This window comes from Helianthus annuus, chromosome 9, assembly GCF_002127325.2.
Source record: "Helianthus annuus cultivar XRQ/B chromosome 9, HanXRQr2.0-SUNRISE, whole genome shotgun sequence".
NCBI lineage: Eukaryota > Viridiplantae > Streptophyta > Magnoliopsida > Asterales > Asteraceae > Helianthus > Helianthus annuus.
In genome coordinates, this window is record NC_035441.2 from 128,578,933 (window position 1) to 128,651,021 (window position 72,089).

Here is a 72,089-nt window from a genome sequence, read left to right on the forward strand (position 1 = left end):
AAAACACACATTTCGATGTATCCAGTTGAACTCAGTGTAACCTGTATAAGCATGTGATTGGATCAAACATAAAGTAAATGGAATTCATATCGAACAATCATAACGTATTATATGTGACCCAACTTATACAAAGAAAACGTATCGGGTATGAAGGAAAATATGCACATGTAATCGAAAGGGATTAATTAGAGCTTTCGGAAAAAGGGGAGAAAAAGAAACCATAATTTGACTCCACTAGGTTCGAAACAAACTTTACGAAACGTACATAAAATAAACACGAAAACATATTATATTTGATCTGAATGATTTTCCAAAAAAAGTTTACGTCGAAACGTAGAACAACTCGAATTTATACACGTACATAGAAATATGCACGTAAAAATGGTTTCTTTAAACGAAAACATATTATATTTGACCTGACTTGTCTATAAAAAAAGTTTACGTCGGAATGTAGAAGAAATCATATTTACACATACCCGTACATAAAATATGCACGTAAAAAATTGTTTTTAAGTAAAGGAAGTATAGGGGTAAACCGAAACAAAAAAAATAGTAAAAAATTTAATAGGTTAAAAACGTTCGTAAAACTGTGCCAAGTAGCACCAATGCCACAATCACATTGACTCTCAACATCGTAAAAATAAAATAGATAAAATGGTAAAATTACACTGAACGAAAAGCTGACTAAAATCGTTGAACCACACACACCCGTTACAGTGTCTTAATACGAAGAAATTAACCAGAAACATAAAACGTAGAAAATAATAACTTAGTCGATCTACGACCCGCCCGTTGCGGTGAACTTTTCAAAAGGGAAAAAATGGACGTGTTGCGACGGGTCTGTCAAATATGAAAAAATAGAGCAAAAACGTTGAACCTCACATGTACGCTACGACATGTTAACTCGCAAAATTTAGAAGGAAACGTAAAACGAAAAACTTGCGAAAGATAAAAAATATGGGGTACGAAAGTTGTAAATAATAAAGTGTTGTGTTATATTATAAAAGATGGAAAACTTTGGGTTAAAAGTAAAAAAAAAAATGAAAAGGGGTTAAAATGTAAAATATGAAATGTTTGGGTTAAAAGTGAGAAATCAAGTTTTTTTTTTGAAATACTCCCTAAGCACAAGGTACAAGTTATGATGCACATATAAGTTGCTTATTAATATATGAAATAATATTAAAAGAAATTTATTAAATAAATATAAATAAAATTTATGAGGTTGAAGGAGGGAATGTCATATGACATTACTTGGAGTCTTTTATTATAAGTTAGATATTAGTTGGGCGGATAGTGTAAATACCCTTTGTACATGTTGTAATTTCGTTTTTTTGTTTGTGTCTTTTGCCCGTTTAGATCGGGGGAGTGTTGTTTATTTGGTCTTTTGCCTTTTTAGGTTACTTAAAAAAAAAGAAAAAAAGCTAATAGCTTCACTTGGGAAGTTGGGATATACCCGTTTAAAACAATATTCTTAAAACCGTACTCATCAATAAAGGAAGAGTAAATTACAAAAATCGTCCTTTATGTATGTCACTTATTGCAAACTGTGTCCTTTGTCTTCAATAATTACAGAAAACGTACTCGATGTTTGCAAACCCTTGCAAGTTATGTCCTTTAGCCCTAACTCAGTTAATTTTTTGTGGTTAAATCGGACCAAATGGACCCCAAATGAGGATATTTTGGTCATTTTACTCTCATGTGAGGTCCATTTGTTCAGATTTAACCACAAAAATATCCTCATGTGCGGTCCATTTGGTCAGATTTAACCACAAAAAATTAACTGAGTTAGGGCTATGGGGTATGGTGGGCGTGGCTGGGCTGGCGTGGCCAAGCCACATCATTTTTTTAATATACATATATATATATATATATATTTATAACCATTAAAATCTACATAAACATACATAATAATTATCAAAATAAAAAACAATCATTCTTCGTCGTCTTCATCGGTTTCGAACCCAGGAATCGTTGAAACATGATCCACCAAATCAGATCGAAGGTTGTGATGTATATCCCTTGACTTGATCAAAAATTCATTTGACGCTTTATCTTCGTCTGTAACTGTTACGTTACCTGGTTGGGGGTCTTCGTCATCATAGTAGGTAACGACCGCTCTACCTGCATCCTCCAAAATCATGTTGTGAAGAATGATACATGCGTACATCACGCTTCCAATCTGATCCTTGTCCCATAGTCGACAAGGCATTGCGAATATTCGCCACCTTTTCTTCAAAACACCGAATGCTCGCTCGACGTCTTTACGTGCAACCATTTGGACCCTGTTAAACTTTAATCTCTTTGGATCTATGGTACCGTGTCTTGTGAACAATTTTACAAAAACCCCCCACTCTGGGTAAATCCCATCAACTAGGTAGTATCCATACACGTACTCAACCCCGTTTACAAAGAAAGTTCCTTTGGGTCCTATACCATTTACCCGATCATTGAAAAGGGGCGAGTGGTTTATGATGGTAATATCATTTTGTGAACCTGGCATACCGAAGAACGCATGCCATATCCAAAGATCTTGGGACGCAACCGCTTCAAGCATGATGGCTGGCATCCCGTGAAATCCACTCGTGTGATCGCCTTGCCATGCGGTAGGACAAAGTTCCCAAGGCCATTTCATACAATCTAAACTACCTAGCATCCCCGGTAGCCCATGATAATCTGCGTGATGTTCCAATATTTGTTGCATGTCACTGAACGAGGGCTTTCTCAAATATCTTTTCCTATAAAGTTCTAAAATACACGAACAAAAGTTGTGAAGAATTTCTCTAGCTACACGTGCAGACATTTTTAAATAGTCATCCATAATGTCCGAACTATTGCCGTACGCTAACTGCCTAAGTGCGGCCGTGACCTTTTGCCACGTACTAAATCCTAATTGCCTGGTTACATCCGTTTTTTGTTGGAAATAAACATACTTCTCCTCAAGATCTCTAGATATCCTTAAAACAAGTTTCTATTCATACGAAAACGACGCCTAAACATTTTTTCATCATACTTAGGTTCCGCTGAGAAGTAATCGCTTACCAACAAATTGTTAGCGGTGTGCCGTTCACGAGCGATGTACCTCCTCCGTTTAGGTTGCAGAGTCTCTTCCTCATCGTCTTCGTCTTCCACGATAGCTTTCACCACCGCCGCGATCGTTTGTAGAAATATTTCCGCACCATTGACAGATGATGATGACAATTCACTTGAACTTGAAGAACTCATGGCAAAATTGTGTTTTATGTGTTTGATATTGTGTGAGAAAAATGTTAAATATGGTAAGATATTTATAAAGGATTTTTTTTTTTTTTAAAATGCCCCAACAGCTAGCCCAACGGCTAGTTTGGTTTGGCCATTGAGAGCCCACCATGTCATAGTCATAGACCCGCCCCACGCCCGGCTTTAAACTCCCGCCCCTTAGGCTACGCTCCAACCCAAGCTCACCCGGGGTGGTGGCTTGGGCGTTTTTCCCCAACCCACGTCCCAACCCAAACCCCATACCCCAAAGTCTTAAGTCTTAATGAAGTTTACTTGAAAAAAAAAGCTAATAACTTCACTTGGGTAGTTGGGATATACCCGTTTAAAACAATATTCTTAAAAACCGTACCCATCAATAAAAGAAATGTGATACACATATAAACTTTTGGAGGTTGAATGCCCACCAAGTCTTAGAGCATTCACATTCTAATTATCAAATTATGTGAGGAGGGGTTTTTATATTATAAAGGGTATAAAAAGTGGTTGTGAGTAGAGGAGAGAGAAAATGTTACTGTTCATCTGTATATTTGGAGGGACACTGTTCACCTGTTATAATTTTTTAATATATTTTGAAAGTGGTTGTGAGTGGAAGTGAGTGGAAGTGAGAGAAAAAGGTAATGATAATATTATTTAATTGAAATGAGAGAGAAAAAGTATTTGTTTTTAATGGAAATATATTGATATAGGAGTTGTTTTTTAGTGGAATGTATGTATAATTTGATGGATTGAATGTGAATGCTCTTAAATGAGGGGGTCTATATAAATTCATCCCCAAACCCCTAAAATTAGGGTTTACAAGAACCGTACATCGTACCTTCTTCAACTACACCAGATTACGCAATCAAATGGACATCTAGATTCAAATTCAAGAAACACAATGTTTTGTAAGTGAAAATGCTGGTTCGTATCAATTTCCTTTTCTTTCAGTTACATTTTCTTGCTTTATCAATTCGAATTTGCTTACATTTGAACCTAAAACCCACATGAGAGTATTATCAAACATTTAAATTAACGAACACCCTTTTATTATTTCGCAGAATCATTTCTGGGTATCGTGAGTTTTGCTATGCTGATTCATAGGATCAGTTATAATAGGCGATTTTGGATTTCTGAGATGATTTCTGAACTACATTATGTATTATGCCCACCAACTGTTTGTAAAAATGCCTGTAGTAGAAATGGACCGTTTTATATATCAGTTAAAAGGAGAAACTTCTGCACATCAGAATCTACAAGTTTAGTGAAAACTGGAGTTGTTTATTCCCATCAATCACAAGCTAGTGCTAACAGTAATCGTGTATCGCGTCTTGTGAGAACAGAGGCACAAACCGCACTTTTTGATTATTTGCATTTTACAAGAGGCTTCCATTTCACCGATGCGGAGTACATGAGCAAGAACTCGCCTCATTTTATCCAGAACTTGTTGTCGGTGGTTGATAATGAGCAGGATGTTTCGCGGGCTTTGTCGAAGTACTTTCGTTACAATCCCATTAACGAGTATGAACCGTTTTTGGAGAGTTTAGGTTTGAATCCTACCGAATTCCCGTCATTGCTTCCTAAATCGTTGATATTTTTAGGGGATGACGGGCTTTTACTCGATAACTTTCACGCTCTGTGTGGTTATGGGATTCCTAGAACAAAGATTGGCAAGATTTATAGGGAAGCGAAGGAGATATTTGGGTACGACCATGGAGTGTTATCTATGAAACTTAAGGCTTATGAGAAATTAGGATTCAGTAAATCGACTGTGATTAAACTAGTATCATGCTGCCCTTCACTCTTGATCGGGCGTATCGATAACAAGTTTCTCATGCTTCTCGATAAGCTGAAAGGGTTCGGGTTCGGAAATGAATGGATCGGTGGTTATATATCTGAAAGAACCACTTTGAATTGGGATAAAATGCTGGACACCATGAGTTTTCTCGTGCAAGTGGGCTACGACGATAAACAGATGAAAACTCTGTTTACGGAGAACCCCACGTTACTGTTTGAAGTCTCGGGGAAACGGATCTATGTGCTGGTTGGTCAATTGCTAAAGCTCGGGTTTAAAATGAACCAAATTTACGACCTATTTTTGAAAAACTCGCAAATTTTATCGTCAAAGGGTGCGAAGAATCTTTCGACAGCAGTGTGTTTCTTGGTCGAAATCGGGATGGAGACGGAAGAAATTGCAAACATTGTTGCTACCCATATGGAAGTTCTCGGTTCTAATTCGTTAAAAGCGCCAACTACCGTTATGAACAGTTTGAAAATTCAAAAAGATGATTTACGTCGAGGTATAAAGAAAGATCCTTTAATGTTAATCAATTTGGCTACAAAGTCCGACGCTAAAGCGACCAATAATCAGGATTCCAATACAATTGTCGAAAGAAAAAGCTTCTTACTAAGACTGGGTTATATCGAAAACTCCGAAGAGTTATCGAAAGCGCTAAAAAAGTTCCGGGGCAGAGGAGACCAACTACAGGAAAGATTTGATTGTTTAGTGGAAGCAGGGCTTGATTATAATGTAGTTTCGAGTATGATTAAGCGGGCCCCGTCGGTGTTAAACCAGACAAAAGATCTTCTTGAGAAAAAGCTGGATTGTTTGCAGAATCGTTTAGGCTATCCGTTGGAAGCTGTGGTAGTGTTTCCGTCGTACTTGTGTTATGATATTCAGAGGATCAATCTCAGGTTTTCTATGTATTTATGGTTACTGGAGAGAGGTGCAGCGAAGCCGAAGTTATCGTTGAGCACAATTCTTGCGTGTTCTGATGCGAGGTTTGTGAAATATTTTGTTCATATTCATCCTGAAGGTGTGTCCACATGGCAGAATTTGAAAAATTCATTTAATTCTAGATATTAATATTCTATACCCTTATTTTAATTTCTTATGTTGGTCATTTATTTTAGTTATACAATTCAGTGATTCACCCTTTAGTTCATTTGCCTTGGTGTTTGATGACAAAGGTTGGGAATGGGAATGGGAATGAGAATTTTGTTACTAGATTTGGTAAGTTCGATAAATGTTGAAGCAACGATTGTCGAGGTCTTGGAGGCCGATGGATCAGATATAGTCCTTACGGGGTGTGAGATGGAGCTGCAACACGGAGGAACAGTGGGTTGGGTTAGTCACAATAGACTGAACCGAATCCGGACTCAGGTCCAAACACTGAGCCTGATATGGACATATTGTACTCTTGGCTGCAACCTATCATTTTTTCATCGGAAAAACTGAATAGTTCTTGTGTTCAACTAAAGGATTTTGACATCCATGGCTTCTTGTGAGGTCAAATTTACGATTTTGACCATCAATTTTGTATGTTTAAACCATGACAGAACCTTGTTTGGTTGCTTTTGAAAATGAAACTAAAAGTTGATTGAATGGGGAAATTGATTGGTAATATATTCTTGTTTGTAAAGCATCATCTATTATCTCCCAAAGGCTTAGCTTAAATAAAGTATCAATGTTTGCAATGTTGATGTATTTCTCGGTGGTTAACGAATTATCCAATTATATTATATAATATAAATATATTGTTAACGAATGAATATGAATAGTAATTTATTTTTGTAATAATATATAGTTTTTTATGTTTTATTATTTAATATTTTTATTGTTTTTAATTATTTTATTTTACTGTTTTTAAAATCATAATCCATTTCTCATTTATTTTTTACTTTTATTAATTCTTTTTTCTTTTTTTTTTCTATCATATTTACTTTATCAGTTAATTTGATATTTCTTTAATAACTTACGTTCGTTAATTTATTTCCAAAAACTTAAGTACTTAGTTGTGTTTAATTTTATTTCATCGACATTCTGGTATAAATTTTGTTAAAATGAAGTTATGTTAAAAATAGAGTATTTATTTGTATATATTAATTTAGACTAACGATAAATAGCAACTAAATATTTATTTATTATTGTAACTTTTTTTTCTTTTAAGTTTTATTCTATGATACAATATTTTATATTTTTTTTTATTTTCTATTATAACTTTTATTTTATTTTATTGGTAAATTTTTAACATACATTAATTTAAACATGTCTATTTTTATCCACATGGACACAAAAAATGTTCAAAATGAGTTGTGAGTGTTAACGTACAAATTGTAATCGAAGTACAAACGTAAGTGTTATCAAAACCACCTTAATTTTAGTTTCCTTTTTTTATTTGTAAATCAACGTTATTTTACCTTTTCGTTATTCTAATAATGTAGTGTTATGTTTTCTAAAATTATAATATACCTAGAGGTCAAATTTACGATTTTGACCATCAATTTTGGGTCAATTTCAATTTTTAAACAATCAAACCCTTTTTCCTAACTTCCTATCACATTAACAAACAAAGTTTCAAGTAAAACAGTAAAGAACATAAAAAAAACCATCATAAGTAAGTTAAGTAACAACAAAAAACTATCAAAGTTCAAACTCTACCTACTTCTATTTCTCCTAATCATTAAATAAAAAAAAACTTATCTAAGACATAGCTTAGTCTTTAATTAGAAGAATCCGACGAAAAAATTGGTCCAACCCTCTTCCTCTTGAGAAATCACGCCATAACTTCTCTACCCATGGTTCTTATCATATAGAAATTGCTCCATAGGTTCATAAAACAACACTAAACACTTAAACTAAATAAACAATCATATTCAACCAATACTATACTCCATAATTTTCAATTTTAATTTTGAAACATTCAAGCCCTAGTTTTAATTATTAGTCAGTAATCATTTAAACAAACAAAGTTTAAAATAAAACAACAAAATCATTAACTACAAGTCTAGAACAACTAGAAAAACATCAAAAAAACATAAAAAAAATCAAACCCTAACACATCAATATTTTCTCCTAATCACCACATAAAACAACAAAAAAACAATCAATAAAAAAAGATAATTTTTTGGGTTGGGTTTGGGCTTAAGTAGTTGGGTTAATAAAATTAGATTGTAGATTGAGTTAACTAAAGTGAATAAACCGATAAAGAATAATTATACAAATTGTGTTATGTACTTATATATTTATAATAATCAGTGTTTAATTTCTTTTTTATAAATTCGTAATATTTTTTTTTCTAAGGAGGGCGGTTGAAAATTTTCAAGAGGTGCGGTTGAAAAAAATACAAAGGGTGCGATTAGGATTTTCGACCAAAATTAAGACTTAAATCTTTTTTTTTCCAAGGGGTGCGGCTGCCCACCCACCATTGTGGGTAGGTCCGCCCCTGACTGCCATGTCATACTATTTGGCCTCTACATCCTTTTCGCCTGCTTCTAAAGCTTGCAATATTACATGAACCTTGAATACTGCTTTGATACGAATCGCCCAAATGTTGTAAATAGTTCCTGTTAACATTGGACATTGTAAAGTTGTGGAGTTCTGTTCTTTAACCACAACTCGTCACCACTACTAACATCATCCCTAGCCATCGGCTTTTTTCTTTCTCCGGCTATATGTAAGTGGTGTACTACCTTGCTCCAGTCCGCTGGACTAAATACAAACCGACCAGACCCGAAAAACTTTTCAGAACCGAACGCGTTTGCTCGCAGAAACACGGTCACGAATACCTCCTGAAAACTCGGATAAAACGAATCCTGAATTAAACCTGTTTGTTCTAAACCCGCTTGTTCAACTCAAATAACGTATAGTGGTAAACCTCAACTTAGTTTTAAACCCAAAAAAAATAAATAAACTGTTATTATATTCTAGTTTTAAACCCAAAAAAAATAAATAAACTGTTATTATATTCTTTTTTTTTTCAAACGCTATTCTCCAAAGAAAACAATATAACGTTGTTCCCCAAAAATAAAAGCAGCTAAATTGACTTTTTCCCTTTTTGAATCCCACGTCTCCAAACAAAATAAATCAACACTGTTATAAATATATTTTATGATTGTTATAAATATATTTTACAATATGACTATCCACATGCATAACTTCTATTGGCATTTAAGTTGTGTTGAATGATAGCCCTATAAATAGTGGCTTCATGTAATTGGTATATACACATGAATAAGAATGAGTTCTCCTATTCTCTTTCTCTCTTATTTTCTATAATACTTGTTCTTTATGTTTATAGTTATACGTTGGTTGCTAGTATGTCGTTGTTTCACAACACGTTATCAGTACGAGACTCTAAACACGGAATTCTGGTAATTCACATCCAGGTCGTCATCAAAAATCAAAGTTCTCAAAGATTATTAGTCGGCGTGACTATCCTACAAGTAAGTTTTATTTTGATTCATGAGATTTATTAATCTTGTATTACTTATCCGTATTAAATCTTTGGATGATTAATTTATGTTTTCAATTTCAAGCATCCAAAAGCCATCATACATATTACCATAAAAATATTGAAAAGGAATTTTTGAATATCATAAAACAAATCTTTTGGATCAATATTGAATATTTCAATCATTGAGATGTTATTTAATTACTTTGAACAAATCAAAACGATGCTAACAAAACAATGGTTTCTATAAAATTTTTGGTTGATATATTTAGTATTCTAATCAGAAAGAATTTGATACAACCTTATAAAAAAATGTAGATGTTGATCCAATTAAAAAAAATATAGGATTCGTATAATGTGGACTAGATTTTTTATGTAAATTTCAGTAATTAATTATTAAGGTGTCGGTAATTAGTAATTTTTGCATGATCTCTAAATTTTAAATAAATATACTTGGGTTGTCTTCTATCCCAATAAATGTGAGTATTATTAACATTGATCTCCTCACATGATCATTATCGATAAACTAAAATGTTTACAATCTAGTGATGCTCAACTGCATATTCCTTGAGCCACCATGATCATATATTTATGCTTCTTTATTAACCCTGTTAAGTTATAAATAAAATTGTCGAATTAGTTTGATTTGAAGATGTTAAATATTAACCCTGTTAAGTTGTAAGTAAAACTGTTGAATTATTTTGATTTGAGGAAGTTAATTTGCAATCTAGAGAATATTATATGTGCTTTTAGAACTCATTAAAAACAATTAAATTCAATATCACAAAGTATGGAACTCAATATTTATGGACTAAACAGTGCAATTGTAAAGTATATCTGCTTGTATTGGTGGTAAGATATAAATGATATATATACTAGATTTCATTTTGTATAGTTTATAATTTAAATGGATTTAGTGATGTTATAGGATTAAATATTTGGTTATATGTTTATTTATGCATTAACCAATTGTATTCTTAAGAAATTAAAGAACGCTTTAAACGATATTAATGTTGGCTAATGCTTAAAATTAAAATCATTAAATATCATTTTTCCCATCATGTTGGTTAATGCTTAGAAATTAAAATCGTTGAATATCATTTAATTTATTCTTTATTATCTTTAATCATATTATTAATTATGTTATGAATACATCATTAAGACATCGTTAACTCCTATGTTATGAATACATCATTAAGAGTGACTATGTTATGAATACATCATTAAGAAGTGACTCTCCATAATAACGTTTGATGGAGATGAATTTGTAGTATACAATAGTTGACAGATTATTATACTATGAAAAAGTCTGTTTAGTATTTAATATGTTCATGTACATTCACTTCTGATGTGTAAAACTTGTATTTGACATATAAATTTTAATTTGATTGTTCCTAATAATTTAACTTGAAATACAATACGATAAGTCTATGTTTATAGTGTTCTTATTTGATATATAAGAATAAGAAATTTGGTGCTTTATATGACATTACATGAGATGTTATCATATAATTTTTAATTCGTTTGATGACAAGTTATAGCTATATTTTAGCAATAAAAAAAATCATATATTGATTTACTCATCTTTCTTTATAAATATTATCTTACTATTAATCAAGATGTATGATTTTATTGTGGCTTTCATCATATATCAACTTTGTCCTTTATGGAACACCACTAATTTGAAAACTAACGCACACGATTTCGATAAATTAGAGCATGACCTATAATAATAGGTTTATCACTATTGCAATTTTATGTGTCTTTTATATGCTTTGATTTATTTAGATGATATATTAAATAAAAAAAATTATATATTTCTTATAAGTGATGAAAAAAAATCTTATTTTATATGGTTGTATCATAACCTATTTATTTGGTGATATGTTATATAGTCATGCATTGTATAATCTAATGTATATATTATGTTCCATATGTTATAAATTTGGAAGGGGACATCAAAGTGACAAGAGTTGTGGTATATGATCACAAGCTATAAAAACGATTGAATTATATATTTCGGGACTAACATGGTTTATATAAAAAAGATACCTAGAGTGTCTAACTTCTCAAAGCTTATTATGAGTTTATCGAAGCTTGTAAGATTTTAAATCGATAAGTATAAATGTCTCGGTTATATAACTACATCTCGATTTATATTATGTGATGAGAAAAACATATATCATAATCCATTGAGCAAAACAATTTCCATCGTCAAATATCATTGATTGTTAAAGAATATATATAAAGTTTGAAACAACAAGCATGGAAGTTCTGTGGTACTAATCCATTCCCTGATGTGAATGCGCTGATATAATGATCAATTCAAAGGTTATAATCATATACATAACTAAGAAAATTGTAATGATGCCACCATGAATGTTGTATGGGAGTATAGCAAGTATGGCCAGAAGACTATATTAGAAGTTACTAGAAATGATACTAATTTTCCACAATATTCCATTAAATCAAATATGGTGAGTAACCAGAAGTTACTAGAATATTTATACGTTCACCATATGGCATGACCAAATAGGTCATCAAGATAGCATCATGATATGCTAAACAATCAAACATGCTAACTGGCACCTTAGCACCTCTAAGTAATCTAAAAACATTGCTCCCAAAATTCCTTATCATATGTCTAGTTAGTTTTTTTTTTTTTGGTGGCAAATAAATTTTATGCCCTTCCAAACAATAAACTCTTACAAACAATCCCTCTTATATGGGACCATTGAAATGTACAGTTGTGTGGATTGTGGCATTCATACATGGTTACATGTGAGTTTTTAGCTACCCGTATGTAGCATATGCCCAACACTATGGAACGTTGTTTTTTTGACATGGTTTAACACTGTTCTTTGACAACCCAATTGTAGGGACCATTGTTGGGCATAATGTGAAATATAGTGAGAGGCATCCGTAGTCGAGACGGAATTCATCGATTGATTATATCAATTCAAAACCAACTGCTTATCACAAATACTCCCCATTACAACTGGTCTCCTGAAGAGAACCAAGTTTCCATTTTTTTTATATATTTTGTTGTGCAGCCTATGTACCAATAGCACCACCATAACATACAAAATGGGATATGTACATCGTATTCCCAGTCTTAGGGGGAGACAAGAAAATGAAAGACTGGTAACATAAAAAATGCATCATATATATATCGACCCCTGAAGTGGTCAATGCAAATCTGAAGTCCAAAAGAATGAGCGTGTATTTGCAAATAATAACAAATGAAATACAAGATGCATTCACTAACACAAATAAGGTGACAAAGTCACATATACCAGCTTAAACTTATCTGCTCGAATGGAAGTACTCACAAAATGATTATCATATTAATAAATTGTGAGAGATAAATCGGTTCCAAAAAGATAAAACCCACAAACACAAAAAGAGAAGAGTATCGCAGTTGGTGTAACCCCAAAAGAGGTGACACATAAAACACCATAAGTGGTTGCATACAAACCCCAGAAGTGGTTGCATACTAAACCTTAAAGAAGGTTATTGTCAAAGCCCCAAAAGAGGCTAATAGAGTTCTAAAAGAAACTCTAGTAACAAACAAATATGAGATCGCGATGAATTATGTACAAAATTAGTACAATATGGAACCGTAATGAAACACGTGTAAAATGATATATTTGATTATGTTATAGCAATAGATGTAATCGATGAAAAAAAGAGAGATTACGTATATAGAAAGTGTGCAAGAATGTACACACACAAATAGACAAAATGGCTACATGACTTAAGGTTGAACTAAATTTGCTCGACAAACTAAACGTTTTCGAACCAGCAGTTCGAACACCCATAGACGTCAAACCAGTAGGTTATAAATGCGTGTCTTTAAATAAAAGGAAACGTAAATAATGAGTTTTTGCGATGTAAGGCACGCATTTTAACATAAAGATTTTCCCAAATCCCAGCAGTTGATTACGAGGAAACGTATACCCCTGTAGTGGATGCGATAATCTTTAGATGTTTTAAGCGGCCTCGCAATCTCAGAATGACTTCAGATAAAACAACTTATGGATGTCATCACCGTATACATGTATGAGACAATTGCAAATGACATTTGTATGAAAACTCCCTGAAGGATTAAAAATGCTCAAAGCATTATGAAACAATAACCCCATAGGTGTTGTATATATGAATCTTAAAACTACTCGTATGTGGTACAGTCGACTATACTCTGAAAAGAGAGGTATAATTTTGATAAAATGAGCTACATCTATTTAACAAGATTTCACTCTTACAGTGATAATGTAAACATCATCGAGAGGGAACTCTCAAACTAAAGAGGAAAATTTTGAATGACCTTTACAAAGTGTAGTTATTCTCGACATGTAGTTCGAGTATATATGTAATTATATTTTACTAATCCTCAAGTACATCAAGAAGATGATGTTTTGGCTATTTTAGTATGGACATAGTTGAACCTTAAAGTATGTTAAAGGTTGTTAAGTCATTTGTTATAAGAAATGTCTATCATCATCTCCTACCATAGTAGAGATTCTCATTCTAGAAGTACCATCGTTAAATGCATAAGTGCATTAATATGTTTTACTAGCTATGTATGGTCACAATATCTTTCATTTGAGCTTATTATCATGATATAACATTTGTCAAGCGAAGAGACATTGGAATGAGTTCAAAGAAATATTTTAGGTATAAACAATATTTGATTATATTTTACTAACCCATCAAAACAAGTTCGGTTAGTCTTGTAGATGCATGAATGTAACGAAACACAGTCGTGGACATATGATAATTTTTGGAAGGAGGCACCTAAAGTCTCATTAAAAGATTATACAACATTGCTCAACATAAAGGATTGCACATTAAGGGATCAAGCGATAAATCATTCGCTACAAAAGCTTTGTTCGACTTTCAAGAAAGATGGACACACATCACTTAAATGATACATGTTAAAATGAGGGGGAGACTTATTCAAGTTGCACTATTTTTCCCTTAACTAAGTTTTGTCTCATTGGGTTTTCTTAGTAAGGTTTTTAATAAGGCAACATACCTGATCCAGAAGTATTAGGGGGAGACAATACGCGCTGCACTCTTTTTCCCTTAGCTGAGGTTTTGTCCCACTGGGTTTTCCTAGCAAGGTTTTTAACGAGGCAACACTACCAAGCGTATAATACATTGTTTTCTTTTATCATGTGGATAGTCAAGGGGTATAAATATATTTTATGATTGTTATAAATATATTTTATGATATAACTATCCACATGCATAACTCCCATTGGCATTTAAGTTGTGTTGAATGATAGCCCTATAAATAGTGGCTTCATGTAATTTGTATATACACATGAATAAGAATGAGTTCTCCTATTCTCTTTCTCTCTTACTTTCTATAATACTTGTTCTTTATGTTTATAGTTATACGTTGGTTGCTAGTATGTCGTTGTTTCACAACAAACACAACTTTTTTACTACTATTAAATTATCAGACGAAAAGTCAATCGAGGGTTTCTTTTTTCTATAAGGCTACAAAGTAGGGGTGTGAATTTTTGACACGACCTGAAAACACGACACGAACCTAACACAGAATTCGTGGGTTTGGGTTTGCTTTAAACGGGTTCGGGCCAGTTTTAGGTTGAACCCGCAAACCCGTTTAGCTAAACAGGCAAGGTTTGGGTCAACCCGGTCGGGTTGACGGGTTGACTTGTTTAACCTATTTCTATTCTATTATATTTTTTTTTACAATGTGTTCTATGTCATAAATTAAATTGGGTGTGTATTTTATGTTATAATTATATTATAGCAGAAAAATTGACATAAGATTTAATGATTTTAATGTAATTTTATTGTATAAATTTGTGTAATTTTAGTAGATGTTAATTTTAACATATTAATTTGCTGAAAAAATAAAAATAAAAAAAACTGCCACAATAACAAAAACAATTAAATGCCTTATTACACTTTTTTTTTCAAATCCCGATAACATGTAGCGAAAAAACAAACAGCCTTGCAAATTCGAGTCGAACTACGAACATGATCAACAAGAACTGCCACCGCCCCCTTTTAAATACAGCCGCTAATTGCAAGCTGGAACTCGACTGGTTCTGTTTAAGCCGCTGCTGATCTCGAACCCTTAACTCGGTCCCGATCACGAACTCTCAAACACCGGCTTCGATTAACAACTTTGAAACCCGATGAGAATTCAACTTTGGTTGCATGTTTTGATTATGATGATTAAACTTGGCTCTCATACCAATTCAAGTTCCAATCCAGGGGCGGCCCGGAGGGGGTGCGGGGTAGGTGACGGCTCAGGGCCCAAACCCTCCGGGGGCCCATTTTTTTTTTTTTTAAAATAAAGTTAACGTTGTAGAACTTAAAATATATAAGTAATGAATTGGAAAATGATACGATGAGGCTTATGGGTCTGATGGTTCCCATGTCACTTTATTAGCAAGTAGGTCTCGGGTTCTAATTTTGATGACTTCATTTCTAGTCGATTTTTTTTCTTTATGTTTGTTACGTATGCATTCACTGCAAATGACATTAATTGACTAATTTTATGTTACATTAAATCAAAATGGGAATCGTAGTTATTTCTTAATTACCCTTACAATGTGTTTTCTTTCTACGTTTCGTTGTCCAGATGCGCGTGTGATATGATTTTTATCTACGTTTCCACGTAAAAAAGAAGCACGTTGCAACATGCAGGTGATTCCACAAATTTTTAATTCATTTTCATATATTTAAAACTTTTTTGTATATTCTTTTTAAAAAGTTTATATTTAGGGGCCCGTATTTTATCTTCGAACATGGCCTACATATTTTCGAAGATTTTCGGAGACGACACTGTCCCAATCGAATAATCAAACACAAGAACATGAACGAATGAAATAACTCTCTAAGAACTTTTATTATAACCAAAAAAAATATAACTCAAAAAACTTATAATAACTCATAAACCATAACTTGGTTTATCTCTTCTCTTGTCTTTTAATAATGTGTAACTCTAACACGGTTTATATATGGTAACCCTAACTTGGTTGTCAAAACATTACCAAATAATTATAACATAACTAGGAAATTTAACCAACTATAACTAACTTGTCAACATTGATCCCTCAAGTTCATCGACTTGTGACTTGAACTCCTTTATCACCTTTTCCCATCATCAACTTGTGATGAGTCATGAATTACCACCAACACAATTAGACAACTAGTTTCATTAATTTCGTTTCCTTATGTAGTTTCACAAACAATAAACTTTTTTCTGAACTACCACAATGTAATTTCACAAACAATTAACTTTTTTTTAACGACCACAAATAATTTTATAATTTGACTATTTATATTATTTGATATTCCCTTTAAATTCCGTCGTCTTAGTTCATAATTTTAGATTGTTTTCTCAACACTCTACCAAATATAAAAACAAACGAAACTAACATATTTTACAATAATATATCTACCAAATTTAACAAAACGAAACTAATATATTTTACAATAATAGTAGTGTATTTATAATATAATTAATATTTAATAAGATGTAGCTAAAATGCACAGTTCAACTGTGAAGACAAGGAAACATGTATCATAGCCTTTGGTCTACCGACTATAAAGCTAGGAATGGTTTTGCCTTTTGCAACCGTCTCTGTTGTGAGATGTTTTCTAGTGATAAAATGTGTAACGTTAATTTGTGTAATCGTATTGGGAATGATTTCTTGAACACTTGTTGATGCGGGCCCAAGTGTGGAAGAGCGGACCATCTTGTATTTTGAGGCCCAAGATCGCGTAACAAAAGGGGCTTCACTAAAATGGCTCTAACTTGGGCTACGGGGGTCCGTTTAGGGCGTGTGACCAGGCGAAACGAACGGGAGAACGAACTCTATCTTGCTGCAAACGGCCTATGGCGGTTTGGGTCATCGTCCAGGCCGAAAAAACGCTTATTTCTATTAGTTTTTTCCATTTTTATGTTTTTTCAAGTATTTTGGGCATTTTGTTTTTGGGCTCGTGTTTGGCCCGTTGTCTTTTTTAGGCCCATTTCGAATTTATGTTCCTATTTATATGTTGCTATAGTGAAATGAAAGATTAGACTTGAATTTTGAGAAAACTAATTTTCACTTCAAATTCTGTGCCCTTTGGGTTGAATTTTGGGGTTGGGGAAGAACTACACGAGTATTCGCAGAATCAACGTGTTTGATCTTTATTATCGTACCACGCACTACATCACTTGTGCAATTTGTGTTGTAGTAGCAGATAAACTTCTCGATGTTACTAATGAAAGTGTAATGAGTGTTTCCAAAGATGAAAATTGTAATAGAGATATTTGTATATTATTTTTTAAAGTTTCCTTATCCCTTTTTCTTTTGTCCGTCCCATTTGTAGCTGACCCGCATTGTGCCCCGTACAAAAAATTTTTGTATTCACCACTGGCCAGAGAGACCAAAACTTGAGGTTGTCATTCTTATTATTGATCATTTCAACCTAACATGTCACGAACCACTTGAAAGCCTAAACTGAAAAAGAAAAGCTTGTACTTGTTATAAAGACGCATTTTCAACCGTATCATCCTAAAACTCTAAAACAATCCAATATGCAAGTTTGTGGATTAATATGTGTATAAATTTAAATTAGTTAAAATGATAAAAAAAAAACCATAGGCTTGTAGTATAGCGTGAAGAAACGATGAAGTTGAGGGTTCACGTTTTATGTCCTTATATAAAAACTATACACTACTTTTGAATTTACATCGAGATAGTTGGTAAACGGACAACAAGCTGCGCCGCTACCCCTTTTTGAATCGCAAAACTAAGCCTTTTAAAATCTACGTCCATAGATCTCGGGGTCACGTTTTATACTGCACAAAAGTGTAGATATAAGAGTAGTATGGTATCAGAGTAGGCATGTGTAAGTTAGCCGGTCATAAAAAAGTTAAAATAACAAAAACACTTTGATCTATTTTATTTCTTTGATTGATTTTAGAGTTAATTATACAAATAGACCTTCTGGTTTGGATGTAGTTACATTTTTGTCTGCTTCTAATACAATTATCCAAAAAAAAAAAAAAATTATCCAAATCAGTTTCCTTACACCTGTTCGATAAAACACACAGAATCTTTTAAAGTTGAGAACAGCATAGAATTTGGTTCTCCACTAGCTCACATTATTAGTGATGTCATGTGTAGTTGTAGATCGCTTTCTTTTTATCCTGATTAAAGTTAGACCACTTGGAAGATTCTTTGTTTATAACAATCAGGTTGTTGAGTTTATTTTGGAACTGAGTTTGCATTTGTTTTAGTGAGTCATATAGCATGGGTGGCAATGAGTTTAAGAAGCCACTTTTGGAGAAAGTGTATTATGAAGGTTGTCCTGGGTGCTGTGTTGATCAGAAGAAAGAAGTGCAAACCGGATTACCGATAAAGGAAGTGTTTTGTATATGGATTGTGACGCTCTCCGTTAGTAAGCAACTCATATTTGTATTATAACTACCCCCCTACTACAATCAGCATCGAATTCGTCAGAAAAATCTATAGAGTAATAGAGCTAATAAGTTAGTCCTGTGTGTTGATCAAACTGTGTTACTAGGATTCCTTAATGAGCACTTTGTAGCCATAGTTTTATTAGCAGGAATTATTAAACTTAATTTATGATATGTATATGTATATGTATTCGTATGTTTATGTGATAACTAGAACTCGGTACAAATGATAAGTCATGGTGGATATTATAAGCGGGTAATTTCAAACTGCCAATGACAGTTTTTCCCGCTTGAATTAACCGCCAAGATTATCAAGTATATAAGGGGGTGTACCGGCAACATTAACCGGTACCAAGACTTTCAATTTCTTTCGATAATTGTCTGTCCATTTGATTCATTATTTCGTTCAAGAATATCAAATATGTCCGCTGCAAACAGAAGTTCATATCATCAGAATGATGATGATGTTCTGATTGAACCATGTTCCACCCCAACATGTGGTATCAGAGCCACGGGGACAACACTTCCATGTCAACACTGCTATGATGAAGAAACCAGACGGAAAAAGAAAATGCATCGAACAAAATTATGTTATTATTGTCATCGCCCAGGCCACTTCATATACGACTGCAAATCAAAGGAGAATGATGAAAACACACAACTGGTTTCTCAAGCGGTAAATGCAGGAATACGAAAGCAAAGAGAATCGGTAGAAGAAAGAAACGAGATGATTGTGACTGGTTCAGAGGGCGGTACATGGGGAGACATATGGTATGTTAGTCTTTCGTTTACACAACACTATGCCGGTAATCTAAATGTTTTCAAGCGTATCAAACATTTAGTGGGGGTTGAAACCAACTCGGGGGAAAACGATTTCTTGTTTATGAGGGGCATAGGGGTTGTAGAAGTCAAGTCCAATAATGAAAAATTGTTGATTCAGGGTGTCTTATACACACCGGAATTAGACAGAAATGTTCTCAGTTTAAATCAATTAACGATGCAAGGCTTTACGGTTAAAAAGGATGGAGATACTTGCAAAATATTTCCTATGTTTTCATCCCCTATCAATAACACTGTAAATGAAATAACGGGGCTGTCGAAGGAAGATGAACTTGGCCTAAAGGAAAAACAAAAGGTCATACGATTAAACGATGTAAATGAAAAATACAAAGAAGAATACCTTAACTCCTATTTCGAAGACTTACACGTTTCTTCCGATGAAACGGATTGGAGTGTTATGATCATAAGGGCCTTAGAATTTAATGATTTCAAGGATTGTGTGAATCTGTTAAATATGTTGGAGGATGGCAAGTTCGTGTTTCATTACAAATACGAATTAGAAAAGAAATTCGATGAAATGGTGTCTTGGTTTGTTATAACTTTCCTGGGGATAACAACTAGGCCAATACCTCCGGTGATGACCGAGAACAGGAAAGTTGATTTACTCAGTCTGTACATGATTGTGGAACGGGATGGGGGTTACAACAGTGTAACCGAAGATAATCTCTGGCCGATTATTGCAAAAGACATGGGATTTGAATACAAGGATGGTGAATACATGCGGACTGTTTATGCCATGTATTTAGACATTCTAGTGTATTATTATAAGTTTAAGGATGTGCAGGCAAGAGCCAATGAATCTGAAAGAATGAAGGATAAGAAAGATGTACCTGAATGCAGTCTCGGAAGGAGCACAAGTGCCGAAGAAATCAAGAAGGTCACTGAAGAGGAATCGTATGCACTGTATGCAGAAAACAGTTGGGAGGGAACATGGAATGCACATAAGAAAAGAAGAAAATTCAACTTCAATCATGCAAGGAAGGCAGTCGAAGAAGCTAATGCAAGTGTTCTCAAGGGTATCAACAAACGTAATTAAGTTTAGGGGGAAGTATTAGCAGGAATTATTAAACTTAATTTATGATATGTATATGTATATGTATTCGTATGTTTATGTGATAACTAGAACTCGGTACAAATGATAAGTCATGGTGGATATTATAAGCGGGTAATTTCAAACTGCCAATGACAGTTTTTCCCGCTTGAATTAACCGCCAAGATTATCAAGTATATAAGGGGGTGTACCGGCAACATTAACCGGTACCAAGACTTTCAATTTCTTTCGATAATTGTCTGTCCATTTGATTCATTATTTCGTTCAAGAATATCAAATATGTCCGCTGCAAACAGAAGTTCATATCATCAGAATGATGATGATGTTCTGATTGAACCATGTTCCACCCCAACATGTGGTATCAGAGCCACGGGGACAACACTTCCATGTCAACACTGCTATGATGAAGAAACCAGACGGAAAAAGAAAATGCATCGAACAAAATTATGTTATTATTGTCATCGCCCAGGCCACTTCATATACGACTGCAAATCAAAGGAGAATGATGAAAACACACAACTGGTTTCTCAAGCGGTAAATGCAGGAATACGAAAGCAAAGAGAATCGGTAGAAGAAAGAAACGAGATGATTGTGACTGGTTCAGAGGGCGGTACATGGGGAGACATATGGTATGTTAGTCTTTCGTTTACACAACACTATGCCGGTAATCTAAATGTTTTCAAGCGTATCAAACATTTAGTGGGGGTTGAAACCAACTCGGGGGAAAACGATTTCTTGTTTATGAGGGGCATAGGGGTTGTAGAAGTCAAGTCCAATAATGAAAAATTGTTGATTCAGGGTGTCTTATACACACCGGAATTAGACAGAAATGTTCTCAGTTTAAATCAATTAACGATGCAAGGCTTTACGGTTAAAAAGGATGGAGATACTTGCAAAATATTTCCTATGTTTTCATCCCCTATCAATAACACTGTAAATGAAATAACGGGGCTGTCGAAGGAAGATGAACTTGGCCTAAAGGAAAAACAAAAGGTCATACGATTAAACGATGTAAATGAAAAATACAAAGAAGAATACCTTAACTCCTATTTCGAAGACTTACACGTTTCTTCCGATGAAACGGATTGGAGTGTTATGATCATAAGGGCCTTAGAATTTAATGATTTCAAGGATTGTGTGAATCTGTTAAATATGTTGGAGGATGGCAAGTTCGTGTTTCATTACAAATACGAATTAGAAAAGAAATTCGATGAAATGGTGTCTTGGTTTGTTATAACTTTCCTGGGGATAACAACTAGGCCAATACCTCCGGTGATGACCGAGAACAGGAAAGTTGATTTACTCAGTCTGTACATGATTGTGGAACGGGATGGGGGTTACAACAGTGTAACCGAAGATAATCTCTGGCCGATTATTGCAAAAGACATGGGATTTGAATACAAGGATGGTGAATACATGCGGACTGTTTATGCCATGTATTTAGACATTCTAGTGTATTATTATAAGTTTAAGGATGTGCAGGCAAGAGCCAATGAATCTGAAAGAATGAAGGATAAGAAAGATGTACCTGAATGCAGTCTCGGAAGGAGCACAAGTGCCGAAGAAATCAAGAAGGTCACTGAAGAGGAATCGTATGCACTGTATGCAGAAAACAGTTGGGAGGGAACATGGAATGCACATAAGAAAAGAAGAAAATTCAACTTCAATCATGCAAGGAAGGCAGTCGAAGAAGCTAATGCAAGTGTTCTCAAGGGTATCAACAAACGTAATTAAGTTTAGGGGGAAGTATTAGCAGGAATTATTAAACTTAATTTATGATATGTATATGTATATGTATTCGTATGTTTATGTGATAACTAGAACTCGGTACAAATGATAAGTCATGGTGGATATTATAAGCGGGTAATTTCAAACTGCCAATGACAGTTTTTCCCGCTTGAATTAACCGCCAAGATTATCAAGTATATAAGGGGGTGTACCGGCAACATTAACCGGTACCAAGACTTTCAATTTCTTTCGATAATTGTCTGTCCATTTGATTCATTATTTCGTTCAAGAATATCAAATATGTCCGCTGCAAACAGAAGTTCATATCATCAGAATGATGATGATGTTCTGATTGAACCATGTTCCACCCCAACAAGTTTCTCTACACCTTTCAATATAAAGCAATATAAAAAATTTTCTATCTAATTTCTTACAGAGCTTGAAATTAATTTATCTTTATGTTACATCCCTGACATGTATTTCCATTATTCCTTCACAGCACTGCCAATATCATCTCTCTTTCCATTTCTTTATTTTATGGTAATTAAGTATGTTCACTTTTGTATCTTCTTTGTAACTCATTTTGTATATTTTGACATTTGGGATTTTTTATCTTGATTTCGCTTGTAGGTAAGGGATTTTAACATTGCAGAGGAAGAGGAGGACATTAGTTACTATGCAGGCTATGTAGGTAAGAAAAGTCTTCCCCTTGTAGTGGTGTTTGGATGGGTGCTTTTAAAGTGATTATGCGATATATTTGTTGGATTTCTGACTTAGGGTTTCGAAGAATGAAGATATGTGTTCATAAAATGAATTGATAAAACTCGGCTGTAACCGCCATATACTAACTTATGCTAAGATAAATAAATAGTAATAATGATAACAATCATACTAATAATATCATCTAGCTTATAATTATGCATCTAACACCCTCCCGTAAGCTAGATTACTTCAGATTCATATGCAGCAATCCCTTCAAACGTGTGAAGTCCTTCGGCTGCAATGCTTTTGTCATAATACCTGCCAGTTGATCTTTTGTTGCACAAAAAACAACTGCTACTTCCCTTTTCTTGATCAAGTCTTTGATGAAATGATACTTGACCCTTATGTGCTTGCTTTTACCATGATACACCGGATCTCTAGCTAGACAGATAGTCGATTTATTATCACAGAATATTGGAATTAAATAGTCTTGCTTTCCTTGCAGATCATCTAGAATTCCTTTGATCCATAATTCTTGACATACAGTTAAAGATAGAGACATATATTCAGCTTCTGTTGAAGACAATGCTACCACCTTTTGTTTCTTTGATTGCCAAGATATGGGACCAGATCCTAGATGAAAAATATATCCCGAGGTACTCTTACTGTCATCTATGTTTCCTGCATAGTCGCTATCACTGAACCCCACCAAATGTTTTTTTCCTCCTTTTGAATATGTAACTCCTTGTTCTTGAGTCCCTTTGATGTATTTTAGTATTCGTTTTGCTGCTTCCGAGTGACTTTTCTTTGGACATTCCATAAACCTACTTATTTTGCTTACTGCAAACATAATGTCTGGTCTACTGTTGGTCAAATACTTCAAACTTCCGACTAAACTACGATATATCACCTCGTCAAAAACTCTTCTGGATCATCTTTAGATAATTTTAACCCATATTCCATTGGAGTAGACACTGTATTGCATAGTGTCATTCGGTATTTCTCCAATAGATTTCTCATGTACTTCTTTTGTGAGAGAGTAATATTACATTCTCATACGAAACTTCCATGTCAAGGAAGTAGTGTAATCGACCCATATCCGTCATTTCAAATTCCTTTTTCATTGAACTTTTGAATTCTGAAATTAATCTCATCGAGCTGCTCGCTATTATTAAGTCATCTACATACAGGCATATTATAATCTTTCCTTCATTGGTATCTTTGATATAAAGAGTGTGTTCATAAATGCATTTTTTAAATTCGTTTTGAACGAAGTATGCATCTATTCGATTGTACCACACCCTAGGAGCTTGTTTTAGACCATATAGAGCTCGTTTGAGATAACATACCTTTTTCTCTTCTCCTTTTTTAATATAGCCTTGAGGTTGCTCTATGTAAACTTATTCTTCCAATTTGCCGTTTAGGAAGGCAGTTTTTACATCCATTTGATGAAGATGCCACTCATATTGAGCCGCGAGAGCCAACACTAATCGGACCGTTTCAAATCTAATTATGGGAGCAAAAACTTCCTGATAATCTATGCCATATTTCTGTTTGTACCCTTTTACAACCAACATGGCCTTGTACTTGTCTACATTACCCTTTTCATCATACTTTGTTTTATAGATCCACTTAACACCAATCGGTTTTTGATGTGTTGGAGGATCTACAAGTTCCCATATCTGATTTTTATGAATCGACTCTATCTCTTTGTCCATTGCTTCTAGCCATCTTGAGTCTTTGCTGGCTTCTTCATATGACGTTGGATCAGTACTAGTATAAAGGACAAAATTTACAACTTGATTTTCGTTGTATTTCTGCAGAACTTCTGCTTCCGAGAGGGCTCTAGTATCTTGATATATGTTGTTGAGACTTCTCATACGAATGACTTCGTTCTCATAATCTGATGAAGATGAATTGTTCTCATGTTGTTGTGTAGACTCGGCTGTAGAGTCATTCTTGTGGTGCTGATTATGATCAGTCCCTTGATACTGTTCCTCATCTCCTTGCATTGCTGAAACATTGTGCTCGGGTAGAGCACTAGGTGTCTGTTCGCCTTGTATATTGGCTGATCCGTTATCTTCTTGAGTTTGAGTCTCATCAGTATCAGATATTACGAATGGAACATCAGAAGTTTCTGAATTGATGACCCACCGTTTATTTTCATCAAATATCACGTCACGGCTTATAATGATTTTATTGGTTTGTGGATTATACAATTTGTAACCTTTACTATGCTCACTGTAGCCAACGAAAATCGTCTTTTCCGTTTTCTCATTTAACTTATCTCGATGCTGTTTCGGAATATGAGCATAAGCTAAGCAGCCAAATACCTTGAGATGCTCTACATTGGGCTTGTTGCCATTCCATGCTTCATAAGGAGTTGTATTGGGTCTTGTCTTTATGATGGTTCGGTTCAAAATATATGTGGCACATGCTATTGCTTCTGCCCAGTAACAATTTGGTAATTGTTTGATATTCATCTTGCTTCTGCTCAATTCCATCAACGTTCTATTTTTCCTTTCTGCCACCCCATTCTGTTGGGGTGAATAGCTGTTTGTGAGTTGATGACGTATCCCATTTATCTTTAGGTAATCTTGGAATGCCTTACTACAGTATTCTCCTCCTCGATTGGTTCTTAGTGTTTTAACCAAGTGATCGGATTGTCTTTCATTTAAGGCTTTAAACGTTTTGAAATAGTTCAATGCCTCTGATTTATATTTGAGAAAGAACACCCAAGTTTTTCTTGAATAATCATCGATAAAGGTAATGAAATATCTGCATCCTCCTATCGATTCAGTTCTCATAGGCCCGCATATATCTGAATGAACCAACTGTAAGGGTTTATTGGCTTGCCATGTGGTTTTCTTTGGAAACGCCTCCTTTGCCTGTTTTCCCGAAATACACCTTTCACATATGTTCTTGTTCTTCATGATTTTTGGTAACCCGAGTACTAGCTCTATGTTTCCCATACTGATTAGTGTGTCCATATTTACATGACCATACCGTTTATGCCATAAAACTGACATTTCTTTTGTTGTCATGGTCATTGCAAAGTTTAGATCACTACCGGGACGAAGGGGAAACATCTTATTACTCGTCATTTTAATATCTCCGATGGCTTCATTACTTGCATCCTTGATAATGCATCGGTCCTTCTTAAACAAGACTGTATACCCTTTCTGTATAAGTTGCCCCAGGTTATGTTTCAAACCCTTCACGTAAAATACATTCGGTATCTTTCGAGTTCGTTCTTTAATTGTGATAGATACTTCACCGCAACCGAGTATATCTCCGGTGCCTTCATTACTTGCATCCTTGATAATGCATCGGTCCATCTTAAACAAGACTGTATACCCTTTCTGTATAAGTTGCCCCAGGTTATGTTTCAAACCCTTCACGTAAAATACATTCGGTATCTTTCGAGTTCGTTCTTTAATTGTGATAGATACTTCACCGCAACCGAGTACTTCCAGCCGTTTATCATCACCGGTCCTCACTTCCTTCTTTAAGGATTCATCCAGTTTGACGAACAAATCCCTGTTTCCTGTCATGTGATTACTGCATCCGCTATCTAAATACCAACAGTCATCCTTGACTGTCTCTTCCATATTGAAAATCATGAACATCGTGTCATCTTGTTCGTTGTTTTCCTCGTCTTTGTGGATTAATACATTGTCAGACTTCTCGCTGTCATCCTTCCGTTGACAAAACTTGGCCATATGGCCTAATCTTTGACAATTATAACATCTATTGAGTTCATGTTTCGACCCCTGTTTTTACCGCGTCCCTTTCCTCCTACTTCGTTCCTTGGTTGGTTAAACCTATCTTGATTTGAGTTCTGCATTTGAAATGCATGTTCTATTGGAGTATCTTTATATCTTTTCAATCTCAGTTCATGAGATTGAAGAATTCCCATTAACTCTTCGGTCGAAACATCTTCTAAGTTCTTCGTTTCTTCCACAGTAATCACTACCGACTCGAAATTCCGAGTCAAACTTCGTAGAATCTTCTCTACGATTCGTTGTTCACTGATTTTTTCTTCATTCATTCGTAATAGGTTGACGATAAGGATTGTTCTATTGAAATAATCTTCAATAGATTCTCCTTCTTTCATTTTTAGTGCATCAAATTCACATCGAAGAGTTTGGAGTTTGATTGTTTTTACCCGGTTTTCTCCTCAATAAGATTTGTGCAGAATGCTCCATGCTTCTTTGATGATTTTGCAAGAGCAATCCTTTCGAATATAGTGTCATTTACTGATTGAAATAAGATGCGTAATGCCCGTTTGTCCTTCTTGACTGCATCTTTGTACGCTGCCGTCGCTTCCTCTGTAGGCTTTGTTCCCAGTTCTTGAATTCCTTCATCAACAACGCTCCATAATTCTTGCGATTCAAATAAAACTTTGATCTGAATGTGCCAGTGATAATAATTATGTCCAGTAAGTTTGGGAATCTGAGTTTGAATTCCTTGTGCCTGATTCATGTTTTGATCGAGATTTGTGATTTCGTGGATTGGATCGATGTGGCTCTGATACCACTTTGTTGGATTTCTGACTTAGGGTTTCGAAGAATGAAGATATGTGCTCATAAAATGAATTGATAAACCGAAAATGTTATGATACAAACATATATATACATGAATTAAAACCCGGCTGTAACCGCCATATACTAGCTTATGCTAAGATAAATAAATAGTAATAATGATAATAATCATACTAATAATATCATCTAGCTTATAATTATGCATCTAACAATATTTTGTAGTTTGACAAACACCCCTATCTTTAATAAATGAACAAATGGCATTGGTTGATTGTTGTTTAATGAAAACATATCTCATATGATGCTTAACTTTACTTATGAAGGGTCTACATATATGATTGGAAGGGCACTGACATCTGTTTTCTGGGGAGTGGTTGCGGATCGATATGGTCGAAAACCAGTTATTCTTTTGGGCACTTCATCAGTGTTCGTAACTATTTCAACAGTTATTATTATGCCATTATGCTTCACAAAATTCTTAACATCAGTTGTTCTTTTAAATCTTGTAATTTAATCTTCATCAGGGTTATTTTCAACACACTTTTCGGTTTTAGTGTCAACTATTGGATGGCTATTGTTACCAGGTTTCTTCTTGGCTTTTTAAATGGGCTACTTGGAACTGTAAAGGTAATTCTTTTCTTACATACCATCCTACAGCTATAAGTTGATGTTGTATATTCATTTAGCTTCTCTTTCTTTTATTATAATCAGGCATATGCGTCTGAACTTTTGCGTGAGGAACATCGAGCTTTAGCATTGTCATCTGTAAGCAACAATGATGCCCTTTTCTAGACTTTAATTTCCTATGACATCAGCTTGAAGTTGTTGCATTTTGATATAATCGTTATTGATTATTTTAATCCATTCATATTTTTCATAAAGTCTTCTGAAGGTTAAATATTTTTTGATAAACAATTTCATTGATCAACCCTATATTTATATCAATTATATCAATATATCTAAGTTTAGAGAAAATATCTACTTCCTATAGATAAATACAAAGGATCCTAAAGATATACAAATTCCTAAATTATATAGATCCTATTACACCCTCGCAGTCGATACAGGAGGAGGCTGAATGCTGAGACTGTAGCATTCAAAAAGAATTATGGGAAGGCCTTTTGTAAAAATGTCTACTACTTGGTAAAGAGAAGGAAGATGTAGAACCCGGACACCCCGCTGAACTTGTTCACGAACAAAATAAATGTCGAGTTCAATATGTTTCGCTGATGTTGTACCAGGTCGCCAGACAAGTAGGTGGCGCTGACATTGTCACAGTATATTGCACGAGAAAGGGGACGATGAAGCTCCAAAAGGAGATTATGTAGCCAACATATCTCCGCTGCGACATTTCCCACATCTCTATATTCATCTTCTGGATTAGAGCGAGAGATTGTCGACTAGCGCTTCGAAGAACAAGAAATCAAATTATCTCCAAGATGCACACAATAACCTGGTCCATCATCAAGTGTCAAGGAAACATGCCAATCAGCATCAGTGTAAGCTAGTAGAGATAAAACGGTAGCAGAGCCAAGATGTAAACCGTATACAATAGTGCCCCAAAGATACCGAATTATGCATTTTAGATCATTCCGGTGCTCTACTCTCGGTGAATGTATATGCATGCAAATTTGCTGAACTCAGTAGGATATGTTAGGACGGATGAAAGTTAGATACCGAAGTGCCCTGACCAAACTACGATATATCGTGGGTCATCAAATAAGGCACCGGTAGAACCACTCAACTTAGACTGAGTATCAACAAGAGTGAATACCGGGTTGCAAGAATCCATACCCATGCAATGTGTAATATCCTTCGTGTAAGCCTGTTGAGAAAAAAAATAGAGTCCCCTTTCCTCATGACAGAAGTACCCAAAACATAAGTCAACGAGCCGAGATCCTTCATAGCAAACTCACTGGCTAAGATGAACATAAGCCTTAGAGAATTGGTTGAAGTGGTGAGAATGATGCCATCCACAAAAATCAACAAATATGCAATACCAGTACCATGGTGATATGTAAATAAAGAATTATCACATCTACTTTGAATGAATCCCAAGCACGTGGTTCTTGTTTGAGGCCATATAAAGATTTCTTAAGGCGACGGAGGTGATCTGGATAATCCCAGTGTTGAAATCCCATGGGTTGGTACATATAAACTGTATTTTTCAAATTCCCATGGAGAAACACATTTGTGACATCAAGTTGATGAACCGGCCATGACCGAGACAAAGCCAATGTGAGAATAGTTCGAATCGTGGCCGATATTACTACCGGACTAAAAGTGTCACCATAATCGATACCAAACCGTTGTTTTCTGCCATCACAAACTAAACAAGCTTTATATCTTTCTAGACTCCCATCAGATATAAATTTTTGTTTGAAAAGCCACATACTACGTATAATGTTCATGTGTGGTAAACGAGGTACCAACTCCCTGATCTCATTTTTAATAAGTGCACTAGACTCATCGTGCATGACATTATACTAATCAGACATGGATAAGGCATGTTGAGGGTTTATATGTATGGGGATGAGGAAAGAAGCATGGATATTAAAAGGTTGTTTTGGTTTAGATATATCGTCCGTTGCATGAGTGCGAATGGTACGTGATGGGGGCGGTGGTTGAGTAGGGGGTGGGGTGGTTGTTAAGCAGGGAGTACCCCTTCTATGTCGCTAATCCATTGTTAACAAACGATCAGATCAACTTCACCATTATAGATCGGGGGTTTGCATGCCATAAATTTGTTATACGGACATGCTTTCGATTTACCCGTGTCTCTTTCTTTCATTTCATTCATCTTATCATCCATTACTGATAAGAGTGTGGTTTGTAGTCTATCGATAAACTGCGGTAGACTAGCTTCTAAAGCCTTTCGACTTCCTCGGAAATTGTAGCTTTCATCTCTTCAGTTAAAGTGAGATGCCGAATCACCTCCGGTTGCACCGGACATTTCTTAACTGAAATGTTCATAATAGTTAATCAATAACTATTCAATTCATTTCCATTTCGTTACATGGAAATTTATATCACACACACTTAGTCATAAGTGACGTGTTATTCTTTTTGGGTTTGGTCAAGTATATAACTTGCCTTACCTTTCTTAGTTAGTGTTTTTCCCCGGTTTGAGTGTATTTATACAATCATCCCATACACTTTTTACATCTTTTACTTCATTTAAATCTTTAAATCTAGACTTGTTTGTAATAAATTCTTACCGGATGTCTTGATCAAGCTTTGAACCGAACACACTTTGTCTTAACGAGGCTGTGATTACCAACTTGTAAGACCCTTAACACCTTTTAATATATCACATTTAAAATGCCATTATTTCAAAAACATCGATAAATCGACATTTTCATAGAGTTCCAAACCTTCAAAACTAAGTTTACAAAGATTTAGAACATCTTGTTTACTAGCACATACTTAACTAGCAAAACAATTGTACCATAATTACAAACATTTGATAAAAACTACACCAAGGTATTTAGTGACAAAAGTTATAGTTTTCATTTGCGAAAGCTTCTTTTGCGCTCATGTTCGGTTGTCTAATAATGCTTGATCGTCATTCGCAAGTTCATACCCATGACCTATAACCAAAATCATAAAATATTAGTTATGATAAGTTATAATATGCATTTACAAGTCCCTAAGCTGAACCAAATACACAACAACAATGTTGTAGCCATTTAGGCTTGTAGCGGGGCGCGACTGAGATGGGTCGAAGCCGTCGCGGGCCGCGAGCACCTTCGCGTGACGCGACGGTATGACCTGTTCTTGTCGCGTGATGTGACACCCTTGTTTTTACAGTGAGTTCTTATTAAAACCTGCATACTTTTCAGCCAAACTTACTTCTACGCAAATCATCATAACTTATTCGTTTTTTATCCGAATTAAGTCACGTTTCTTCCTACGTGATCGTAATTCGACCATCTACACTATGGAATCAAAATCCAATATTTACCAGAAAAATTTTCTTAAATATAAGCCTTCGGCTTATAAAAATTTCCAAGTTATTTTGACCCGCTTGTGTTTTAAGAACAATAACTTGGTTTTTAACCTCCAAAACTTCTATACGACTAACACATATAACATCTCCGAAACGTCATACATGCACTTTATGCGCCCTTATTTATATGGATATGTTTAGTCGACACGTTTAACTCTAACCAGTTAAACGAATTTAACACCAATCTTATATTAAATTTTCATGCATATTTTAGTCATACTCAATACTGAGTTTATGACTTATTTTCGACGTTACCCTTCCTCGACTAACGACCATAATATATATTAATTCAAAATCCGATATCATTTCGACGTCTTTATTCATGTAACCTTTCCGGTTTACATCAAGACATCTTATTGACCCGTTTAGTTTTCTTAGTGAAATCCATTGCTTCATTTCACCAAAGTTTCATTACTTTGGTTGTTTTGACCCGTTTGGTTTCATTAACGACATCCATCGCTTTATATTACCAAACAATCACCATTTGAGTCAAATTGACCCTTTTGACTATTATAGTGAAATCCATCACTTTTATTATCTAATCATAACTTTAAACTATTATTTAATTTGCTCGGTTTGTCTATACGGAATCCACCGTTTTGACATTCTCCGAACTTCATAACGATACATTTATCATTCAATGAAATTAGATGTAAATAAATAACAAATTCTAAGAAGCGTACAACCACATACCTTTTAAAGCTTTTCTTTCAAACGGTGATCCGATCCTCCTTGATTACTTGATGATCCTCCCAAATTGCCTATAGAATTCCATTCGGACATATCGCTTAGAACTCATATTTCAAGATTCAACACTCAATGCTTTTAACTAGTCAAATAAGTGATTCTTTCATATTTCTCACTTATTTCAAGTTCGTTCAAGCATTTTATCAAACATCTTGTGTGCAAAATCATTACAATAACATTACCATGTTCATAAGTAACTAGTTAACCATATCAAAGCATCCTTTTCATATTCATATGACAAGAATACCATGACCAACACTTGAACTTGCATCATAACAATCAAATAACATCAATTATCCTAATGATTCAAGTGTTTATCACAAAACCCATATGACCCAGATATGATAACTCGTCAATTCAATAAGTTATGACACAATTTCACCAAATTCTCATCTAGGGCTTGTTCCTAGACTTGTGATTATCTTAATTTAGTCATAATATCAATCAATCTTTCAAGAATTTTATTCATGAAAATTCATAACAAATCAAAATTTCACCAAAGTTCAAAATTCAGCATATCTTTTGATCTCCTAAGGTTGGTGATCATGATTTTAGCTTAGGATTGATTCCTAATCGAAATCCTTCTTTGATTTTGAAGTATTTGAGTGAATTTAGGGTTTGAAGTGAAGAACTCTCATTCTTGCCCTGTGTTTGATCGACCAGAGGGAAAACACACACAAAAAGTGTGTTTGAACTTATCATGTTTCAGTAAAACAACTTTCAAAATGTCTAAGTTAGTCCCTCTTGTTTGTAAGTTATGTAAAATGGTTAGAATCCTTTGATTCCCCATCTTTTTATAACAAGATTTTAACTAGGTTAGTTATTCCTAGTTTTAGTCTCGCTATTTTATTTTCAATATATATAATTTAATATTTTAGGGGGTGTTACAATTTGGGTCAGGTTAATGATAGGCTGAAAGAGGGGTGAAAGGGCTGTTTGGGTTGAGTGGATGGGCTAGTTTGAAGGAGGCGGGCTTGTAGGGGTGGAAGGTGAGTGGGTTGAGGTTTAAGGGGAAGGTGCTTGGGCTGAGGATTGAAGGGGATGGGCTGAGGGGTTGATAGTAGCAGTGGTCTAAGAGATATGTTCCTAAAGGTAACAATGTAAAGGGGTAGATAAGAATTCATAAGATTTGGGTTTAGTGGGTGATCAATTTGAGTATGGAAAAATAGATTCCTCGAAGTGGGCATGCTTAGAAATGATAAGTTTATTATTTTGAATGTGAGGCATTTGTACTCGTGCGGTTTGGTGGGTAACCGAGAAAGACACACGGTTGGGAACAATAGTCATAGTGGTCGAGGGAGCAAGAGGGTAGCACAGGATGCCAAATACACGAAGCTTATCATATACGGGGGAACGATTCTATAATAGTGAGGAGATGGTGAGTTTTGCTAGGTAAAATGTTAATTAGGTAGGTGGCAACATCAAAAGCGTGGTGCTAAAAGGTGTCTGGGAGAGATACTTGAGCCGAAAGGGTATGGATCATATTATTAATAGAACTTATTTTGCACTCCGCTTTGCCCATTTGGAAGGAGGTGTAGGGGCTCGAGAAATGAAATTGTATGTCGTTTTGGTGACAAAAATTATAGAAGTTATTATTAGCATATTCTTTTCCATTGTCACATTGAAACTATTTGATTTTACGTTCAAATTTAGTGTAAATAAGGTTATAAAATCGACTAAAAATGGAGTATACTTGTGAATTATTACTAATAGGGTATATCCACAGAAAATTAGAAAATTTATCAAGAAACACAATGTGATAACCGTGCCCACTGGTACTTAAAATCGGAGAGGTCCAAAGATCACTATGAATAATGTCAAACGACATAAATGTATGATTAATACAATAACAAGGATTTTCACACTTTTCCCCAAAACACAAGGTTGAAAAATAAACTTATTTAATTGACCATAATTAACAAAAGACAAAGATTTAAGGGACCGCAATAAGTTGTTGCCTAGGTGCCCAAGCCGTTAATGCCAACGGTCTTACGTTATGGTTGCAAAAGCTGAAGGAGAATTGCCTGGAAGTAGTGTGGTGAGGGGATAGAGGTTGACCGTGCTATTGTATGGTATGATAGGTGCCCGTGTCTTGAGGTCCTTCACAAGAAAACTGAAAGGGTCAAATTCAATTGAAATAAGTTATCGATTGTAAGACGACGCTTAGACAAAAGATTTTTTATTAATTTAGGTGCATATATGACATTGTTTAGTTTAAACATGGGAAGGGAGGAGGGAGGGTTTGGTTGCCTTGTCCAACAACCGGAATGGCGGTGCCAATACCGACAATAACGTATGTAGAAGTGCAACTATAAAAAGAAAATGAAGAGAAGTTACCTGTTTGGTTCATCATGTGTCCAGTGGCACCGGTATCCATGTACCCAAGTGGGTCTTGCTGGTTAAGAGACATGGTGTATAATGCTTGCTCAATGTATGTAGGAGTGTACCCGTTGCACTTGATTAGGTTGTGGTCCAAGTATACCAGGGCAGTGTTGGGCCGCAGGGTAGATGGGTACGGGTAAGGTGGACGGCCATCATGAGCTGCCAATTACAGGGAAACCCGTTGTGATACACAACCCAAGGAGGGGAAGGCTAGTTATTCGGGTAGTATGTGTTAGACTAGTGTGAGGTGTAGCCACGACTACCAGAGTCGCGCCCCCTACCCCGATCCCGGTCACTGCCGTGACTACGTGTACGATCAGAGGAAGGGTTGTGCGTGGACTAGTTGTCAGTGGAAGTGGAGGCTGGTGGGGCAGTGATGGAAGCTTGGGCCACAAAAGACACCTGATTTTTCTTACGGGTTTCTTCCATGATGAGGCGAGAGCGTGCCTCTTGAAACTCCGGTAGCAGTTCGCATTGCTGAAGAATAGTAGCAAACCTTCAAACTGCTCGTTTAGAACGGTTATTAATTGTAGGACCAACCTATGGTTGTCAACGTGTGCACTAACACTAGCAAGCTGATCGGCTAGGAGTTTTCCTTCTTGATAGTATGCAGTCATACCAAAAAAAATGTCAAGATGGAGATTGGAAAATTGTTACGCAAGGTACACAACCATAGTTTTTTGTTGTCCTGGAAAAGGTTTTCAAGTGTGGTCCAAGCCTCATAAGTTGTTGAAAAGGCTTGAGGATAGTATGCAGCAAGTCTGTAGAGATGGTGCCATAGATCCCTTGGAGGACTATGGCATCAATACGTTTCCAAGAGTCATCAGTTAAGGAGGTGTCCTTCTTGGAATCATGGGAAGAAGAGGCAGCGGGTGACGCAGGTTTGGGACCAAGGTGGTCAATGACTTGGAAAGCCGTGTACCGAACCTTGAATAATTCCAACCAAGATCCATAGTGCGTGGTCTCAACCTCAAGGGTTATGGGGATAAAGTTCTTAATATTAGATACTGTAACAACAGGTGAAGTTTGGAATCCATTAGCGTGAGAATAATGAGGGTGATTGGAGAAGAATCGTGATCGGAAAACAGGGCAGGGTTGATCGGATAGGAGGCTGAGGTCGAAGGGTGATCGAAAACAGGTTAGGACCGTAGGGGTCTTGATACCATGAAGGTTTAATATTTTCTGATAAACTATTTCATTGATCAATCCTATATTTATATCGATTACATCAATATCTCTAAGTTAGAGATAATATCTTCTTTCTATTGATAAGCCCACATGTAATGGGGCGCGAACAAGAAGATGGCGCCGGTATGGAGCCCCTCCCACCGCCCCCCCCAGCGCTATAATCAAAAAAAAAATACCGGCGTGAAGGACATAGCGGCGCGAGGAAGAAGGAGGAAGAAGGGGATTTGTTCTCCATTTTCCACTTTGGTCCCTGCATTTTACAATTTGGTCCCTGCATTAAAACACTTTGGTCCCCTGCATTTTACACCTTTGGTCCCTGCATTTTACACTTTGGTTATGATGAGGTAGGGCTTTATGACTACGGCCTCAAGCCCCATAAAGCCCCGGGGTGACGTGGCATGCCACATGGCGCATAACGCCCCTTTGGGGGCTTTATGACTACACATGGCCTACAAAGGATCCTAAAGACATACAAATTCCTAAATTATATAGATCTTATTATGTTCTTACCTGGAAATTTATAAATTGATTGATCTATTTCAGATTAGTACAGCATGGGGGATAGGACTGGTCATTGGTCCGGCTGTGGGAGGTTTTCTTGCACAGGTTTATATCTCCATTTGTGTCTTGATATGCAGTATGCGTCTTTTATACATCCAATCTTCAATTCACTACTTCATGAAGAAGGGTTGCAATCTTTTTTTTTTTTTTGGGTCAGAATCATGCATTTAATTTAAATGCTAAAAGGATCTTGCAACAAGCTCAAAGATTTTATATCATATATTAGAAATAAATTTGGGGATAATGCCTAGCGAGTGAGGCATTTAGAGTTTAGAATGACATAAGGCAGTTAAACTTTTATTCATCGTTCGTCACCTTTAAAATGATTGGTAAAACTTAACAATTAATCGTTCTATGAACAAGGGGTTTGCAAGATTTGGAGGCATCAAGCCCAAAATTATAATAAATTATTTGATAAGTGTTGTCTTACTTGAAAATGACTGATTAATGGTTGTTCTTAATAACAAACAAATTAGAACTTTCACCGGTGGGGTTATTTAAATGAAACATGCAATATGTAAGTTGAATAAAGTTATCACAAAATAATCACAACTTAAATTAGAATAAAAGAATGCATTCATAGTAAAACTAATTGGAAAAAAATTATCTTGCTACTTTATTTTGTCGAAATTCTGATGAACTTTCTTTTCTCTTTTACTCTTTCCTTGAATGTTTTGATATTAAGCCTGCAGAGAAATTTCCAAGTCTAGTATCTCCTGATTCTCTATTTGGGAGGTACTGTGAATCCTTTGTTAACTACTTTGCTTTTAGATAGCAATGATATTATTTGCAAATATTATTGTTGTTATAGTTATGCTGATTCAGTTTTGAGTGTGAAAAAATATGACTTGTAATGCAGATTTCCATACCTATTGCCTTGTCTTTGCATCTCCACTTTCGCACTTTTCGTGACCATTGTTGCAATTTGGCTTCCGGTATAGTTTTATGCATTTAACATTTCCTTGGTACTTACTTTGGTTATGCTAGTGCATATCTTCCATTGTTCTGTAGTGTTTTCATAATTTTACGAATGGCAAACAAAATAAAATATTATTGGAGTGCAACCTCTAGAAAAAAAAGTACATTGAGAGTGCATACCCTAATATGAATTTTAGTTCCATATTGCCCCTTAAGAATTTGGTATCACATACCATGTTAGAAGCAAACCAAAGTTTAATTTAAATTGCCTCTCTTTATTTTTGTGTACATCTTGTTTTGATTTCATATTATGCAATTGATGTATTTTAAAATTTCAGGAAACATTGCACATTCATAAAAATAATGAGTTGGAGTCTGCTTCCAATGTACCTGATGTTGAGGAAAAGACAGTTGAGAAAAAAGATTCTACTTTATTGAGCCTTCTCAAGAACTGGCCATTAATGTCTTCTATCATTGTCTACTGTGTTTTCTCTCTTCAAAACATGGCTTACAATGAGGTATTTTTTTTAAATATAAATTTTAATTGCAATTCAACAGTTGCAAACAAATCCTTTGCATAAATGAACAATTTATGCAAAAAAAAAAAAAGCAATGGTTTTAATTCGTGAAATCAAACCGTGATATTTTGTTATTCAATCATAATTGCTGATTACAATAGTTTATATAGATGACTAAATTACATTCTAATACCCTCTATTATAAACTAATTATATATCTAGACCACTAGTCTAATATTCCCCCGCAAGTTGAGGGCGGGGAATGACCTGCAACTTGGACCGTAGTAATAGAAACCTCTGAGAAGATAAAGGCTTGGTAAAGACGTCAGCAATTTGATCATTAGTTGCAATGAACTTGACATTTAATTTCCCTTGAGCAACTTGTTCACGGACAAAATGAAAATCAACTTCAACATGTTTAGTACGTGCGTGGAATACCAGAGTAGCAAAAAGATAGGTTGCACCAAGATTGTCACACCAAAGTGTAGCAAAAAGATAGGTTGCACCAAGATTGTCACACCAAAGTATAGGCGACCGATTCACTATTCCAACCTCTTGAAGAATAGATTTCAACCGTATTAGTTCTACAACAGTATCAGCAATTGCTTTGTATTCTGACTCCGTGGAAGATCGAGATACAGTCTGTTGTTTCCGTGCAGTCCATGAAATAAGATTAGATCCCAAGTATACAGCAAATCCCCCGTGGATCTACGATCGTCAGGGCAACCAGCCCAATCTGAATCTGAGTAAGTCTGTATATCTTGATGCTAATAGGAGTTAGAAAAAGCATGTAGTCTAGTGCTAGAGTCGTGACGGAAAAGTAAGCCAAGTTGAGCCGTGCCACGAAGATATCGCAAGATATGTTTAACCGCAGCCCAGTGATTTTCGATCGGTGCATGCATGAATTGACACACTTTATTAACCGCAAAGGCAATGTCTGGGCGAGATGAAGTAGCATATTGAAGTGCACCAACAACCTGAACCCGACGATACCGTGATGGATCATTAAAAAGAGGATTATCGTCAGGGAGTAAAACATGAGAGGTAGCCATAGGAGTGGCGACTGGTTCGCATTGAGAAAGGCCAGCTCAATGTATGACATCCAAAATATATTTTCGTTGCGAAAGAATCAAGTTGTCATTATGATTTACCACTTCAATACCCAAGAAATAATGCAGCTTGCCAAGATCTTTAACTGCAAATAATGAACTAAGCCGATTGATGATATTGGTAACAGCTTGTGGTTGATTACCATTGATGATGATATCATCAACATACACAAGAATATACACAATAGTGCCACGCCTGTTGAGAATAAATAACGACAGATCAGTTTTAGACCCGGAAAAACTAAGTTGTTGAAGTGCCATAGACAACCGAGTAAACCACGCCAGGGGAGCTTGTTTGAGCCCATATAAAGACTTGTGAAGACGACACACATAATCAGGTTTGGTAGAATCAACAAAGCCATGAGGCTGTTTCATGTAAACAGTTTCTTGAAGATCACCATGCAAATATGCATTCTGAACATTTAGTTGACGAAGTGACCAGTTGTTAGTGATAGCTAGAGACAATACGGTACGAATAGTAGCCGGTTTAACAACTGGACTAAATGTCTCATGATAATCAACTCCTGCCTGTTGATGAAAACCCTTTGCAACAAGTAGCGCTTTATACCTGCTTATTTTTCCAGTTGGGTCTGTTTTCAACCTGTAGACCCACTTACAATCAACCACATTAGCATTTTTAACAGGAGGAACCAATGACCAATTACCATTTTTATGAAGTGCCTCCAACTCTTCAGCCATGGCATGACGCAACTCCTTAGAGGCATTGGCAACGGTAAAGGAAGTAGGTTTAACAGGTAGGTTGGGTGAATTGGTAGCCATATATGCAGTGGGATTATAGCGGTTTGTTGGTTTCAGATTAGGCCTAAGGTGTGTTGGACGAGGTCTTGGGGCAGGATTGGGAGGAGTTTCGGCTGAGGTGGTGGCTGGGTTGGTTTCGGTGTGGGTGGTTTGGGTAGTACCAGTTTGAGTGGTTTCGGTTTGGGTGGTATCGGCTACCGAGGTGGTTGCGTTTGGTGTAGTGACGGTTGGGGCAGAAGTGTTTAGAGTAGATTCTGGTAGGTCAGGTTCAATAAGATAAATGGAGACGTTAGGGTTGTCAGGTTCGGGTGGGTTAGAGTTTATAGGTGAGGCATGATAAGGGAAAACATGTTCATTGAAACGAACATGTCGGGCAATATAAACTCTTTCAGTTGTGACATCAAGGCACCGATAACCATAGTGAACAGGACTGTAGCCAAGAAAGATACACGGAGTAGATCAGAATTCAATTTTGTGATTATTGTAAGGACGAAGGTGGGGAAAACAATGACATCCAAAAACCCAAAGAAAGGAGTAATCTGGTTGACGTTTGAAAATATGTTCAAAGGGTGATTTGTTGGCGGAGACTCGGGATGGAAGACGATTTATGAGATAAACAGTTGTTTCGAATGCAAAATGCCAAAAACGTCGAGGAAGATGAGATTGAGCAAGAAGAGCAAGGCCGGTTCAACAACATGATGATGACGACGCTCAACAGTGCTATTTTGTTCACTGGTGTGAGGACAAGAGCGTCGATGAACTATACCAAGATTGTGACAAAACAAAGCAATGGTGCGAAACTCCCCTCCCCAATCAGACCGAATACTTTTTAATTTAGTGTTAAATTGCCTTTCTACCATTTTAATAAAATATATTAAGTAATGATAAGCATCAGATTTACGAGCTAATGGGTAGAACCACATATATTTCGAATGATGATCAACACATAATAAAAATATCAATAACCATCAAATGATAAAGTGGGAGTTGGACCCCAAACATCACAATAAACTAAGTCCAAAATACTAGCACTATGAAAATTGGAGTTTGACAATGATAATTTTGAAGACTTGCCCATTTGACAAGAAGTACATAACGAAGACAAAAACTTGTCTAAAATAGGTAAATGAAAATGCGAAACAATAGAACGAAAAACTTGAGCATGAGGATGTCCAATTTGTTGATGCCAAATGGTGGACGATGCTTTGAAAGCAGTAAAGGCGACTTTAGGAAGAGACTTGAGCTAAGGAAGGCAAAGGGAGTACAATCCATGTTCACTTGGACCCGTTAGGAGGATGGTGCGTGTAGACTCGTCCTTCACAACAAAATAAGAAGCATGAAACTCAAAGAAAACGTTATTATCAACGCAAAACTTTTGAACAGATAAAAGATTTCTTTTAAGTTGAGGAACATGAAGGATATTAGAAAGTGTGAGGGTTTTATTTGGGGAATAAATTTTTGTCGAACCAATGTTTAAAATGGGTAAGGGTTGACCGTTACCAACAAAGAGAGAATCATTACCATAGTAGGCCTTAGAGTTGTCAAGGCTCTCAAAATCTGTAGCAGCATGATCATTAGCTCTAGTGTCAGAAGATAGTTAAAGCTCAGATGTGAACCAGCTTCAGAATGAGTAGCATAATTGGCTTAATACTGGGTGCGTGGTTGAGAAGATTGATTTGGGCATTGAGATGGTAGATGACCAATCCCGCAACGGTTACAGTGACCATACACGGTGTTTTGAGTAGATGCCCAAGAGAACTAACGTGAACTACCAGTTTCACAGTTGCAAGTAGTGTTGTTGTTGCGATAATTACCCCTGTAGGAACCCCTTGAATTTCCATGACCTCCTCGGTTATTGTTTGAGGACTGAGGAGCATAGTAGGCATGCGGCGGTTGTGGTGAGGTAGAGGCAGCAGTCGGGTTTAGTTGGTTGCCAAGTTGTGTAGCCATGAGTTGTAGGTTACTGATTTGTGTCTGAATGGATTGTAAATTCAGTTGTGGTTGTTGGGATGGGGCCGCGGCCATAAGAGCCTGTGGGTTGGTCGGTTGTGTTGGTAAAAGTTTAGTAATCATATAATCATGGTCACTAATAAGACCATGAAGCTCATTGAAAGTGACCAATGGAGTACGGGTTAAAAGGTTTGGCTTGAGACCATAATATTCCTCACGAAGACCGGTAACCGTAAGCATGACAAGATCCTTATCCTTCATTGGTTCACCTATGTTTGCTAGAGCGGTTGCATATTCCTAAGCACGGCTTAAATATTCTGCAGGTTTTTCATCACTTTTCGTAGTTATTCGAAGAAGCTTACTTTTGTGGGTGAACTCATGAGATGAGGAAACCGGCGCATAGGCATGTTCAAGAGACAACCATATCTTACAAGAGGTCTGCCCTTGGACATGCTGAAACGATTCCTCAGAGACGGTAGATGTGATCAGTAAGCGTACATGAGCATCATTCTTCACCCATGGACTATAACTTGGATTGTAGGTGCTAGTGGTCCCTGTGGTGACTTTAGAAGGTGGATAGGGTATCGTTCCATTTACATAACCGAAGAGGTTATGAGAAATTAGAAATGGTTCAAGCATTTGCTTCCAATATCCATAATTTGTAGGTTTAAGAGAGAACGCAAACTTGTGAGATTGATGGGTTGCTTTTTCTTGATTAGTAAATAAAGTGATGGCAACCATTAGTTACCTGATTGAGTAGTAGGGTTAGTTACCTGAAGAGTTGATTGTTGCTGTTATAGATTGTTGACAGAAAAGAAAATAATATACTGCGATTGTCTGATGTATTGTCACAGCCCCGACCCCACCCTGGGAGCGGGAGCCGCGAGTCAGTCAGATGGTATTGGTGTTTATTAAATATGCAGCGGAAAATTTTCATTAGGACCGTAGTTAAGAAATATTGATCAGAGTTCAAAACACCATATTTTGTAATAAACAAGTGGGATAAAACTCAAGTTTCATTTGCAATACATTTATAGGGATAAACCCCAATTATTGAAAATAAAGTCTCCTTTTTATTTAGGTAACTTTTATAGCCACTTTTATAAGCCTTCAGTGCTCACCAGCTGGCTTCTATTAGTTTCACATTAAGTTACCTGAAACGCGTTTTAAAAATATTTTTATCAGCAAGAAATACTGGTGAGTGCATCTCAGTTTAATCAAAACAGATTTTATAACTTTACAGTATTGAGAGCGATTACAATGTTTATATCTACACAGTTACACTGATTCAGTACTGTCAATCCTGACTTGTGGTTCATGTTACTCATGGGCTAACTCTTTGTCCAATAGTAACGGATTTCAAATAATGTATACAAGACCCCAACATACCGGCAGTAATTGTAGAATAGATAGACTCAATCACTGTTAAGTATAATTGAAAACATTTGAGGTTTTGGTAAAAAGGTGACAAAAAGTAAGATGTACTCACATTGTTACTTAGGTGATATAATTGTAGTTTCCTGTTGATTCTCCTGGTTATTATCGATTAAAATTAAACAATGCAAACGTGTTAGTAAAATAACCCAAATCACATTAACCGTACAACTCGAGACAGAACTCCAATGACTGAGTCAGACAGAGCCTTGACATGCATTACGGAGTCCTAGATCAATCGGGTGTAACACGAAACAGAACTCCAACGACTGAGTCAGGCAGAGCCTTGACATGCGTTACAGAGCCCTAGAACGACCGTGTAAGGTAACAAATACGTGATCGAGGGTTATAATACTTACAAGGAGGCAGAGCTTCGCTTTTTAGGGGGTATTTGGCTTTAGCCTTCAGAAAATGAGAGAGAATCGGAGAAAATGAACGAGAAACAAATGAGTTGATCGATCCCTTTAATAGGGTGGAACAGGGGCGGCTTGCGCCCCGCGACACACTCACCTTCTTTTCTCGCGGCCCGCGAGGGACTAGGTTAGGGCATAGGGTTGGTAAGTCACGGTATGTAGCCTCGACGCGTGTCCGACACGTGGCAGTCAGGGTGTCCGGCAAGTAAAGGGGCTTCGCGCCCCGCGAAACCTTCGGCTAACTGGGTCGCGGCCCGCGAGCAACTCAGGTTTTTTGTTTTAGTTGATTTTTATTAATATAAAGGTTATACGAGTTCGTTTATTGCATACAGGGTGTATTTAGGAGCGTTTAGGGGTCATTTTCGAGGGTTGTTATATGTATTTTCTAGAAGGTCGAAGAACTGATGTCTTCTAGAGCGTAGGGTTTTATTTTGGCGGGGGTTTTGGAGGCAGTAGGGTTAGCTCGAGAATGTTAAGGCCGAGATTTTGGAGAGGGGTTTGATTAGGCTCTGATACCAAATCAAACCGTGATATTTTGTTATTCAATCATAATTGCTGATTACAATAGTTTATATAGATGACTAAATTACATTCTAATACCTCTATTATAAACTAATTATATATCTAGACCACTAGTCTAATACGTGACAAATAGTCAACTACCATGGCTTAGGAAGTCAAACCACTCCGAAAACTAAGAACTCATTGCAAGTGTCTGAATACTAGAAATCATACATCTTATCATGCTTTTAGAACTCTGATTCTACTATACCTTCACATAGATTCAACCATCATAACTTCTGAAACAGTGTTGATTTTAATCATTCATAGATTTTCTCATTATGGGCCGTTAGCCCGAGGAGTTTAGGGGGACTTAGTTATACTACTGAGGATGTTGGCACAGTCCTATCTATCACAGGTGAGAGTACTTTTTATTTGATTCTATTTTTAGCATTGAATCAAAATTTAGTATTGTTAATCTAGTCTTGTTAATCACCAATTTGTGTTGTAGGGGTGGGCCTTCTCGTTTTCCAAACCGCATTGTATCCAATTGCAGAGAGGACATTTGGACCCATAATGGTAGCTCGCATCTCAGGGGTAACTGGGTAAGCAATCTTCCTTTTGACTTTGGAAGTCAAACTTGTGTTTAACAAAATTGTAACATTTGTTTTCTGCATTATAATGCGGATTCTTCTTGGTCTAAGATAGTGTTGTCTTTTAATTTCATAATATATCTCTGCAAAGCAGAATAAATATAATCATATCAATGATATTCTGGATTTCATCTTAAGTATTAGATAATTTGGTTGCTTCAAAGGTAAACACACCTATTTCTTGTGTAGGTTATGTCTATACCCCTACTCTCAAGTTATCCTTACATAGCAATGTTATCTGGTTCCATGCTCTTCTTCACACTAAATTGTGCATCGATTGTGAAGAACGTTTTATCAGTAAGTTTTAAACGGAATAATTTTTACTTTATGTGATTTACTTCATTAACTGCTGTGTATCACTTAATTTAAATTATGAATGCACTTTAGGGGGTAGCGGCGCAGCTTGTTGCTCGGTTACCTGCGATATTGATGTAACTCGGCCAGTTGTTTATATATAAATAAAAATTTGCTCAAAAAAAAAAATCTAAAAAAGAGCGGTGACATAAATGGAATTAAAAAAAAAAAATATGCCAGATTGAGCTAGATTTATTGAAAACGGGTCAAATTTTGTAATACATGAAATTTTTGTAAAAGAGAAATGGGTCAGAGAGTTAAAAGTAGTCCAATGTAGCTCAAAGTGTTCTTGACCGCGTAAGTTTTGATTTATAGAAAAAAATTGGATCATAAATTTTTCAAACATTTTTGCAATTATATTCAATATATGTTTATGGAATTCATAAAACGAATAAAAACTTTTGTGCAGTTCTATGGAACCATTTTAAGCTTCCTAATTTAGTATCTTGTTCTATTCAGGCGTCCATCATAACTGGGACCTTCATGCTGCAAAATAAAGCTGTGGTAATGTTCATAGTTTACCATTTTTTAATTTTGTCTTTTAAAGTGTTAAGAGCCTTACTTAGCTACATTGAAACAAATGTACATGGATACCAGGATCAACACCAAAGAGGCATGGCCAATGGTATTGCCATGACTTTGCAGTCAGCATTTCAAGCAATTGGTCCGGCATGTGGCGGAGCACTGTGAGTACTCTTTATTTATTTTTGCAATTTGAGGGTCACATGGTGTTACATCATGTCATGTCTTTTTCTGTAGTTTGTCATGGACTCAAAAGAGACAACATGCAGCATTTCTTCCTGGTACATGCTTTCACTGTGTTTCATTTATACACAATGAGTTGTTTGGGGTTCTTTTGTTTCCAGTTGGTGAAAATTGTTTAACCTAAAAGATTAACTAAAAAGGAACCGGCTTAGACGGGTTGAAAGTCATCCAAAACATATTCGAATAGAACCAAACCTTTGAAATCTTTTTATTAATAAACGCTTAGATTATATTGGAAAAGTGTTCCGGTTTTTTTAAATGAACCTTTTAAACCGACCCACATTAAAGTTACCCGATTAAACCTGCTTGAAACACTGTGGGACCACCTGGTGAATGACCGACAAGGGAAATTGGATTTTAGTAATCCCACCTAGAGGTGGTTAGCCAATATTAGACCCACTTTTGAGTTTTGAATAGTCACTGACAGTCTCACCTTTTAAATAATTTTGTCTCACTGCACCTTAGTTAAAAGAATTTAATGGCTATGTTAAGAAAAAAAACTTAACTCCGTTAAGTTTTTTTCGAATTTCAAGAATTTTAAACTGATGTTCTAGGGCTTTTGATTAGAATGAGGATACAAGTCGATTTATGTAAAACTTACTTCGAAACGGTGCTTCAAACGACTTGATTTTTGTTAATTGGAAGTTTAAGCATCCAAATTGAAGCACTGTTTTCATCATTTGAAGCACCATTTTGAGGTAAGTTTTACATCAGTCGACTCGACTCGTATACTCATTATGATCAAAAAGCCTAAAATATCAGCTTGAAATTAACTTAACGGAGTGAAATTTTTTAACGGAGGTGCACTGAGAAAAAATATATTTAAAAGGTGGGATTGTCAGTAACAATATTCAAACGTGGGTCTAATATTGGTCAACCACCTCTAGGTAGGATTATTATAATCCAATTTCCTTATGTTTTAATTTGCAAATCACTAATATTACTTCATTCTTATCTTACTGCATCTTGTAAAGTTTATTAGATTTACTGGTTTATTTAACTACAGGCGACCAACTGATATTTTTTTATCTTAAATGCGATCGGGGGAGTTGGAGTTCTGCTGACATTCAAACCATTTTTGACTACAAACCATTATTAGTTGCGAGCACCTGAAATGAAAACTTGAACCCTCAATTCCTACGCACCTTTAAGATCCTGTGTACCATAACTCTAGTCGGGCGGTCGGTTGTTCAAATGATTTAAGTAACAATTCACACATGGATATTGTAAACTGGTTTGAATTAAATCTGTCACTTATAACAGAGGGGAACCCTTAATATATACAGGAAAGAAACCTAAAAAACCTAGTTTTGGTTATATACAACTAAACCTTAATTATACAATACTAATATCCTATTTAAAAGACATTCAAGAACATCGATATTAGTCGTCGTTGTAACCGTGAAATAGACTGAGTTTTCTTGTTTCCGTTCATAATACCCATTTAAGCACATTTACAATCAACGTAAGCCGCCTTGTAAGGTTAATTAGAGAGACCAAACCTTAAGGTTGTCATTCTCACTACAAGGAAAAAAAACCTTATAGAGAGGACATTTTTTCAGCCTATAGAGAGGACATGTTGTTTCTATAGGCCTTTTTCACCTATAGAGACGACATATCGTCTCTATAAAATTTGTCTTTACAGCCTCATCTACAAGAGTCGTCTCTATAGGTGTCGTTGCTATAGATTAGTTTTTAGAGACATGTCGTCCCAACAAGTTTGTGCAAAAAAAAAATTACAAATCAAACTTAATATTTACTAAATAAAAGAAATATTTACTAAATAAAAGAAATGTTTATTTGTAATATTTTTTTAACCCTATAGAGACGATATGTCGTCTCTATAGGTTCTCTTTAAAAATTAAAAAAAAAACATTTAAGCTCTATAGAGACGACAAGTCGTCTCTATAGGTTTTTCTTTATAAAAAAAATTAAAAATATTTTCACCTATAGAGACGACTTATCCTTTCTATAGGTTTTTCTTTATCAAAAAAAAGCAGATTTTCACCTATAGAGACAACTTATTGTCTCTATAGGATTTTAGTATAGATAAAATAATTTTACCTTTTTCACCAATAGAAACGACTTGTCGTTTCTTTAAAATTTGCTTTTAAATAAAACAATTTAATCATTTCATCTATAAAGAGGACTTTTCGTTTCTATAGGATATTCTTTGAAAAAAATGTCAAATATTGTTTTTAGCTATAGAGACGACATGTCCTCTCTAAAAGTCTGAAAAAATAAAAAAATAAAATATTAAAAATTTTGTTTTTCCAGGTTTTTAAACAAAAAAAAATACCAATAATTAAACAAATTTAAATCTGTTAACACATGTTAAACAAAACTACACAACTAAATATCATAGATTAAACATGCATTACAAAACAAAGTAATCTAAATCATATACCAACATAACACAAACTAAACTAAGTAGCTAACCATCATTTTCATCATCACCACTACCATCACGACTGCCACTACCATCACGACTACCACTACTATCACCCCTATAATCACGCCTACCACTACTATCACCACGATTACCAGGTAGAAATCGAAATTGTCTATTTATAACTTGCTCCTTTCGTTTAAAAGTACTTGCAATTTTTTCCAATTGTTGGTTAAATTGTTGCCGCGTTTTTTCTTGCAATTGTTCCAATTGTTGGTTAACTTGTCTTTAAACTTGTTCTTCAACTCTTCTATGAAACTCTTGTTCATTTCTTTGTACTTGTTCTTCCACTCGTTTTGCAATATTTTCTTCAATTACATTACCAACATTTTGTTGCCAATATTCTCGTGGGGTGAGTTGTCTACCCGAGGACACCTCCTGGGTCGGCTTTCTCACCACATGTCCAACACCTTTTATATGACCACGCCTTTCCCCTAGAGCGTTTTTCATACATTCAGTTTGATCATTTGGTGATAAATCACCAACATCACGTTCTATCCTTCGAGCTTCTGCTAGAATCTTTTCCTGCATAAACAATATATAGAATAAACCTACGTCAATTTTTTACTAAATTTCGGCAGCATTACCACTATAAAATGAATAACCAACCTGTTGAACTATAAATACTAAGCAATAATAATTCGCAAATTTCAACAAATCGCCCTTACTAGCAACAAACCGCACAACTAAAAATTTATATTAATTGTAGACCTGGCAAATGGGTCGGGTCGGGTCGGGTCATGGGTCAAAACGGATTCGGGTCAAAACGGATTCGAGTCAAAACGGGTCAACTAAAAAAGGGTTGTTTTAGTTCGGGTCGAAACAGGTTTGGGTCGGAACGGGTTTGGGTCAGAACGGGTTTCGGGTCGAAACGTGTCCGGGTCAGAACTGGTTTGACTGCAAATTTGGCACTTTGATTCTAGAATTGCAGCATTTAGATACCCAATTACACAAAAAAACATCAGATGCACATGGCACTTTGAAAAAAAAAACATCAGATGCACAAGGGACTTGAATAAAAACATCAGATGCATATATCTTGAAGTATTATTACGCTGTTGATAATTTGATAGAAGTGATGAAGCTGTGTATTGTTACGCTGTTGATTTTTCGGATTCGCTCTATTCGCATCTTCGTAACAAGGCAGCTGCATCTCAGCAAGTTGTTACGAAGATGCGAATAGAGCGAATCCGAAAAATCAACAGCGTAACAATACACAGCTTCATCACTTCTATCAAATTATCACCTAAAAGTTAGCATCTAGTGCAAAATCATGTAATCATCCAATAAATTTAACATATTAGCATAGAAAAATCACTAAAACAGTAAACGTAATCAGACTAGATGCTATACATGAAGTGTGCATATCTACACGAACTATAAGCAAGTTTTCGATCAAAAACACTTGAAAACATACATATTTCAACATGAAGAACGAGTTGAATCGATTAAAATGCAGGAAAATTAGGTCAGAAAATCTGATGCATATAAGAAGAAAAAATATACCTGATTTATTGCACAAATAGTCCTTAAAATAGAAAAAGACAACTTTACCCTTGTGTGCAATGCAAATGACTGAAATTAACATAAAATTTTAACTAAGTTAGAGCTACTAATGCATTTTTCGTTGAAGTTTTTTTTGCTTACATGGTCCAATGATGCGGTCTCGTTTACCCATCCCGTGTCTTCTTTCCAATGCAATGATTTAAAACCTTCAACAGGATTCATGTGCCCGGGCAGCTGTAAACATCAAACATACTATTAATACGATTTCAATATGACACTTAATACATATTTGGATACAACTTACCCGCATGTGTCGTTTTTGCGCATATGACTGAGTTCCATGATAACTTGTATAGCGCAATTTTGTTCTATTTTGTCTGTTTTTTACACATTGGTTTATATATCCCGGATCTTGGTACAACCGATCAATAATCTCAATCCACCTTTCTGGTTCAGATGCAAAGTCGTCCAGCGGATTATTCTTTGCAGTTTCAACATTTTCATATGTATCATAATGTGACTTATATTTCGATTTCCGCGCCTTGTAGCTTCTTTGACACTCGGCCTGAATTCCGAGTTGTACACCTGGCCACTCACTTGTGTCTTCAAACGAAACAAGATCAAAATATTGCTGCAAAAAATAGTAATTAGAAAACATATAAAAATTAAGAATCTGAATTAAAATAACTATTAGATTGTAAACTTACATAAATTGTGGTATATATATCTCTCTTTGTTTCATCTGGAACACGCTGCCAAGTATGGTGATAAAAAGGAGCAACCCTTGCAACTTCATTCGATATCATCCGTATAATATCCTGGGCATTAACTCCAACAAATTTATACTGACCCCCCCTTATACTAATCTCAACGGGTAGTGGCTGATTTTTGTTGTTTCTAAATTTAATATATAATTTTTTGTTGTTCGCCTTTCCACATGTTTTCTTAGGTTGTGCTACATTGACAAATAAAACAACAAAGTTAGTAAATTAATTTAGGTACGTTACTGATACATTACATACTTACCTATTTGAAATATTCCTATCACTAAAACCTAAGTCAAAGTAAAATCAAAATTGAAACAGAATCTATGTCAATGTTCAATTATACTAATTTCTTTTGTTTTTTAGTTTTATCAGCGCCGGCTAAGGCCAAGTGCAGAATAGGCCTGTACACAGGGCCCAAACCAGTATAGGGCCAAAAAAACTAGCTTGGAAGTCCATTTAATAAAAACAAGAACCGTATCAATACCTATAATTATAGTAAAGGTTCGAACAATTAACTTACAAGACTCGCAACCCGTCCGGATCCGTTTTGAATTTCGCTTAGGAGGTTCGTTCCCACCGTCCCCCCATGTGATCGTGCAACATCGACCATTCCTTCAAAAAAACGAACAAGGTACAGTAGCTAAACAATAAACATAAATGATGTTTTTTTTTTGAATTAAGATCGCTATTAAAAAAATCTGAATGAACTAATATCATTTTGAAACCTAAGATGCAAAGATAGCCTACAAGGTGATGTTTGTAATATATATTTTCTTCGTTTTGGTAATATGTTATTGATATATCATTATCAATACTATCTTTTGTTGGTAATACGAAAAATTATATGCCATTGAGTGTTTTCAATACACCTTATTTTGTTTAAAGATCCTTGACCATAAACCGTTTATGTTTCAGTTTGAAACTAGCTGCTGATCAGTGTTGGAAACAACTGAGCACAACTGGAGGGTTAAACAACTAATGAGCCACACACAAACATACATACATACACACACATGTACGTACATACATACACACGTACAATCATATATACACACACACTACACATACACACCCACATGATACACACACATACATACAAACACATACACACGCATACATACACTAACACACACATACACATATATACGAACACATAACATATACACATATCAATAGGAAGACGAGCGTTCATCGAATTCAGATTGCTCGTTTAATGGAATTAAATATCTTATTATGTTTGATATTACGTGTTTTTTATATTTTAGTATGTAGCTCTTTTCAAGTTTATGTATTTTATTTAAAATTATATTTATGTAGTATTCATAAATATAATAAGATATATATATATATATATATATATATATATATATAAAAGTTCAAATACATCTAATAAACCAAATAAAATTAATTTTATTATAGAACCTAATTGTTTATTACTTAATAAAATGATAATTATATAATTGAATATTATTTTTTTGGTAAAAATCATGAATAAAATAAGAAATAGTGAATTTGGCTTATAGGGACGACATGTCGTCTCTATAGGTGAATATTTTTTTTTAAAATTTAATTATTTTTTTTACCTTTCAAGCATTTTAGAGACGATATGTCCTTTCTATAGATTAGTTTATTTATTTTTTTAATTTTTTATTTCAAACATTTTAGAGACGATACGTCTTTTCTATAGGTTAGTTTATTTTTTTATAATTTTTATTTCAAACGTTTTAGAGATGACATGTCGTCTCTATAGGTTTAAATATATATTTTTAGTTAAAAACAAGAATAAATTAATAAACTTAATTGGGTTTATAGGGACGACATGTCGTCTCTATATGCGAATAACATTTTTCTATATTTTAATTATTTATTAACCAAAACTAAAAAACAAAACAAATTTATGTTTCCCTATAGAGACGATATATCCTTTTTATAGGTTAGTTTATTTATTTTTTAAAATTTTTATTTCAAACATTTTAGGGACGATATGTCCTTTCTATAGGTTAGTTTATTTATTTTTTAAAATTTTTATTTCAAACCTTTTAGAGACGATATGTCGTCTCTATAGGGTTAAATATATATTTTTTAGTTAAAAAACAAGAATAAATTATTTATTAACCAAACTAAAAAAACAAAACAAAATTATGTTCCCCTATAGAGACGATATGTCCTTTCTATAGTTTAGGTTTTTTTTACACACCAAATTTGGAATGGTGGGAAATTATGCCGCCTAAATTTAAATAATTTTTTGACTAGTCAAACTTTTTAGAGACTACTTGTCGTCTCTATAGGTTAAACTTTTTTTTTAGTTTTATTTTAATTTTCATACATATTTATCATTAATAAAATTAAAGTAAAAGAAAAATATTTAAAGTTATAGAGACAACATGTCGTCTCCATAAGTTAAAATGTTTTTTAAAGTTTCCAGTTCAGCAAAAAAAAAAGCAAAAAAAAAATAAATAAATAAAATATTTTCACCTTATAGAGAGGATATGTCGTCTCTATAAGGTAGCCTATCTTAAAAGGCACGAAAACCCTATAGAGACGACATGTCGTCTCTATAGATTGATCTATAGAGAGGACTTTTGTTGTCCCTATAGGTGTTATCTCTATAAAGGTTTTTTCTTGTAGTGTGATCTTATGGATCATTTCACCCTAAATGTCATGAACCTTAGATTAAAAGTTTTAATTATCACATCAACTTCGTATCATTTGAAAGCCTCAATTGAAAAGAAAGGCTTGTACTTGTTATAAAGATGCATTTTAATCCATATCATCCTAAATATGCATATACTTCTCTTAACACGACTACACACTAGACAAGTGTATATGTGACACCCAACATTTTCATGTTAACACCGTTAACACAAACTCTGTCACCTCAAACATTCATTCATGCATTTCACTTAATTAGGGTTAATTAAGTGTGTCGGTTATTGCACAAATACTCACGTACCGGTAATTCGGAGAATTATGGAATCACACACGAGTTTGTCCCCGAACATTGGTGAACAATCGAAATAATATCCCTGAAGAAATAAATAAATATGAATTATTTGACTTATATGTTATGTGACTTATATGTTTAGTTTGTGAACTTAGTGAAACAACATATATTTACGCGTAACAACATGTTGCCTAACTGATAATTTAGACCAGCGTTTTTAATTCAGTTTATAATTTTAATATATACATATTTAAAAACATTTGTTTTAACTTTTTTTTTTGAAAGGTAAATTTTATTCACAAACGTGAAACCGCAAACCAAGGGCGGCCTACACAAACATTTACATCAAATCAAATTTACACCACTTTTCCCAACTCAGGTACCTATTTTTGGGCTATTTAAGTGTCGTCTTCACACAAACAACATGTCACACCTTTGGCAAAACAATTCCGATCATGAAGAGCTAACAACATAGGAATACGATCTAAAACCGCCCTCCAAATGAAAATATTGCATTTTTGGGACCCAATTTGACCACTTCACAACGTACCTGTTGCTGAAATCGGAGCCACTATACAGAAATTTTTTCATAGCCTTGATCGAAAATTCAGTGTCATCACCTCCCATCCACTCCCAACCATCACAGCAATCAGACAACACTATTTATTTAGTGTTTAAACGAGTAAATTAATAATTGAGACGCACAACATTAAGCGGGTTCGTATACCAAGTGTTCACCCATCTAAACCACCTACTCAAAACCTCGGTATAAATACCTAACTTTTTTCCTTCCTCATCATTTTCCAAACCCCAGCCCCTAAGTTCATTCTTCTCTACACAACACACACACACACACACACACCAGCTTTTAGAGAGAGGGACGCGATGGAGTGGTGGGTGACCGACCACCTGATCATGACGGCCTTTATACTAGGCGTGGGGTGGTGTTAGTTGAAAGGCAGTTCGGAGTTCGGTGTCACACCCCGACCGACAACGGATTGATACGAAACATGATGATTGTCCATACCTCATGTTAACTAACAATTATTTCAATATTTAAAGCACAACCATTTGTCACATAACATAGAAATATTCAAAATATACATTGTTCAAAATATAAAACATAAGACAAAATTTCCAATTTATTTTCCTAAGGCCCATCCTACGTGTCCTCTTCTCCTGATCCTCATACTTGGTTACCTGCATCACGTTAGAAAAAATATATTTTTTTTTGGGTCAACAAAATGTTGGTGAGTAATTCCTCTTTTTATAAAATAAGTTTTATATTATTTTTTTTAAGAAAAAATTCTTTTAACATGCTTTTTCAAGGTTAGTATAAGAATCATAGTGTAACAATAATACAACATTGTTACATGTATACCATCAAATAAATATTTAAGCAAATATGAATCAACGATTAAATGAAAATATGAATAAATCTTGAGTCCCGAAGAGCGAATCTAAGACTGTGGCGATACTAAGCTACAACCCATGGCCGTGGGAAACCTAGTCAGCCGTGGAACCACATGAAATGCTAGAATACAATAGACTGACATCGCATAACAATTAAAACAAAACACATGTACGCATCCGTATAATAACACATTGAAATTTGGCATGCTAATGAATGAATTAATCAAGTATTTGGAAAATCTGACACCCCAAAATTTATAAACATAGAAAGGGGAAATAGTAAAAATTACTCACGGGTTGCGTTTTGAGTGATCCGAGATAACCGTACGAACATTAGGAAAAGAAACTCCACGAACAAGAGTGTTATCCTTAACAAATATATATATTTGTATGTATGTATGTATGTATGTATGTATGTATGTATGTATGTATGTATGTATGTATGTATGTATGTATGTATGTATGTATGTATGTATGTATGTATGTATGTATGTATGTATGTATGTATGTATGTATGTATGTATGTATGTATGTATGTATGTATGTATGTATGTATGTATGTATGTATGTATGTATGTATGTATGTATGTATGTATGTATGTATGTATGTATGTATGTATGTATGTATGTATGTATGTATGTATGTATGTATGTATGTATGTATGTATGTATGTATAGGATTCGATTCAAGGAGGAACCACTACCAGTTTCGAGAACCATGAGAACTCCTCTCATCCAATACACATCACCTATAATCAATTTAATTCAAAAGGATATTTTAGTCTTTTTCTCTCAATGTCACATCATCTCTTTCTTATCTCTAAAACACATCACATCATTATTATCTCTCTTTTCATCTTTTTTTATATTTTTATATTTAAAATTTGAAAAAATATATTAGGTTTTAAATTCAAACATCAAAAGTATTACGTAATTTAGAAAATATAAAAATATCGAAAATGATATCTATTTCTTTTTTACTTTATTTTCCGTAATTATAACATAATAATGTTCTTTATAAAATACAAGCTATATCGGTCTTATATGTTTATTAGAAAATACGATATTTTCGAAAATGATATCTATTTATTTTTGCTCTATTTTCCACTAATTCTGACATAATGTTCTCTATAAAATGCAAGTTATATTTGTCTTATATGTTTATTGAGAATTTCTATTTCATTCGTTAATGTTTGATGACTTTGCATTGCAACCTTTAAAAAAAACATTCGATAACGTGCGTAAAATAAGTTTTGACAACGTGCGTAAAAAAGTTTTGACAACGTGCGTAAAAAAAGGTTGACAATGTGCATAAACATTTACACGAACTAAGTATGAGAACACCACTATGTCAAAATAAATAAAAAATGTTTTGACAACGTGAGTAAAAAAAGTTTTTTTACGCCCCTGATCGCCGACCCGGGCTTCTCTAGGCTTCTCTAAATGTCACACGTAAATCTAATTTTCAAATGTATGTAAAAACGGAAGACGTAAAATAGTTTTAACGTAAATTTTGAAAAATTGTTTTACGTAAGTTGTCGAATGTAAAAAAAAATTCGCACAGTGTTGAATGAAAAAAATGTTTTTACGGCCCTGATCGTTGGTCCGAGCTCCTCTAAACGTCACACGTAAATCTATTTATCAAACGCGTAAATGTTTAGTGTAACGCCCGTCTTAATAAATCAAGATTTTAATAATTAAGATACACATTTTAATGCTAAAATGTGACTTTACAAAAACTTGTCTTACTTCCATTCCCATATGTTTACAATATGTCAAAACATATTTGTAAGTATTTACATAATTCACTTATAACAAATACAAATCCAGATTTGATGCGGAAGCTTCATTTAACGTGTGTTCGGTTCTTGCTCGACGCTTGATCTTCATTGTGACACTCTAGGTTTTTCCGAACGAACACCTTGTAATATTTTTGTATATATAAATATTATTAAATGAAAACGTGATCCTTTTTGCATATTACGTGTAGTATATATGTAGTATATATATATATATATGAGAGCCGAAACCACGACCCGAGACCACGACTCGCAACCACTCGGTTGCGAGTGGGCCACTCGGTCTCGAGTGGGCCTTTGAGCCGTAACCGGTTTGGGCCGAAACCCCAAGCCCAACCCGAAAACTCCCTTGTATAAATCCCAAACCTTTCCCCATTTCCCCTCATTTGTTACACCAACACATACACCCTTCTCTCTCAACTAGAAAACCCCAAAAACAACAACCCACTCTCTTCTTCCAACTTTCGGATTCAAGCTCGGATCTCACAAGGAATCTCGGTCAAGGGAACTCGGTCAAGATCATCACTCGGACACTCCATCTTCTCGGTTCCTTTCTTTGTTTCGGCTCATTCTCCTTCTTCTAATCGGTTAGTGTTATCGTTATGTGTATAAGATTTATGTATGTTGTATGAACTAGAAATGCTTGGTTAGAATGTTATGCATGATCTTTAGGATGATTTGTGAAGTTAGGCATTATGTGTAAACCACTATGTTTGAATGCTTGATGACATGTTTAAAATGACTAAAAGAATGGTGATTTAAGGATGATTATGGCCAACCAAACTATGTTTAAGGTTATAAAATGAATGCTTTCTTGTTCTTGCATGATGATCTTGATGAAATATAGGATTTTCGGTTCCAAAAATGTATGATTATGTTAAGGTGAAAACCCTAGAAAACTATGAATATAGGATGAACTTGTTTGAATATGGTTTGAAGATTCAAAAAATGGCAAAGTTTGATCTAGTTTTACTAATGGTCAGTTTAGGAAAGGTGTTAGTGAAATCTTATTGGCTATTACCTGATTTGGGCCTGAATACATGGTACAAATTGGACTGATGCATCTGCATCATCACGTGTACATGAAAGGGACAGCATTCCGACTCGCAACCGCACCGTTGCGACTCGCAACCAAGGCATGGCAACTCGAGACCACGTAGTTGCGACTCGCAACCATAGCATGACAAGTCGAAACCACACGATTGCGACTCGAGACTACAACGGTTGCGACTCGCAACCACAACGTGACAACTCGAGACCACACGGTTGCGACTCGCAACCACAGCGTGACAAGCCGAGACCACCTGGTTGCGACTCGAGACCATCTGGTTGCGACTGGGCTGTCCACTTTGGTTATTGGGCCACAATGTGTTTAACTTGGGCTATCTGTTGACTGGGCTATGTGTTACTGTTGATTTCGTAAATGATAGGGCCGGCCCAATGACCCACTGTTTACTTGTATGCATGATACGTGTTAGTTATGTGTAAGTTTTTACGTGAATGCTTGTACACCAAACCTGACCTCTACCGGTAACCATGTTAGGACGTGGTGACCAGCGTGTTTGACCAAGTAACCCAATCTGCCGAGCAACCCAAGGTGAGTTCACACACTAAAAGCATGCGTCTCGCGGAGGGACACGAACAAACTACCAACTTTGGGAAAATACTTTTGACCCATTACTCCGGGGGAAAACAGAATGGGTAATTACTATCTCCGGGGGAGATACGTTTGGATACTATTTATAAATCACAACTAGCCATGCTAAACGAAACTCTATCACTTTAAGTCCCTGCTTACAGTACCGATTAATCGCCGGGGGCGAACGGGTTATTAGTTGATAGCGCTATTAGGTTTGACAACCTCACACCGTGACCGGGGGAGATCGGGCGTGAACTAGTAGACCTTGCAACATGGTCAATGACGATAGACATTGACTCGGGGCACGAATATTTATATTCCGTCAACAGTTTCGGTATCTACAGTTTAGTGAGCTTACAGGTGGGGTAGCTCCCCACAACGTGATTATAAATGCTTTATCTAAACAACTCAAGTTTTTGGTAAACTAAAACTGGACAACTAGTGAACTCACTCAGCATTATTGTTGACCCCTTACTGCATGCTTTGCAGGTAACCAGTGACGAAGGAGCTTGCTGCTTGGGAACGAGTAGTGTCTGTCCACCCTTGTGTTGGGTGTTACCTTATTTTGAAATATGAACTTTGTTAAACTGCTCTACTTGTGCTTCCGCTACTTATTACTGTTTGAACTTAAAACTTTAAACTCTGAACTTGATATTTGCTAATCTTACGGTTAGTAAGTATTACTTTTTGTTATCAATTTAATTATTCAGTATAATTGGTGGCTGGATCCTGGTCAGTCACGCCCTCGAAGCGGGTGTTATCCGCAGGTGGATTTTGGGGGTGTGACAGATTGGTATCAGAGCCATTGGTTATAGTGAACTTGGTTTTAAAAAGGAGAAAAATCTTTTTGGAGAAAACCAGACTATAACCTGTGACTCGCGACGACACTACACTCCAAGTGCAAGGCTCAACACTTCTGACCACATAGCTCGGACCAGTGTTTACTTGTTTGCTTACCTTATGTTTCCTGTTATGCTATACGTACTAGTGTGCCTAAATTAGATAGATACAGCTCTCCCTTCTGTCTCATTCTCGCTACAACATCACACTCATACTGTGTTTTCTGGTTATGAAGAAAATGAGTGGACGCGGAAGAGGAAACATTAACATGACACAGGCTCAGTTCACTAACCTGCTCAACACAGTGGCTGCAGCTTTCGCAGCTCACCCTATAGGTCAGCATGCACCTGCGCAACCACCCGTGTGTACTTTCAAAACCTTCATGGATTGCAAGCCTCTCCCTTTTAACGGCACTGAGGGTGCCATAGGTCTTCTGCATTGGATTGAGAAAGTCGAAGCTGTCTTTGCTGTCTGTGAGTGTCCCCCTGCGAACTGGGTGAAGTTTGCTACTGCTACGCTTGAAGGAAACGCGCTTTCTTGGTGGAAGGCGCAAATTCAGATGTTTGGTTTGGAAACTGCTAATGCTACTGCGTGGGAGGATTTCAAGGACATGATTAAGGAGGAATACTGTCACCGGGATGACATCCACAAGCTTGAGAATGAGTACTATGAGCTCAAGATGGTTGGGTCGGAAATTGAAACTTACACCAAGCTGTCCAATGATTATGCTGCTCTCTGCCCAAATATGTCTCGACCTATGTATCGAAGAATCGAACTATACATCAAGGGTTTGGCTCCAGAAATTCGAAGCCATGTAACTTCAGCCAACCACACTACCATTCAGCCGATTGTTCGACTTGCTCACAAACTTACTGATCAGGCCGTAGAAGAGGGCAGGTTGCCCAAAAGGATCAGTGCTACTGTCGGAACTTCTAGTGACAACAAGCGTAAGTGGGAAGGAAATCAAAGCAAGGATGCTAACCCCACTCAGGCCCCAGCGCAGCAAAGGAAAACTGAAAGCAACAAGGGCACTCAACAACAGGGTGGCTATCGCGGTAACCACCCCAAGTGCAACAAGTGCAATTGACATCACAGCGGACAGTGTGCGAAAGGTCAGTGTCAGCGATGTAACAAAATGGGGCATGAGGCCAAAGACTGTAGGAGTCCACGTCCCGTGGGGCAGAACCAGCAGCAACAACATCACGGGAATGCCAAGGGTTGTTTCCAGTGTGGAGCTGAGGGGCACTATAAGAAGAATTGCCCTGAACTGAACCAGAACCGCAACAACAATCAGGGAGCTGGAAACAACGATCAGAACAACAATGCCGGGAATGGTGCTAGAGGAAGAGCTTTTGTGATTGGAGCTGGAGAAGCAAGGAATGACCCCAATGTCGTGGCGGGTAAGTTCCTACTCGATGATCGTTATGTTTCTATATTATTTGATTCTGGAGCCGATGCTAGTTATGTGTCCCTACGAATTAGTAAGAAGCTTAAGCGTCCGCTTTCGTTACTAAGTTCCCCTCATATCGTCGAGTTAGCCAATGGTAGAAACATCGAGGCCTCACATGTTATCAAAGGCTGCAAACTAGAGTTGTCTGGTCAGACATTTAGTATCGATCTTTTCCCTGTTACTCTTGGAAGCTTCGACGTCGTTGTTGGTATGGATTGGTTATCCAAGCATCGCGCTGAGATCCTCTGTCAAGAGAAAGCAGTTCGTATTCCCCGTCGTTCTTGCAAACCTCTCATCATACAAGGTGGCAAAAGCGGAGAAATCTCCGGCGTTATCTCGTTCTTGAAAGCCCAGAAGTGTTTACGAAAAGGGCACACCGCTATCTTAGCACTTGTCACCAACACGCAGGAAAAGGAAAAGAGGATTGAAGATTTTCCGGTAGTACGTAACTACCCTGAGGTATTTCCTGAGGAATTACCTGGACTCCCTCCCCACCGTCAGGTCGAATTCCAAATCGAGCTAGCTCCCGGAGCAGCGCCCATAGCTCGTGCACCTTACCGTCTAGCCCCCGCAGAATTGAAGGAACTCTCGACGCAACTACAAGAACTATTGGATAAAGGATTTATCCGTCCTAGTTCATCGCCCTGGGGAGCACCGGTACTCTTTGTTAAGAAGAAGGATGGCACGTTCCGAATGTGCATTGACTATCGTGAGCTGAACAAGGTTACCATCAAGAATCGTTACCCTCTCCCGCGAATCGACGACCTATTCGATCAATTGCAAGGATCAAGCTACTATTCTAAGATTGACCTACGATCAGGCTATCATCAGCTGAGAGTTCGTGATGAGGATATCTCCAAAACTGCATTCAGAACTCGTTATGGTCATTATGAATTTCTCGTTATGCCCTTTGGAATGACCAACGCGCCTGCGGTATTCATGGATCTCATGAACCGGGTATGCAAACCCTACCTCGATAAATTCGTGATCGTGTTTATAGACGACATCCTGATCTACTCGAAAAGTCAAGAAGAGCATGAACAGCACCTACGCCTTATCCTCGAACTTCTTCGCAGTGAGCAACTGTATGCCAAGTTCTCGAAATGCGACTTCTGGCTTCGAGAAGTCCATTTCCTTGGGCACGTGGTTAACAAGGATGGAATTCACGTCGACCCTGCAAAGATCGACTCTATAAAGAATTGGCCTACCCCTAAGACTCCGACTGAAGTCCGCCAATTCTTAGGACTAGCGGGATACTATCGAAGATTTATCATGGGATTCTCAAAGATCGCTCAACCTCTCACGGCTCTTACACAAAAGGGTATGGTTTATAAGTGGGGTGAAGCTCAGGAAACCGCGTTTCAGAAACTAAAGGATAACCTCTGTAGTGCTCCTATTCTCTCGTTGCCTGAAGGAACGGACGACTTTGTGGTTTACTGCGATGCGTCTATTCATGGGCTCGGTTGCGTGTTAATGCAACGCGAGAAAGTTATTGCCTACGCCTCTCGACAACTCAAGACACACGAAAGGAACTACACTACGCATGACTTGGAACTAGGAGCAGTGATCTTTGCGCTTAAGATATGGAGACATTACCTGTACGGTACCAAGTGCACCATTTACACCGATCACAGGAGTCTCGAGCATATTTTCAAGCAAAAGGAATTAAACATGCGACAGCGTCGATGGGTCGAACTTCTAAATGATTATGAGTGCGCCATTAAGTACCATCCGGGCAAGGCCAATGTCGTGGCAGACGCCCTCAGCCGAAAGGACACTATACCAAAGCGCGTGCGAGCGTTACAACTCACCATCCAGTCTAACCTCCCTACCCAGATCCGAAATGCTCAGATTGAAGCTCTGAAACCGGAAAACGTCAGGGCTGAGTCCCTGCGAGGATCAAGACAGCGACTAGAACAGAAAGAAGACGGCGCCTACTTTGTGGCAGGGCGCATTTGGGTCCCACTTTACGGAGATCTACGAGAGCTTGTGATGGACGAAGCCCATAAGTCCCGTTATTCAGTACATCCTGGTTCAGATAAGATGTACCACGACTTAAGGACTACTTACTGGTGGCCTGGCATGAAAGCTCACATAGCAGCTTACGTCAGCAAATGTTTGACCTGCGCAAGAGTCAAGACTGAGTATCAGAAACCAGCAGGCCTACTCCAGCAACCCGAAATCCCGAAGTGGAAATGGGAGCAAATTTCCATGGATTTTGTTACGGGGCTACCTAGATCCCAACGCGGGAATGACACTATTTGGGTGATAGTAGATCGATTGACTAAGTCTGCACACTTTCTGGCCATTAAGGAAACAGACAAGTTTTCTACCTTGGCGGAAATCTATTTAAAGGAAGTAGTCTCCAGGCACGGGGTGCCAACTTCTATTATTTCCGACCGAGACGCTCGTTTTACTTCCGAGTTGTGGCAAGCTATGCACAAATCCTTTGGCTCACGTTTGGACATGAGCACCGCTTACCACCCACAAACGGATGGGCAGTCTGAGCGCACCATCCAAACCCTGGAAGACATGCTTAGAGCATGTGTGATCGATTTTGGCAAGAATTGGGAGAAGCATTTGCCGCTGGTAGAATTCTCCTACAATAACAGCTACCACACTAGCATTCAGGCGGCACCTTTTGAGGCATTATACGGTCGTAAATGCCGATCACCTCTTTGCTGGGCGGAAGTCGGTGATAGTTAACTCACAGGCCCAGAACTGGTGGTAGATACAACGGAAAAGATTTCCCAGATCAGGCAACGCATGGCGGCAGCTCGTGACCGTCAGAAAAGCTACGCTGATAAGCGTAGGAAACCGTTAGAATTCCAGGTCGGGGACCGGGTTCTACTTAAAGTCTCACCCTGGAAGGGTGTGGTTCGTTTCGGTAAACGAGGCAAGCTGAATCCACGATATGTTGGACCATTTGAAATTACCGAGAAAATCGGTAAGGTTGCTTATAGATTGAACCTGCCTGCAGAGCTGAGTGCAGTGCACAATGTCTTTCACGTGTCTAATATGAAGAAGTGTCTGTCGGATGAAACACTCATAATTCCTTTCAAGGAACTCACTATTGATGAACAGCTACACTTTACTGAGGAACCGATTGAGATCACGGATCGAGAGATCAAAACCCTCAAACGTAGCCAGATACCTCTCGTGCGAGTTCGTTGGAACTCACGACGCGGCCCAGAGTTTACCTGGGAGCGGGAAGACCAGATGAAGTCCAAGTATCCCCAGTTGTTCCCAAACGAAACCCCCAGCACTGAAGCTACAACTGAATTTCGGGACGAAATTCCAAACTAACGGGGGGATGATGTGACACCCCGTTGAAACACTCTAGCTTGACAGTGGCTGCTTCAACTTTCGGGACGAAAGTTCTTAAAACTTGGGGATAATGTGACACTCTAGGTTTTTCCGAACGAACACCTTGTAATATTTTTGTATATATAAATATTATTAAATGAAAACGTGATCCTTTTTGCATATTACGTGTTGTATATATGTAGTATATATATATATATGAGAGCCGAAACCACGACCCGAGACCACGACTCGCAACCACTCGGTTGCGAGTGGGCCACTCGGTCTCGAGTGGGCCTTTGAGCCGTAACCGGTTTGGGCCGAAACCCCAAGCCCAACCCGAAAACTCCCTTGTATAAATCCCAAACCTTTCCCCATTTCCCCTCATTTGTTACACCAACACATACACCCTTCTCTCTCAACTAGAAAACCCCAAAAACAACAACCCACTCTCTTCTTCCAACTTTCGGATTCAAGCTCGGATCTCACAAGGAATCTCGGTCAAGGGAACTCGGTCAAGATCATCACTCGGACACTCCATCTTCTCGGTTCCTTTCTTTGTTTCGGCTCATTCTCCTTCTTCTAATCGGTTAGTGTTATCGTTATATGTATAAGATTTATGTATGTTGTATGAACTAGAAATGCTTGGTTAGAATGTTATGCATGATCTTTAGGATGATTTGTGAAGTTAGGCATTATGTGTAAACCACTATGTTTGAATGCTTGATGACATGTTTAAAATGACTAAAAGAATGGTGATTTAAGGATGATTATGGCCAACCAAACTATGTTTAAGGTTATAAAATGAATGCTTTCTTGTTCTTGCATGATGATCTTGATGAAATATAGGATTTTCGGTTCCAAAAATGTATGATTATGTTAAGGTGAAAACCCTAGAAAACTATGAATATAGGATGAACTTGTTTGAATATGGTTTGAAGATTCAAAAAATGGCAAAGTTTGATCTAGTTTTACTAATGGTCAGTTTAGGAAAGGTGTTAGTGAAATCTTATTGGCTATTACCTGATTTGGGCCTGAATACATGGTACAAATTGGACTGATGCATCTGCATCATCACGTGTACATGAAAGGGACAGCATTCCGACTCGCAACCGCACCGTTGCGACTCGCAACCAAGGCATGGCAACTCGAGACCACGTAGTTGCGACTCGCAACCATAGCATGACAAGTCGAAACCACACGATTGCGACTCGAGACTACAACGGTTGCGACTCGCAACCACAACGTGACAACTCGAGACCACACGGTTGCGACTCGCAACCACAGCGTGACAAGCCGAGACCACCTGGTTGCGACTCGAGACCATCTGGTTGCGACTGGGCTGTCCACTTTGGTTATTGGGCCACAATGTGTTTAACTTGGGCTATCTGTTGACTGGGCTATGTGTTACTGTTGATTTCGTAAATGATAGGGCCGGCCCAATGACCCACTGTTTACTTGTATGCATGATACGTGTTAGTTATGTGTAAGTTTTTACGTGAATGCTTGTACACCAAACCTGACCTCTACCGGTAACCATGTTAGGACGTGGTGACCAGCGTGTTTGACCAAGTAACCCAATCTGCCGAGCAACCCAAGGTGAGTTCACACACTAAAAGCATGCGTCTCGCGGAGGGACACGAACAAACTACCAACTTTGGGAAAATACTTTTGACCCATTACTCCGGGGGAAAACAGAATGGGTAATTACTATCTCCGGGGGAGATACGTTTGGATACTATTTATAAATCACAACTAGCCATGCTAAACGAAACTCTATCACTTTAAGTCCCTGCTTACAGTACCGATTAATCGCCGGGGGCGAACGGGTTATTAGTTGATAGCGCTATTAGGTTTGACAACCTCACACCGTGACCGGGGGAGATCGGGCGTGAACTAGTAGACCTTGCAACATGGTCAATGACGATAGACATTGACTCGGGGCACGAATATTTATATTCCGTCAACAGTTTCGGTATCTACAGTTTAGTGAGCTTACAGGTGGGGTAGCTCCCCACAACGTGATTATAAATGCTTTATCTAAACAACTCAAGTTTTTGGTAAACTAAAACTGGACAACTAGTGAACTCACTCAGCATTATTGTTGACCCCTTACTGCATGCTTTGCAGGTAACCAGTGACGAAGGAGCTTGCTGCTTGGGAACGAGTAGTGTCTGTCCACCCTTGTGTTGGGTGTTACCTTATTTTGAAATATGAACTTTGTTAAACTGCTCTACTTGTGCTTCCGCTACTTATTACTGTTTGAACTTAAAACTTTAAACTCTGAACTTGATATTTGCTAATCTTACGGTTAGTAAGTATTACTTTTTGTTATCAATTTAATTATTCAGTATAATTGGTGGCTGGATCCTGGTCAGTCACGCCCTCGAAGCGGGTGTTATCCGCAGGTGGATTTTGGGGGTGTGACATTCATCCGGGACTCTCGACATTCACCTATGATCAAAACCAACTTAGAAGTCAGTTTTGATAGTTAAATAACAAGTACAACAAGGTAATTGGGTCAAATAATCGAAATAAACAAAATAAACAAAAATTACAACATTTTAGCCCGTCGTCGCGCGCCACGGCAAATGCCTTTGGCCGTGGCGCGACGCCACGGTCCCATTTTGACAGAATGTGTTGATGCTGGTGCTGCATATTCGCCCAGCTAAGTTTTAATCAAAACCAAACTTCAATATGGCATAACTTTTGATCTAGACCTCCGTTTTACGCGATTCTTTTTCCTACGCGATCGAAATTTGATTCTCCTTCCCATGGAGTTAAAATCCGACATCCGGATTACAAATTTTCTAGATTTTAAGCTCTCGGCCTTATCTTAACTATTGAACCTTTAGCAAAACTTTTGACCCTTTTCATAGTTTCATCAAACTAACTAGTTTGGTACACTTAAATTACTACGGACATCATATATAAAGAAGTTTTCTATCACACGAAGTTCATTCACGGGTTATTATACATCGTTGACCCGTTTATACTTATGCGCTTATTTTTGACCCGTTAAGGGTATTTAAGCGCTTTAATGCATAAGCCACACTTATCCACTTCTAACTTCATATTTTCACATTGCTTTTCAAGGGTCTTCCACCGCAACTACTATTGAGGTGGATTTTATGTGTATCTATTGTTTCTCCCAAATTTACCCCTTTCGGATTTTCAATTTACGGCAAAGACCATTTTGATACATTTGACCCAAAAAGGCTTGCCTATAACTTTTATACTTCTCTATAACTTACATGATCTCGACATATGTTCTTAAACCATCCCTAAGGGCTGTTTTCCCGATTTACCCATCAAGGGCGTTTTTGTCAACTTAGCCCCTCATTTTGCGACGAAGGACTTTTGCCACTTATTTGACCAAATTTGTACGTTAACTACAACCATATTTGTACGTACCTAGCTCGGATCAACACACTGACCCGTTTTAATACTTTGTCTCGATATCTTGGCTAATTCATAGCAACGCTAAATCATAAGCCACTTTATCCTGTAAGCATAAGACTCGGCAAATGCTTATTAGTCATTATTTGTCAAATGGTATTTCATTACCATTTGACCCGTTTGGTCTAGACGACCAACATTTTGTGCTTATTATTAAATATGGTATTTCATCATTAGATGTGCTCCGACCCGTATCGTTTCAGATCGGAAAGATGTCTTGATTTATTTGACCGCTTCCCTTCTCGTACTTGATTTATTTGACCGCTTCTTTCTCAAGCCTCCACCTTGCTCGTTTAAGCGTCAAACTATTGTCAATCATTTACAAGGCGGTTAATTTAGTCATTAACAATCACGACTATTCCAACTCACTTATTTTCTATGTCGAAGCTACTATTCGACTTTTGATTGGTTAACTTAGTTTATCAAAGTTAACTATTTTCAATTTCATGGTTTACAACATTAAGTCTAAATCAACATAATATTTAGAACCCTTATCACTTCATATTACGCGTAATTGACACATCATTCAAATACGCGTTTTCACTCTAAATTTCAACACTTTAGTTCTCATTTAGGCATTTTAACAAACACCTAATGTGCATAATTTGTATTGTTCTATTATCAAGTTCATGGTTATTTTTTAACCAAGTTTTAACATCAATTAACATGCTCATATCAATTTTTTCGCATCTACTACATCAGAATTTACTTACGAAAATTCAAATTACACTAGAACAACTATCAATTTCTAGTGTTTAACATGTTCATACGAAAACCCACTTATCACCTTCAATGGTGATCATGAATTCACAAGAATTAGGCCTTACTTCATCATATACTTGTCTAGGGTTTACTCCTAGACACTACAATGTTCCTATTTCATCATATAACAAGCATGCAATCATCTAATTCGGATTCTCTAGGTTTGCTCAGAAATTCAACTAAAGATTTCTCATAAAATTTACATACCTCGTGACTCCTTTTTCAGTAGAGATCACTAATTCGTACTCGGATTTTGATTTAGACTTGATTTGGACCTTCAATTTGAGAGATTTATGAGAGTTTAGGGTTTAGCTCCTGGTGTCGCCCCTGTTCGATCGCAGAACACACACTTCAAGTGTGTGTTTTGTTTTTTATTTTTCTTTTATTAAATAACTTTATTAAGTTATCCAAATTTAACCCCTCATGTTTGGTTCGTTATTTAGTAGGCCACATCCTACTTATTTTTAACAATATTCTCTATTATTAACTAGGTTCAATATTCCTAGTTAACTTGGTGGGTTCCGGGGGTTATAACCCGTTCCATTCTAAATCCCGTTAACTCGGGCCTCTCAAAATTTTATTTTCTCGTAAACATTCCTTCTCCCCTTTTTATTTAACATTTGATCTATTTATTAAAAAAAAACTTAATATGCACCGGGTAAGTTTTACCTCTAACGGTACTTTACCCGTCTTTTAGTATTAACGTGATTTGATTACTAAACCCGTTTTTGGGGTGTTACAAGTCTACCCCCCTTAAAGAGGTTTCGTCCCCGAAACCTTTCTCACGTACTTTATAAGCTTAGATCATTCAAACCTTAGTCTCGGTGATCACTTGAGCATTGCTCACACATAATACTCTTACCAGGGAAGTATGGTAACGTCTTTTTGGTTTCATAGCATATGCGTCTTTTACGTGTATGGCCTCATAGGCCGATACTTTCATCTTGTATTTCTTAATCTGGTCACTTATTCGTCCGAGTTGTCATCTGATCACCAGGTTATATTTATTTTCAACATGCTTACTTCAAGCTAATCTCATATCGACAAGTGCTTTGTATAAGTCGTAACACTAATCTGACTTTGAAAGGTTTTACCGGCTAGACTGATTAGTTGCCGTCACTTTATTCCCCGTCATTCGGGTATATCTTATTTCCAACTTGGCCTTTTGCGTGTTTTCTGATTTTCATGTCTCGTAACTCACGTTACGACTTGACTGTATTCTATATCATTTTCTATTTTTCTTTTCTTGTCTGTGAGCGTGTCACGTCACATTTAAGTCTAATTCGACTTTTCTTTATCATGCTTCTTCTTTTCAGACGTATCGTCTCGCACCCATCGGTGTTAAGACCCACATTCTTTGATTTACTCATTTCCGAATTCGTCTCATAGTATTCATTCGTGTTAAAACGTTGTTTCTTACCAAAAATTGAATTTTTAGTTTAACGTTTTCTTTTTAGCTCATGTCAATTCCAAGGAATTTACGTCCAAGGATTTATCCCCTTCCGTTGTCATTTCGGTAGGACTTCACTCACTTTTGTGACGTAGCACAATTTAAATAATTATGAACTCTTTTGTCATTTTTGCCCGTTTAATGTTTTAGTGAAATTTTTCACTTTTGTCAACCAGACCTTTTACAATCTCTTTGCTTTTAACCCATTTAATTAACTTAGCGAAACCTATCGCTTTTATACTAACTTTATCTCCCATTATTATTTTACGCGGGAAATTACAACCAGTTTCCTTGTTTTATGCTAATGACCCATAGGTTCTTTCGCTTAGCCTCGTAGGCTATTTCTTTATATTTTCACCTTTTTACCTTATTAAGGTGAGACCCTTACAATTCTTTTCTTTCTATTTGGGACCCGAAGGTCTTTTTGGTCCCGTAGACCTTAGCCTCATTTTTAATTTTGTAGGTTATGATAATCCCGTAGATCATCTTTTATTCAAGTCTTTATTCAAAGGTCTATACATTTATATATGTATATGGCATCAAGGCACCCTTTTTATGTTCAAATCATTTATTTTCGCCTTGGTAATTCCTTTGACCTTGACCGTAGTCTAAGGCTACATTTGTTTTCTTTCGGATAAATTTTCCGACTTTATGACTTCTCACGTCATTTATGCGTTGGTTCATCTTATGCTCACCATTACCTAGTTTACATATATTCGTAATTGATTATGTCCCATTACCGGGCTCATTATTCTTTTGCTTTTAACGCTACCGTTATCCCGCTTGCGCTTACTCATGCCACCCGGCATTATATTATATTCGACCTGTTTTACTTATTCATGTGAAATTTTATCATTTATGGATGTCAACTTCATTCTTTGTTCGACCCGTTCAACTTTAAAATAGTTGAACATAATTTATCAAAATTTCTATTTACATCATCTTGTCATCTTTTAGTCATGACTCAAAACCCGAGTCTTTTAACTTTCCATCCGAGTTCCCGTTTCTCGTTCTACGCATGTGTTTAAATCCTTACCCATCAACCGGGTGTTTTACCGAAGTCGTTATTATTGCAACCATCCCGATATGTATTAAGATTTCGCTTCACTTTTTTATTCCGACTTTGTCTTCAAGTTTGACGTTTTATAAAAACGGCCCGTTAAGAGACATATTTGCATTCTCCGGGTTCGAGTGTAAGTACACCCCCTCCCAATGCATATCTTAATCATTTTACATGTTTGCATTCTCCGGGTTCGAGTGTAAGTACACCCCCTCCCAATGCGTATCTTAATCATTTTACATGTTTGCATTCTCCGGGTTCGAGTGTAAGTACACCCCCTCCCAATGCATATCTTAATCATTTTACATGTTTGAATTCTCCGGGTTCGAGTGTAAGTACACCCCCTCCCAATGCATATCTTAATCATTTTACATGTTTGCATTCTCCGGGTTCGAGTGTAAGTACACCCCCCAATGCATATCTTAATCATTTTACATTAATCTTTGTCCCTTCACTCGGGCTCATTATCCTAATGTAATACGCTTTCGTCACCCGGCTGTGCGTTTACATTATTATCAAATATTTTGCTCATTTGATTCATTTGGGTACTTTTTAATTTGTCCCACTCACCCCGTCCTTAATTTATCGGATGTAAGCATTTTTATAATTTTCACATTACACCCCATGTAAGTAATGCCTCTATTTGTTTCTCTTGGAACCAATATCTCGGATAGATTTTCTATTCGGGGGTTTTTTTCCAAGTTTTTTAATCTACATATGCAACTTTCAATCTCTACATATTTGTTGCATATTACTATTTGTGCAATTAAATTTAAAATGTGCACCTGGTAATGCTTGCCCTAACGGGCTTCTTTTGCCATTAGCCTTGTTTGCAATCGCTAAGCGATTTAGGTCCTTGATAAGCATACACTTTGGACCGTTCCTCTATCAAATCCGCGATTTGTTAAACTCTCGCTATCTTCATATGCGAGTGTCCTTCAACTAAAACATTTACAACAGATAGTAATTTCGACATTAATGGATGCCTGTATTATAATACAAGGCTTTTCTACTATACGCATCAACGCGTGTAATTTCGTTGACTATATCTACTTTATATCGTTTCTATTGGTGTAACGTGTATTACACGATAACCATATGTGTTGTTCTCGACACTTTAATTATACTAAACCATTGATATACATGTACTTACCGGATTTGCGATCAAGCCTCGAACCGAACACTTTATTCTTTTAACCTT

The 72,089-nt window shown here is 36.4% G+C and overlaps 3 protein-coding genes across 8 annotated transcripts; 2 read left to right on the forward strand and 1 right to left on the reverse strand.

Moving 5' to 3' along the window:
* Positions 1–4,004: 4,004 nt before the first annotated feature.
* On the forward strand, positions 4,005–6,171 carry LOC110937108 (transcription termination factor MTEF18, mitochondrial). Of its 2 annotated transcripts, none has more exons than XM_022179518.2 (2): positions 4,005–4,139; positions 4,293–6,171. In XM_022179518.2, the coding sequence occupies exon 2, from the start codon at positions 4,322–4,324 to the stop codon at positions 6,095–6,097; it is 1,776 nt and encodes a 591-aa protein (XP_022035210.1). In that variant the 5' UTR covers positions 4,005–4,139; positions 4,293–4,321; the 3' UTR covers positions 6,098–6,171. The 2 variants fall into 2 exon arrangements, with proteins under 2 accessions (XP_022035210.1, XP_022035209.1); XM_022179517.2 differs by having other exon boundaries at positions 4,020–4,155.
* A 12,517-nt stretch (positions 6,172–18,688) lies between these two features.
* Positions 18,689–52,051, forward strand: LOC110937109 (protein ZINC INDUCED FACILITATOR-LIKE 1). Of its 5 annotated transcripts, none has more exons than XR_004867215.1 (17): positions 18,689–18,902; positions 23,040–23,080; positions 23,171–23,231; positions 28,110–28,212; positions 28,311–28,413; positions 28,498–28,551; positions 36,656–36,718; positions 37,359–37,408; positions 37,533–37,608; positions 37,930–38,109; positions 44,606–44,693; positions 44,787–44,880; positions 45,118–45,225; positions 45,742–45,786; positions 45,880–45,968; positions 46,042–46,085; positions 47,054–47,737. XR_004867215.1 is itself a non-coding variant. In XM_035977582.1 (17 exons), the coding sequence occupies exons 1-17, from the start codon at positions 18,755–18,757 to the stop codon at positions 51,687–51,689; spliced, it is 1,344 nt and encodes a 447-aa protein (XP_035833475.1). In that variant the 5' UTR covers positions 18,689–18,754; the 3' UTR covers positions 51,690–52,051. The 5 variants fall into 5 exon arrangements, 4 of the variants coding, with proteins under 4 accessions (XP_035833475.1, XP_022035211.1, XP_022035212.1 ...); XM_035977582.1 differs by lacking the exon at positions 47,054–47,737 and adding an exon at positions 51,685–52,051 and having other exon boundaries at positions 44,787–44,872; XM_022179519.2 differs by having other exon boundaries at positions 44,787–44,872; positions 47,054–47,734.
* Positions 48,712–50,986, reverse strand: LOC110934980. Its single transcript, XM_022177639.2, has 4 exons — positions 50,710–50,986; positions 50,307–50,633; positions 50,144–50,236; positions 48,712–49,021 (listed from the first exon to the last, which is right to left on the reverse strand). The coding sequence occupies exons 1-4, from the start codon at positions 50,806–50,808 to the stop codon at positions 48,725–48,727; spliced, it is 816 nt and encodes a 271-aa protein (XP_022033331.1). The 5' UTR covers positions 50,809–50,986; the 3' UTR covers positions 48,712–48,724.
* Positions 52,052–72,089: the final 20,038 nt, after the last annotated feature.

Coding starts and splice junctions, on each gene's coding strand:
- LOC110937109 (XM_022179519.2), top strand. CDS start 18,755: ATGGGTGGCAATGAGTTTAAGAAGCCACTTTTGGAGAAAGTGTATTAT. Junction 28,213..28,310: donor CTTTTGGGCACTTCATCAGT/GTTCGTAACTAT, acceptor AATCTTCATCAG/GGTTATTTTCAACACACTTT. Junction 38,110..44,605: donor AAAACATGGCTTACAATGAG/GTATTTTTTTTA, acceptor AATCATTCATAG/ATTTTCTCATTATGGGCCGT.
- LOC110937108 (XM_022179518.2), top strand. CDS start 4,322: ATGCTGATTCATAGGATCAGTTATAATAGGCGATTTTGGATTTCTGAG.
- LOC110934980 (XM_022177639.2), bottom strand. CDS start 50,808: ATGATATCGAATGAAGTTGCAAGGGTTGCTCCTTTTTATCACCATACT. Junction 50,634..50,709: donor ATATATATACCACAATTTAT/GTAAGTTTACAA, acceptor TATTTTTTGCAG/CAATATTTTGATCTTGTTTC. Junction 49,022..50,143: donor AGACCGCATCATTGGACCAT/GTAAGCAAAAAA, acceptor TTGTTTATGCAG/GAAAAGATTCTAGCAGAAGC.